We start from the raw sequence: 65,905 nt of genomic DNA on the forward strand, positions 1-65,905 counted from the left end.
CTGGGTGCTCAGTACTCAGGGTGCTGGGTGCTCAGTGCTCAGGGTGCTGGGTGCTCAGTGCTCGGGGTGCTAAGTACTCAGGGTGCTGTGTGTTCAGTGCTCAGGGTACTGGGTGCTCAGTACTCAGGGTGATCGGTGCTTAGTACTCAGGGTGCTGGGTGCTCAGTACTCCGGGTGCTGGGTGCTCAGTGCTCGGGGTGCTCCGAGCTCAGTACTCAGGGTGATGGGTGCTCAGTTCTCGGGGTGATCGGTGCTCAGTACTCAGAGTGCTGGGTGCTCAGTGCTCGGGGTGCTCGGTGCTGAGTACATTGGGTGCTCACTACTCAGGGTGCTGGGTGCTCAGTGCTCAGTGTGCTGTGTGCTCAGTGCTCAGAGTGCTGGGTGCTCAGTGCTCAGGGTGCTGGGTGCTCAGTATTCAGGGTGCTGGGTGCTCAGTGCTCGGGGTGCTGGGTGCTCAGTGCTCAGGGTGCTGGGTGCTCAGTACTCAGGGTGCTGGGTGCTCAGTACTCGGGGTGCTGGGCGCTCAGTACTCAGGGTGCTGGGTGCTCAGTACTCAGGGTGCTGGGTGCTCAGTACTCGGGTGCTGGGTGCTCAGTGCTCGGGTGCTGGGTGCTCAGTGCTCGGGGTGCTGGGTGCTCAGTGCTCAGGGTGCTGGGTGCTCAGTACTCAGGGTGCTGGGTGCTCAGTACTCGGGGTGCTGGGCGCTCAGTACTCAGGGTGCTGGGTGCTCAGTGCTCAGGGTGCTGGGTGCTCAGTGCTCAGGGTGCTGCGTGCTCAGTGCTCAGGGTGCTGGGTACTCAGTGCTCAGGGTGCTGGGTGCTCAGTACTCAGGGTGCTGGGTGCTCATTACTCAGGGTGCTGGGTGCTCAGTGCTCGGGTGCTGGGTGCTCAGTGCTCGCGGTGCTGGGTGCTCAGTGCTCGAGGTGCTCAGTACTCAGGGTGCTGTGTGTTCAGTGCTCAGGGTGCTGGGTGCTCAGTACTCAGGGTGCTCGGTGCTTAGTACTCAGGGTGCTGGGTGCTCAGTGCTCAGGGTGCTGTGTGCTCAGTGCTCAGGGTGCTGGGTGCTCAGTGCTCAGGCTGCTGGGTACACAGTACTCAGGGTGCTGGGTGCTCAGTGCTCGGGGTGCTATGTGCTCTGTGCTCGCGGTGCTGGGTGCTCAGTGCTCGGGGTGCTGGGTGCTCAGTGCTCGGGGTGCTATGTGCTCAGTGCTCGCGGTGCTGGGTGCTCAGTGCTCGGGGTGCTCGGTGCTCAGTACTCAGGGTGCTGGGTGATCAGTGCTCGAGGTGCTCAATACACAGGGTGCTGTGTGTTCAGTGCTCGGGGCGCTGGGTGCTCAGTACTCCGGGTGCTGGGTGCTCAGTGCTCAGGGTGCTCGGTGCTCGGGGCACTGGGTGCTCAGTGCTCAGGGTGCTCGGAGCTCAGTACTCAGGGTGCTCATTGCTCAGGGTGCTGGGTGCTCAGTGCTCAGGGTGCTCGGTGCTCGGGGCACTGGGTGCTCAGTGCTCAGGGTGCTCCGAGCTCAGTACTCAGGGTGCTGGGTGCTCAGTTCTCGGGGTGCTCGGTGCTCAGTACTCAGTGTGCTGGGTGCTCAGTGCTCGGGGTGCTGGTTGCTCAGTGCTCAGGGTGCTGGGTGCTCAGTACTCAGGGTGCTGGGTGCTCAGTGCTCAGGGTGCTGGGTACTCAGTGCTCAGGGTGCTGGGTGCTCAGTACTCAGGGTGCTGGGTGCTCAGTGCTCAGTACTCAGGGTGCTGGGTGCTCAGTGCTCAGGGTGCTGGGTGCTCAGTGCTCAGGGTGCTAGGTGCTCAGTGCTCAGGGTGCTGGGTACTCAGTGCTCAGGGTGCTGGGTGCTCAGTACTCAGGGTGCTCAGTGCTCAGTACTCGGGGTGCTGGGTGCTCAGTGCTCAGGGTGCTCAGTGCTCAGTACTCGGGGTGCTGTGTGCTCAGTGCTCAGGGTGCTCAGTGCTCAGTGCTCAGGGTGCTGGGTGCTCAGTGCTCGGGGCGCTGGGTGCTCAGTGCTCAGGGTGCTGGGTGCTCAGTACTCAGGGTGCTGGGTGCTCAGTACTCGGGGTGCTGGGCGCTCAGTACTCAGGGTGCTGGGTGCTCAGTACTCAGGGGGCTGGGTGCTCAGTACTCGGGTGCTGGGTGCTCAGTGCTCAGGGTGCTGGGTGCTCAGTGCTCAGTACTCAGGGTGCTTTGTGCTCAGTGCTCGTTGTGCTGGGTGCTCAGTGCTCAGTACTCAGGGTGCTGGGTGCTCAGTGCTCAGGGTGCTGTGTGCTCAGTGCTCAGGGTGCTGGGTGCTCAGTGCTCAGGGTGCTGGGTACTCAGTGCTCAGGGTGCTGGGTGCTCAGTACTCAGGGTGCTGGGTGCTCATTACTCAGGGTGCTGGGTGCTCAGTGCTCGGGTGCTGGGTGCTCAGTGCTCGCGGTGCTGGGTGCTCAGTGCTCGGGGAGCTCGGTGCTCAGTACTCAGGGTGCTGGGTGCTCAGTGCTCGAGGTGCTCAATACTCAGGGTGCTGTGTGTTCAGTGCTCAGGGTGCTGGGTGCTCAGTACTCAGGGTGCTCGGTGCTTAGTACTCAGGGTGCTGGGTGCTCAGTACTCAGGGTCCTGGGTGCTCAGTACTCGGGTGCTGGGTGCTCAGTGCTCAGGGTGCTGGGTGCTCAGTGCTCGGGGTGCTGGGTGCTCAGTGCTCAGTACTCAGGGTGCTGGGTGTTCAGTGCTCGGGGTGCTGGGTGCTTAGTGCTCAGTACTCAGGGTGTTGGGTGCTCAGTGCTCAGGGTGCTGGGTGCTCAGTGCTCAGGGTGCTGGGTGCTCAGTACTCAGGGTGCTCAGGGCTCAGTACTCGGGGTGCTGGGTGCTCAGTGCTCAGGGTGCTCAGTGCTCAGTGCTCAGGGTGCCGGGTGCTCAGTGCTCGGGGCGCTGGGTGCTCAGTGCTCGGGGTGCTGGGTGCTCAGTACTCAGGGTGCTTGGTGCTCAGTGCTCTGGGTGCTCAGTGCTCAGTACTCAGTGCTCAGGGTACTCAGTGCTCAGTGCTCAGGGTGCTGGGTGTTCAGTACTCAGGGTGCTGGGTGCTCAGTACTCAGGGTGCTGGGTGCTCAGTGCTCAGGGTGCTGGGTGCTCAGTGCTCGGGGTGCTCAGTACTCAGGGTGTTGTGTGTTCAGTGCTCAGGGTACTGGGTGCTCAGTACTCAGGGTGATCGGTGCTTAGTACTCAGGGTGCTGGGTGCTCAGTACTCCGGGTGCTGGGTGCTCAGTGCTCGGGGTGCTCCGAGCTCAGTACTCAGGGTGATGGGTGCTCAGTTCTCGGGGTGATCGGTGCTCAGTACTCAGAGTGCTGGGTGCTCAGTGCTCGGAGTGCTCGGTGCTGAGTACATTGGGTGCTCACTACTCAGGGTGCTGGGTGCTCAGTGCTCAGTGTGCTGGGTGCTCAGTGCTCAGGGTGCTGGGTGCTCAGTGCTCAGGGTGCTTGGTGCTCAGTATTCAGGGTGCTGGGTGCTCAGTGCTCGGGGTGCTGGGTGCTCAGTGCTCAGCGTGCTGGGTGCTCAGTACTCAGGGTGCTGGGTGCTCAGTACTCGGGGTGCTGGGCGCTCAGTACTCAGGGTTCTGGGTGCTCAGTACTCAGGGTGCTGGGTGCTCAGTACTCGGGTGCTGGGTGCTCAGTGCTCAGGGTGCTGGGTGCTCAGTGCTCGGGGTGCTGGGTGCTCAGTGCTCAGTACTCAGGGTGCTGGGTGCTCAGTGCTCGTTGTGCTGGGTGCTCAGTGCTCAGTACTCAGGGTGCTGGGTGTTCAGTGCTCAGGGTGCTGTGTGCTCAGTGCTTAGGGTGCTGGGTGCTCAGTGCTCAGGGTGCTGGGTACTCAGTGCTCAGGGTGCTGGGTGCTCAGTACTCAGGGTGCTGGGTGCTCATTACTCAGGGTGCTGGGTGCTCAGTGCTCGGGTGCTGGGTGCTCAGTGCTCGCGGTGCTGGGTGCTCAGTGCTCGAGGTGCTCAGTACTCAGGGTGCTGTGTGTTCAGTGCTCAGGGTGCTGGGTGCTCAGTACTCAGGGTGCTCGGTGCTTAGTACTCAGGGTGCTGGGTGCTCAGTACTCCGGGTGCTGGGTGCTCAGTGCTCAGGGTTCTCGGTGCTCAGTGCTCAAGGTGCTGGGTGCTCAGTACTCATGGTGCTCATTGCTCAGGGTGCTGGGTGCTCAGTGCTCAGGGTGCTCGGTGCTCGGGGCACTGGGTGCTCAGTGCTCAGGGTGCTCAGAGCTCAGTACTCAGGGTGCTGGGTGCTCCGTGCTCGGGGTGCTCGGTGCTCAGTACGTTGGGTGCTCACTACTCAGGGTGCTGGGTGCTCAGTGCTCAGGGTGCTGGGTGCTCGGTGCTCAGGGTGCTGGGTGCTCAGTACTCAGGGTGCTGGGTGCTCAGTGCTCAGGGTGCTGGGTACTCAGTGCTCAGGGTGCTGGGTGCTCAGTACTCAGGGTGCTCAGTGCTCAGTACTCGGGGTGCTGGGTGTTCAGTGCTCGGGGTGCTGGGTGCTCAGTGCTCAGTACTCAGGGTTCTGGGTGCTCAGTGCTCAGGGTGCTGGGTGCTCAGTGCTCAGGGTGCTGGGTGCTCAGTGCTCAGGGTGCTGGGTACTCAGTGCTCAAGGTGCTGGGTGCTCAGTACTCAGGGTGCTCATTGCTCAGGGTGCTGTGTGCTCAGTGCTCAGGGTGCTCGGTGCTCGGGGCACTGGGTGCTCAGTGCTCAGGGTGCTCAGAGCTCAGTACTCAGGGTGCTGGGTGCTCAGTGCTCGGGGTGCTCGGTGCTCAGTACTCAGGGTGCTGGGTGCTCAGTGCTCGGGGTGCTCGGTGCTCAGTACGTTGGGTGCTCACTACTCAGGGTGCTGGGTGCTCAGTGCTCAGGGTGCTGGGTGCTCAGTACTCAGGGTGCTGGGTGCTCAGTGCTCAGTACTCAGGGTGCTGGGTGCTCAGTGCTCAGGGTGCTGGGTGCTCAGTGCTCAGGGTGCTAGGTGCTCAGTGCTCAGGGTGCTGGGTACTCAGTGCTCAGGGTGCTGGGTGCTCAGTACTCAGGGTGCTCAGTGCTCAGTACTCGGGGTGCTGGGTGCTCAGTGCTCAGGGTGCTCAGTGCTCAGTACTCGGGGTGCTGTGTGCTCAGTGCTCAGGGTGCTCAGTGCTCAATGCTCAGGGTGCTGGGTGCTCAGTGCTCGGGGCGCTGGGTGCTCAGTGCTCAGGGTGCTGGGTGCTCAGTACTCAGGGTGCTGGGTGCTCAGTACTCGGGGTGCTGGGCGCTCAGTACTCAGGGTGCTGGGTGCTCAGTACTCAGGGTGCTGGGTGCTCAGTACTCGGGTGCTGGGTGCTCAGTGCTCAGGGTGCTGGGTGCTCAGTGCTCGGGGTGCTGGGTGCTCAGTGCTCAGTACTCAGGGTGCTTTGTGCTCAGTACTCGTTGTGCTGGGTGCTCAGTGCTCAGTACTCAGGGTGCTGGGTGTTCAGTGCTCAGGGTGCTGTGTGCTCAGTGCTCAGGGTGCTGGGTGCTCAGTGCTCAGGGTGCTGGGTACTCAGTGCTCAGGGTGCTGGGTGCTCAGTACTCAGGGTGCTGGGTGCTCATTACTCAGGGTGCTGGGTGCTCAGTGCTCGGGTGCTGGGTGCTCAGTGCTCGCGGTGCTGGGTGCTCAGTGCTCGGGGAGCTCGGTGCTCAGTACTCAGGGTGCTGGGTGCTCAGTGCTCGAGGTGCTCAATACTCAGGGTGCTGTGTGTTCAGTGCTCAGGGTGTTGGGTGCTCAGTACTCAGGGTGCTCGGTGCTTAGTACTCAGGGTGCTGGGTGCTCAGTACTCCGGGTGCTGGGTGCTCAGTGCTCGGGGTTCTCGGTGCTCAGTGCTCAAGGTGCTGGGTGCTCAGTACTCAGGGTGCTCATTGCTCAGGGTGCTGGGTGCTCAGTGCTCAGGGTGCTCGGTGCTCGGGGCACTGGGTGCTCAGTGCTCAGGGTGCTCAGAGCTCAGTACTCAGGGTGCTGGGTGCTCAGTTCTCGGGGTGCTCGGTGCTCAGTACTCAGGGTGCTGGGTGCTCAGTACTCAGGGTCCTGGGTGCTCAGTACTCGGGTGCTGGGTGCTCAGTGCTCAGGGTGCTGGGTGCTCAGTGCTCGGGGTGCAGGGTGCTCAGTGCTCAGTACTCAGGGTGCTGGGTGTTCAGTGCTCGGGGTGCTGTGTGCTCAGTGCTCTTTACTCAGGGTGTTGGGTGCTAAGTGCTCAGGGTGCTGGGTGCTCAGTACTCAGGGTCCTGGGTGCTCAGTACTCCGGTGCTGGGTGCTCAGTGCTCAGGGTGCTGGGTGCTCAGTGCTCGGGGTGCTGGGTGCTCAGTGCTCAGTACCCAGGGTGCTGGGTGTTCAGTGCTCGGGGTGCTGGGTTCTCAGTGCTCAGTACTCAGGGTGTTGGGTGCTAAGTGCTCAGGGTGCTGGGTGCTCAGTGCTCAGGGTGCTGGGTGCTCAGTACTCAGGGTGCTCAGGGCTCAGTACTCGGGGTGCTGGGTGCTCAGTGCTCAGGGTGCTCAGTGCTCAGTGCTCAGGGTGCCGGGTGCTCAGTGCTCGGGGCGCTGGGTGCTCAGTGCTCGGTGTGCTGGGTGCTCAGTACTCAGGGTGCTGGGTGCTCAGTACTCAGGGTGCTGGGTGCTCAGTGCTCAGGGTGCTGGGTGCTCAGTGCTCGGGGTGCTAAGTACTCAGGGTGCTGTGTGTTCAGTGCTCAGGGTACTGGGTGCTCAGTACTCAGGGTGATCGGTGCTTAGTACTCAGGGTGCTGGGTGCTCAGTACTCCGGGTGCTGGGTGCTCAGTGCTCGGGGTGCTCCGAACTCAGTACTCAGGGTGATGGGTGCTCCGTTCTCGGGGTGATCGGTGCTCAGTACTCAGAGTGCTGGGTGCTCAGTGCTCGGGGTGCTCGGTGCTGAGTACATTGGGTGCTCACTACTCAGGGTGCTGGGTGCTCAGTGCTCAGTGTGCTGGGTGCTCAGTGCTCAGGGTGCTGGGTGCTCAGTGCTCAGGGTGCTGGGTGCTCAGTATTCAGGGTGCTGGGTGCTCAGTGCTCGGGGTGCTGGGTGCTCAGTGCTCAGGGTGCTGGGTGCTCAGTACTCAGGGTGCTGGGTGCTCAGTACTCGGGGTGCTGGGCGCTCAGTACTCAGGGTGCTGGGTGCTCAGTACTCAGGGTGCTGGGTGCTCAGTACTCGGGTGCTGGGTGCTCAGTGCTCAGGGTGCTGGGTGCTCAGTGCTCGGGGTGCTGGGTGCTCAGTACTCAGGGTGCTGGGTGCTCAGTGCTCGTTGTGCTGGGTGCTCAGTGCTCAGTACTCAGGGTGCTGGGTGTTCAGTGCTCAGGGTGCTGTGTGCTCAGTGCTCAGGGTGCTAAGTACTCAGGGTGCTGGGTGCTCAGTACTCCGGGTGCTGGGTGCTCAGTGCTCGGGGTTCTCGGTGCTCAGTGCTCAAGGTGCTGGGTGCTCAGTACTCAGGGTGCTCATTGCTCAGGGTGCTGGGTGCTCAGTGCTCAGGGTGCTCGGTGCACGGGGCACTGGGTGCTCAGTGCTCAGGGTGCTCAGAGCTCAGTACTCAGGATGCTGGGTGCTCAGTGCTCGGGGTGCTCGGTGCTCAGTACTCAGGGTGCTGGGTGCTCAGTACTCAGGGTCCTGGGTGCTCAGTACTCGGGTGCTGGGTGCTCAGTGCTCAGGGTGCTGGGTGCTCAGTGCTCGGGTTGCTGGGTGCTCAGTGCTCAGTACTCAGGGTGCTGGGTGTTCAGTGCTCGGGGTGCTGGGTGCTCAGTGCTCAGTACTCAGGGTGTTGGGTGCTAAGTGCTCAGGGTGCTGGGTGCTCAGTACTCAGGGTCCTGGGTGCTCAGTACTCGGGTGCTGGGTGCTCAGTGCTCAGGGTGCTGGGTGCTCAGTGCTCGGGGTGCTGGATGCTCAGTGCTCAGTACCCAGGGTGCTGGGTGTTCAGTGCTCGGGGTGCTGGGTTCTCAGTGCTCAGTACTCAGGGTGTTGGGTGCTAAGTGCTCAGGGTGCTGGGTGCTCAGTGCTCAGGGTGCTGGGTGCTCAGTACTCAGGGTGCTCAGGGCTCAGTACTCGGGGTGCTGGGTGCTCAGTGCTCAGGGTGCTCAGTGCTCAGTGCTCAGGGTGCCGGGTGCTCAGTGCTCGGGGCGCTGGGTGCTCAGTGCTCGGTGTGCTGGGTGCTCAGTACTCAGGGTGCTGGGTGCTCAGTACTCAGGGTGCTGGGTGCTCAGTGCTCAGGGTGCTGGGTGCTCAGTGCTCGGGGTGCTAAGTACTCAGGGTGCTGTGTGTTCAGTGCTCAGGGTACTGGGTGCTCAGTACTCAGGGTGATCGGTGCTTAGTACTCAGGGTGCTGGGTGCTCAGTACTCCGGGTGCTGGGTGCTCAGTGCTCGGGGTGCTCCGAGCTCAGTACTCAGGGTGATGGGTGCTCAGTTCTCGGGGTGATCGGTGCTCAGTACTCAGAGTGCTGGGTGCTCAGTGCTCGGGGTGCTCGGTGCTGAGTACATTGGGTGCTCACTACTCAGGGTGCTGGGTGCTCAGTGCTCAGTGTGCTGTGTGCTCAGTGCTCAGAGTGCTGGGTGCTCAGTGCTCAGGGTGCTGGGTGCTCAGTATTCAGGGTGCTGGGTGCTCAGTGCTCGGGGTGCTGGGTGCTCAGTGCTCAGGGTGCTGGGTGCTCAGTACTCAGGGTGCTGGGTGCTCAGTACTCGGGGTGCTGGGCGCTCAGTACTCAGGGTGCTGGGTGCTCAGTACTCAGGGTGCTGGGTGCTCAATACTCGGGTGCTGGGTGCTCAGTGCTCGGGTGCTGGGTGCTCAGTGCTCGGGGTGCTGGGTGCTCAGTGCTCAGGGTGCTGGGTGCTCAGTACTCAGGGTGCTGGGTGCTCAGTACTCGGGGTGCTGGGCGCTCAGTACTCAGGGTGCTGGGTGCTCAGTGCTCAGGGTGCTGGGTGCTCAGTGCTCAGGGTGCTGCGTGCTCAGTGCTCAGGGTGCTGGGTACTCAGTGCTCAGGGTGCTGGGTGCTCAGTACTCAGGGTGCTGGGTGCTCATTACTCAGGGTGCTGGGTGCTCAGTGCTCGGGTGCTGGGTGCTCAGTGCTCGCGGTGCTGGGTGCTCAGTGCTCGAGGTGCTCAGTACTCAGGGTGCTGTGTGTTCAGTGCTCAGGGTGCTGGGTGCTCAGTACTCAGGGTGCTCGGTGCTTAGTACTCAGGGTGCTGGGTGCTCAGTGCTCAGGGTGCTGTGTGCTCAGTGCTCAGGGTGCTGGGTGCTCAGTGCTCAGGCTGCTGGGTACACAGTACTCAGGGTGCTGGGTGCTCAGTGCTCGGGGTGCTATGTGCTCTGTGCTCGCGGTGCTGGGTGCTCAGTGCTCGGGGTGCTGGGTGCTCAGTGCTCGGGGTGCTATGTGCTCAGTGCTCGCGGTGCTGGGTGCTCAGTGCTCGGGGTGCTCGGTGCTCAGTACTCAGGGTGCTGGGTGATCAGTGCTCGAGGTGCTCAATACTCAGGGTGCTGTGTGTTCAGTGCTCGGGGCGCTGGGTGCTCAGTACTCCGGGTGCTGGGTGCTCAGTGCTCAGGGTGCTCGGTGCTCGGGGCACTGGGTGCTCAGTGCTCAGGGTGCTCGGAGCTCAGTACTCAGGGTGCTCATTGCTCAGGGTGCTGGGTGCTCAGTGCTCAGGGTGCTCGGTGCTCGGGGCACTGGGTGCTCAGTGCTCAGGGTGCTCCGAGCTCAGTACTCAGGGTGCTGGGTGCTCAGTTCTCGGGGTGCTCGGTGCTCAGTACTCAGTGTGCTGGGTGCTCAGTGCTCGGGGTGCTCGGTGCTCAGTACGTTGGGTGCTCACTACTCAGGGTGCTGGGTACTCAGTGCTCAGGGTGCTGGGTGCTCGGTGCTCAGGGTGCTGGGTGCTCAGTACTCAGGGTGTTGGGTGCTCAGTGCTCGGGGTGCTGGGTGCTCAGTACTCAGGGTGCTGGGTGCTCAGTACTCAGGGTCCTGGGTGCTCAGTACTCGGGTGCTGTGTGTTCAGTGCTCAGGGTACTGGGTGCTCAGTACTCAGGGTGATCGGTGCTTAGTACTCAGGGTGCTGGGTGCTCAGTACTCCGGGTGCTGGGTGCTCAGTGCTCGGGGTGCTCCGAGCTCAGTACTCAGGGTGATGGGTGCTCAGTTCTCGGGGTGATCGGTGCTCAGTACTCAGAGTGCTGGGTGCTCAGTGCTCGGGGTGCTCGGTGCTGAGTACATTGGGTGCTCACTACTCAGGGTGCTGGGTGCTCAGTGCTCAGTGTGCTGGGTGCTCAGTGCTCAGGGTGCTGGGTGCTCAGTGCTCAGGGTGCTGGGTGCTCAGTATTCAGGGTGCTGGGTGCTCAGTGCTCGGGGTGCTGGGTGCTCAGTGCTCAGGGTGCTGGGTGCTCAGTACTCAGGGTGCTGGGTGCTCAGTACTCGGGGTGCTGGGCGCTCAGTACTCAGGGTGCTGGGTGCTCAGTACTCAGGGTGCTGGGTGCTCAGTACTCGGGTGCTGGGTGCTCAGTGCTCAGGGTGCTGGGTGCTCAGTGCTCGGGGTGCTGGGTGCTCAGTGCTCAGTACTCAGGGTGCTGGGTGCTCAGTGCTCGTTGTGCTGGGTGCTCAGTGCTCAGTACTCAGGGTGCTGGGTGTTCAGTGCTCAGGGTGCTGTGTGCTCAGTGCTCAGGGTGCTGCGTGCTCAGTGCTCAGGGTGCTGGGTACTCAGTGCTCAGGGTGCTGGGTGCTCAGTACTCAGGGTGCTGGGTGCTCATTACTCAGGGTGCTGGGTGCTCAGTGCTCGGGTGCTGGGTGCTCAGTGCTCGCGGTGCTGGGTGCTCAGTGCTCGAGGTGCTCAGTACTCAGGGTGCTGTGTGTTCAGTGCTCAGGGTGCTGGGTGCTCAGTACTCAGGGTGCTCGGTGCTTAGTACTCAGGGTGCTGGGTGCTCAGTGCTCAGGGTGTTGTGTGCTCAGTGCTCAGGGTGCTGGGTGCTCAGTGCTCAGGCTGCTGGGTACACAGTACTCAGGGTGCTGGGTGCTCAGTGCTCAGGGTGCTATGTGCTCTGTGCTCGCGGTGCTGGGTGCTCAGTGCTCGGGGTGCTGGGTGCTCAGTGCTCGGGGTGCTATGTGCTCAGTGCTCGCGGTGCTGGGTGCTCAGTGCTCGCAGTGCTGGGTGCTCAGTGCTCGGGGTGCTCGGTGCTCAGTACTCAGGGTGCTGGGTGCTCAGTGCTCGAGGTGCTCAGTACTCAGGGTGCTGTGTGTTCAGTGCTCGGGGCGCTGGGTGCTCAGTACTCCGGGTGCTGGGTGCTCAGTGCTCAGGCTGCTCGGTGCTCAGTACTCAGGGTGCTGGGTGCTCAGTGCTCGAGGTGCTCAATACTCAGGGTGCTGTGTGTTCAGTGCTCAGGGTGCTGGGTGCTCAGTACTCAGGGTGCTCGGTGCTTAGTACTCAGGGTGCTGGGTGCTCAGTACTCCGGGTGCTGGGTGCTCAGTGCTCGGGGTTCTCGGTGCTCAGTGCTCAAGGTGCTGGGTGCTCAGTACTCAGGGTGCTCATTGCTCAGGGTGCTGGGTGCTCAGTGCTCAGGGTGCTCGGTGCTCGGGGCACTGGGTGCTCAGTGCTCAGGGTGCTCAGAGCTCAGTACTCAGGGTGCTGGGTGCTCAGTGCTCGGGGTGCTCGGTGCTCAGTACTCAGGGTGCTGGGTGCTCAGTACTCAGTGTCCTGGGTGCTCAGTACTCGGGTGCTGGGTGCTCAGTGCTCAGGGTGCTGGGTGCTCAGTGCTCGGGGTGCTGGGTGCTCAGTGCTCAGTACTCAGGGTGCTGGGTGTTCAGTGCTCGGGGTGCTGGGTGCTCAGTGCTCAGGGTGCTGGGTGCTCAGTATTCAGGGTGCTGGGTGCTCAGTGCTCAGGGTGCTGGGTGCTCAGTATTCAGGGTGCTGGGTGCTCAGTGCTCGGGGTGCTGGGTGCTCAGTGCTCAGGGTGCTGGGTGCTCAGTACTCAGGGTGCTGGGTGCTCAGTACTCGGGGTGCTGGGCGCTCAGTACTCAGGGTGCTGGGTGCTCAGTACTCAGGGTGCTGGGTGCTCAGTACTCGGGTGCTGGGTGCTCAGTGCTCAGGGTGCTGGGTGCTCAGTGCTCAGGGTGCTGGGTGCTCAGTATTCAGGGTGCTGGGTGCTCAGTGCTCGGGGTGCTGGGTGCTCAGTGCTCAGGGTGCTGGGTGCTCAGTACTCAGGGTGCTGGGTGCTCAGTACTCGGGGTGCTGGGCGCTCAGTACTCAGGGTGCTGGGTGCTCAGTACTCAGGGTGCTGGGTGCTCAGTACTCAGGGTGCTCGGTGCTTAGTACTCAGGGTGCTGGGTGCTCAGTGCTCAGGGTGTTGTGTGCTCAGTGCTCAGGGTGCTGGGTGCTCAGTGCTCAGGCTGCTGGGTACACAGTACTCAGGGTGCTGGGTGCTCAGTGCTCGGGGTGCTATGTGCTCTGTGCTCGCGGTGCTGGGTGCTCAGTGCTCGGGGTGCTGGGTGCTCAGTGCTCGGGGTGCTATGTGCTCAGTGCTCGCGGTGCTGGGTGCTCAGTGCTCGCAGTGCTGGGTGCTCAGTGCTCGGGGTGCTCGGTGCTCAGTACTCAGGGTGCTGGGTGCTCAGTGCTCGAGGTGCTCAGTACTCAGGGTGCTGTGTGTTCAGTGCTCGGGGCGCTGGGTGCTCAGTACTCCGGGTGCTGGGTGCTCAGTGCTCAGGCTGCTCGGTGCTCAGTACTCAGGGTGCTGGGTGCTCAGTGCTCGAGGTGCTCAATACTCAGGGTGCTGTGTGTTCAGTGCTCAGGGTGCTGGGTGCTCAGTACTCAGGGTGCTCGGTGCTTAGTACTCAGGGTGCTGGGTGCTCAGTACTCCGGGTGCTGGGTGCTCAGTGCTCGGGGTTCTCGGTGCTCAGTGCTCAAGGTGCTGGGTGCTCAGTACTCAGGGTGCTCATTGCTCAGGGTGCTGGGTGCTCAGTGCTCAGGGTGCTGGGTGCTCAGTATTCAGGGTGCTGGGTGCTCAGTGCTCAGGGTGCTGGGTGCTCAGTATTCAGGGTGCTGGGTGCTCAGTGCTCGGGGTGCTGGGTGCTCAGTGCTCAGGGTGCTGGGTGCTCAGTACTCAGGGTGCTGGGTGCTCAGTACTCGGGGTGCTGGGCGCTCAGTACTCAGGGTGCTGGGTGCTCAGTACTCAGGGTGCTGGGTGCTCAGTACTCGGGTGCTGGGTGCTCAGTGCTCAGGGTGCTGGGTGCTCAGTGCTCAGGGTGCTGGGTGCTCAGTATTCAGGGTGCTGGGTGCTCAGTGCTCGGGGTGCTGGGTGCTCAGTGCTCAGGGTGCTGGGTGCTCAGTACTCAGGGTGCTGGGTGCTCAGTACTCGGGGTGCTGGGCGCTCAGTACTCAGGGTGCTGGGTGCTCAGTACTCAGGGTGCTGGGTGCTCAGTACTCAGGGTGCTCGGTGCTTAGTACTCAGGGTGCTGGGTGCTCAGTGCTCAGGGTGTTGTGTGCTCAGTGCTCAGGGTGCTGGGTGCTCAGTGCTCAGGCTGCTGGGTACACAGTACTCAGGGTGCTGGGTGCTCAGTGCTCGGGGTGCTATGTGCTCTGTGCTCGCGGTGCTGGGTGCTCAGTGCTCGGGGTGCTGGGTGCTCAGTGCTCGGGGTGCTATGTGCTCAGTGCTCGCGGTGCTGGGTGCTCAGTGCTCGCAGTGCTGGGTGCTCAGTGCTCGGGGTGCTCGGTGCTCAGTACTCAGGGTGCTGGGTGCTCAGTGCTCGAGGTGCTCAGTACTCAGGGTGCTGTGTGTTCAGTGCTCGGGGCGCTGGGTGCTCAGTACTCCGGGTGCTGGGTGCTCAGTGCTCAGGCTGCTCGGTGCTCAGTACTCAGGGTGCTGGGTGCTCAGTGCTCGAGGTGCTCAATACTCAGGGTGCTGTGTGTTCAGTGCTCAGGGTGCTGGGTGCTCAGTACTCAGGGTGCTCGGTGCTTAGTACTCAGGGTGCTGGGTGCTCAGTACTCCGGGTGCTGGGTGCTCAGTGCTCGGGGTTCTCGGTGCTCAGTGCTCAAGGTGCTGGGTGCTCAGTACTCAGGGTGCTCATTGCTCAGGGTGCTGGGTGCTCAGTGCTCAGGGTGCTCGGTGCTCGGGGCACTGGGTGCTCAGTGCTCAGGGTGCTCAGAGCTCAGTACTCAGGGTGCTGGGTGCTCAGTGCTCGGGGTGCTCGGTGCTCAGTACTCAGGGTGCTGGGTGCTCAGTACTCAGGGTCCTGGGTGCTCAGTACTCGGGTGCTGGGTGCTCAGTGCTCAGGGTGCTGGGTGCTCAGTGCTCGGGGTGCTGGGTGCTCAGTGCTCAGTACTCAGGGTGCTGGGTGTTCAGTGCTCGGGGTGCTGGGTGCTCAGTGCTCAGTACTCAGGGTGCTGGGTGTTCAGTGCTCGGGGTGCTGGGTGCTCAGTGCTCAGTACTCAGGGTGTTGGGTGCTAAGTGCTCAGGGTGCTGGGTGCTCAGTACTCAGGGTCCTGGGTGCTCAGTACTCGGGTGCTGGGTGCTCAGTGCTCAGGGTGCTGGGTGCTCAGTGCTCGGGGTGCTGGGTGCTCAGTGCTCAGTACCCAGGGTGCTGGGTGTTCAGTGCTCGGGGTGCTGGGTTCTCAGTGCTCAGTACTCAGGGTGTTGGGTGCTAAGTGCTCAGGGTGCTGGGTGCTCAGTGCTCAGGGTGCTGGGTGCTCAGTACTCAGGGTGCTCAGGGCTCAGTACTCGGGGTGCTGGGTGCTCAGTGCTCAGGGTGCTCAGTGCTCAGTGCTCAGGGTGCCGGGTGCTCAGTGCTCGGGGCGCTGGGTGCTCAGTGCTCGGTGTGCTGGGTGCTCAGTACTCAGGGTGCTGGGTGCTCAGTACTCAGGGTGCTGGGTGCTCAGTGCTCAGGGTGCTGGGTGCTCAGTGCTCGGGGTGCAAAGTACTCAGGGTGCTGTGTGTTCAGTGCTCAGGGTACTGGGTGCTCAGTACTCAGGGTGATCGGTGCTTAGTACTCAGGGTGCTGGGTGCTCAGTACTCCGGGTGCTGGGTGCTCAGTGCTCGGGGTGCTCCGAGCTCAGTACTCAGGGTGATGGGTGCTCAGTTCTCGGGGTGATCGGTGCTCAGTACTCAGAGAGCTGGGTGTTCAGTGCTCGGGGTGCTCGGTGCTGAGTACATTGGGTGCTCACTACTCAGGGTGCTGGGTGCTCAGTGCTCAGTGTGTTGGGTGCTCAGTGCTCAGGGGGCTGGGTGCTCAGTGCTCAGGGTGCTGGGTGCTCAGTATTCAGGGTGCTGGGTGCTCAGTGCTCGGGGTGCTGGGTGCTCAGTGCTCAGGGTGCTGGGTGCTCAGTACTCAGGGTGCTGGGTGCTCAGTACTCGGGGTGCTGGGCGCTCAGTACTCAGGGTGCTGGGTGCTCAGTACTCAGTGTGCTGGGTGCTCAGTACTCGGGTGCTGGGTGCTCAGTGCTCAGGGTGCTGGGTGCTCAGTGCTCGGGGTGCTGGGTGCTCAGTGCTCAGTACTCAGGGTGCTGGGTGCTCAGTGCTCGTTGTGCTGGGTGCTCAGTGCTCAGTACTCAGGGTGCTGGGTGTTCAGTGCTCAGGGTGCTGTGTGCTCAGTGCTCAGGGTGCTGCGTGCTCAGTGCTCAGGGTGCTGGGTACTCAGTGCTCAGGGTGCTGGGTGCTCAGTACTCAGGGTGCTGGGTGCTCATTACTCAGGGTGCTGGGTGCTCAGTGCTCGGGTGCTGGGTGCTCAGTGCTCGCGGTGCTGGGTGCTCAGTGCTCGAGGTGCTCAGTACTCAGGGTGCTGTGTGTTCAGTGCTCAGGGTGCTGGGTGCTCAGTACTCAGGGTGCTCGGTGCTTAGTACTCAGGGTGCTGGGTGCTCAGTGCTCAGGGTGTTGTGTGCTCAGTGCTCAGGGTGCTGGGTGCTCAGTGCTCAGGCTGCTGGGTACACAGTACTCAGGGTGCTGGGTGCTCAGTGCTCGGGGTGCTAGGTGCTCTGTGCTCGCGGTGCTGGGTGCTCAGTGCTCGGGGTGCTGGGTGCTCAGTGCTCGGGGTGCTATGTGCTCAGTGCTCGCGGTGCTGGGTGCTCAGTGCTCGGGGTGCTCGGTGCTCAGTACTCAGGGTGCTGGGTGCTCAGTGCTCGAGGTGCTCAGTACTCAGGGTGCTGTGTGTTCAGTGCTCGGGGCGCTGGGTGCTCAGTACTCCGGGTGCTGGGTGCTCAGTGCTCAGGGTGCTCGGTGCTCAGTGCTCGTTGCGCTGGGTGCTCAGTGCTCAGTACTCAGGGTGCTGGGTGTTCAGTGCTCAGGGAGCTGTGTGCTCAGTGCTCAGGGTGCTGCGTGCTCAGTGCTCAGGGTGCTGGGTACTCAGTGCTCAGGGTGCTGGGTGCTCAGTACTCAGGGTGCTGGGTGCTCATTACTCAGGGTGCTGGGTGCTCAGTGCTCGGGTGCTGGGTGCTCAGTGCTCGCGGTGCTGGGTGCTCAGTGCTCGAGGTGCTCAGTACTCAGGGTGCTGTGTGTTCAGTGCTCAGGGTGCTGGGTGCTCAGTGCTCAGGGTGCTGTGTGCTCAGTGCTCAGGGTGCTGGGTGCTCAGTGCTCAGGCTGCTGGGTACACAGTACTCAGGGTGCTGGGTGCTCAGTGCTCGGGGTGCTATGTGCTCTGTGCTCGCGGTGCTGGGTGCTCAGTGCTCGGGGTGCTGGGTGCTCAGTGCTCGGGGTGCTATGTGCTCAGTGCTCGCGGTGCTGGGTGCTCAGTGCTCGAGGTGCTCAGTACTCAGGGTGCTGGGTGCTCAGTGCTCGAGGTGCTCAGTACTCAGGGTGCTGTGTGTTCAGTGCTCGGGGCGCTGGGTGCTCAGTACTCTGGGTGCTGGGTGCTCAGTGCTCAGGGTGCTCGGTGCTCGGGGCACTGGGTGCTCAGTGCTCAGGGTGCTCGGAGCTCAGTACTCAGGGTGCTGGGTGCTCAGTGCTCGGGGTGCTCGGTGCTCAGTACTCAGGGTGCTGGGTGCTCAGTACTCAGGGTGCTCATTGCTCAGGGTGCTGGGTGCTCAGTGCTCAGGGTGCTCGGTGCTCGGGGCACTGGGTGCTCAGTGCTCAGGGTGCTCGGAGCTCAGTACTCAGGGTGCTGGGTGCTCAGTTCTCGGGGTGCTCGGTGCTCAGTACTCAGGGTGCTGGGTGCTCAGTGCTCGGGGTGCTCGGTGCTCAGTACGTTGGGTGCTCACTACTCAGGGTGCTGGGTACTCAGTGCTCAGGGTGCTGGGTGCTCGGTGCTCAGGGTGCTGTGTGCTCAGTACTCAGGGTGTTGGGTGCTCAGTGCTCGGGGTGCTGGGTGCTCAGTACTCAGGGTGCTGGGTGCTCAGTACTCAGGGTCCTGGGTGCTCAGTACTCGGGTGCTGGGTGCTCAGTGCTCAGGGTGCTGGGTGCTCAGTGCTCGGGGTGCTGGGTGCTCAGTGCTCAGTACTCAGGGTGCTGGGTGTTCAGTGCTCGGGGTGCTGGGTGCTCAGTGCTCAGTACTCAGGGTGTTGGGTGCTCATTGCTCAGGGTGCTGGGTGCTCAGTGCTCAGGGTGCTGGGTGCTCAGTACTCAGGGTGCTCAGGGCTCAGTACTCGGGGTGCTGGGTGCTCAGTGCTCAGGGTGCTCAGTGCTCAGTGCTCAGGGTGCTGGGTGTTCAGTACTCAGGGTGCTGGGTGCTCAGTACTCAGGGTGCTGGGTGCTCAGTGCTCAGGGTGCTGGGTGCTCAGTGCTCGGGGTGCTCAGTACTCAGGGTGCTGTGTGTTCAGTGCTCAGGGTACTGGGTGCTCAGTACTCAGGGTGATCGGTGCTTAGTACTCAGGGTGCTGGGTGCTCAGTACTCCGGGTGCTGGGTGCTCAGTGCTCGGGGTGCTCCGAGCTCAGTACTCAGGGTGATGGGTGCTCAGTTCTCGGGGTGATCGGTGCTCAGTACTCAGAGTGCTGGGTGCTCAGTGCTCGGAGTGCTCGGTGCTGAGTACATTGGGTGCTCACTACTCAGGGTGCTGGGTGCTCAGTGCTCAGTGTGCTGGGTGCTCAGTGCTCAGGGTGCTGGGTGCTCAGTGCTCAGGGTGCTGGGTGCTCAGTATTCAGGGTGCTGGGTGCTCAGTGCTCGGGGTGCTGGGTGCTCAGTGCTCAGGGTGCTGGGTGCTCAGTACTCAGGGTGCTGGGTGCTCAGTACTCGGGGTGCTGGGTGCTCAGTACTGAGGGTGCTGGGTGCTCAGTACTCAGGGTGCTGGGTGCTCAGTACTCGGGTGCTGGGTGCTCAGTGCTCAGGGTGCTGGGTGCTCAGTGCTCGGGGTGCTGGGTGCTCAGTGCTCAGTACTCAGGGTGCTGGGTGCTCAGTGCTCGTTGTGCTGGGTGCTCAGTGCTCAGTACTCAGGGTGCTGTGTGTTCAGTGCTCAGGGTGCTGGGTGCTCAGTACTCAGGGTGCTCGGTGCTTAGTACTCAGGGTGCTGGGTGCTCAGAACTCCGGGTGCTGGGTGCTCAGTGCTCAGGGTTCTCAGTGCTCAGTGCTCAAGGTGCTGGGTGCTCAGTACTCATGGTGCTCATTGCTCAGGGTGCTGGGTGCTCAGTGCTCAGGGTGCTCGGTGCTCGGGGCACTGTGTGCTCAGTGCTCAGGGTGCTCAGAGCTCAGTACTCAGGGTGCTGGGTGCTCCGTGCTCGGGGTGCTCGGTGCTCAGTACTCAGGGTGCTGTGTGTTCAGTGCTCGAGGTGCTCAATACTCAGGGTGCTGTGTGTTCAGTGCTCAGGGTGCTGGGTGCTCAGTACTCAGGGTGCTCGGTGCTTAGTACTCAGGGTGCTGGGTGCTCAGTACTCCGGGTGCTGGGTGCTCAGTGCTCGGGGTGCTCAATACTCAGGGTGCTGTGTGTTCAGTGCTCAGGGTGCTGGGTGCTCAGTACTCAGGGTGCTCGGTGCTTAGTACTCAGGGTGCTGGGTGCTCAGTACTCCGGGTGCTGGGTGCTCAGTGCTCGGGGTTCTCGGTGCTCAGTGCTCAAGGTGCTGGGTCCTCAGTACTCAGGGTGCTCATTGCTCAGGGTGCTGGGTGCTCAGTGCTCAGCGTGCTCGGTGCTCGGGGCACTGGGTGCTCAGTGCTCAGGGTGCTCAGAGCTCAGTACTCAGGGTGCTGGGTGCTCAGTGCTCGGGGTGCTCGGTGCTCAGTACTCAGGGTGCTGGGTGCTCAGTGCTCGGGGTGCTCGGTGCTCAGTACGTTGGGTGCTCACTACTCAGGGTGCTGGGTGCTCAGTGCTCAGGGTGCTGGGTGCTCGGTGCTCAGGGTGCTGGGTGCTCAGTACTCAGGGTGCTGGGTGCTCAGTGCTCAGGGTGCTGGGTACTCAGTGCTCAGGGTGCTGGGTGCTCAGTACTCAGGGTGCTTAGTGCTCAGTACTCGGGGTGCTGTGTGTTCAGTGCTCGGGGTGCTGGGTGCTCAGTGCTCAGTACTCAGGGTGCTGGGTGCTCAGTGCTCAGGGTGCTGGGTGCTCAGTGCTCAGGGTGCTGGGTGCTCAGTGCTCAGGGTGCTGGGTACTCAATGCTCAAGGTGCTGGGTGCTCAGTATTCAGGGTGCTCATTGCTCAGGGTGCTGGGTGCTCAGTGCTCAGGGTGCTCGGTGCTCGGGGCACTGGGTGCTCAGTGCTCAGGGTGCTCAGAGCTCAGTACTCAGGGTGCTGGGTGCTCAGTGCTCGGGGTGCTCGGTGCTCAGTACTTAGGGTGCTGGGTGCTCAGTGCACGGGGTGCTCGGTGCTCAGTACGTTGGGTGCTCACTACTCAGGGTGCTGGGTGCTCAGTGCTCAGGGTGCTGGGTGCTCGGTGCTCAGGGTGCTGGGTGCTCAGAACTCAGGGTGCTGGGTGCTCAGTGCTCAGGGTGCTGGGTACTCAGTGCTCAGGGTGCTGGGTGCTCAGTACTCAGGGTGCTCAGTGCTCAGTACTCGGGGTGCTGGGTGTTCAGTGCTCGGGGTGCTGGGTGCTCAGTGCTCAGTACTCAGGGTGCTGGGTGCTCAGTGCTCAGGGTGCTGGGTGCTCAGTGTTCAGGGTGCTGGTTGCTCAGTGCTCAGGGTGCTGGGTACTCAGTGCTCAGGGTGCTGGGTGCTCAGTACTCAGGGTGCTCAGTGCTCAGTACTCGGGGTGCTGGGTGCTCAGTGCTCAGGGTGCTCAGTGCTCAGTACTCGGGGTGCTGTGTGCTCAGTGCTCAGGGTGCTCAGTGCTCAGTGCTCGGGGTGCTGGGTGCTCAGTGCTCGGGGCGCTGGGTGCTCAGTTCTCGGGGTGCTGGGTGCTCAGTACTCGGGGTGCGGCGTGCTCAGTGCTCAGGGTGCTCAGTGCTCAGTACTCAGTGCTCAGGGTGCTCAGTGCTCAGTGCTCAGGGTGCTGGTTGTTCAGTACTCAGGGTGCTGGGTGCTCAGTGCTCAGGGTGCTGGGTACTCAGTGCTCAGGGTGCTGGGTGCTCAGTACTCAGGGTGCTCAGTGCTCAGTACTCGGGGTGCTGGGTGTTCAGTGCTCGGGGTGCTGGGTGCTCAGTGCTCAGTACTCAGGGTGCTGGGTGCTCAGTGCTCAGGGTGCTGGGTGCTCAGTGCTCAGGGTGCTGGATGCTCAGTGCTCAGGGTGCTGGGTACTCAGTGCTCAGGGTGCTGGGTGCTCAGTACTCAGGGTGCTCAGTGCTCAGTACTCGGGGTGCTGGGTGCTCAGTGCTCAGGGTGCTCAGTGCTCAGTACTCGGGGTGCTGTGTGCTCAGTGCTCAGGGTGCTCAGTGCTCAGTGCTCGGGGTGCTGGGTGCTCAGTGCTCGGGGCGCTGGGTGCTCAGTTCTCGGGGTGCTGGGTGCTCAGTACTCGGGGTGCGGGGTGCTCAGTGCTCAGGGTGCTCAGTGCTCAGTACTCAGTGCTCAGGGTGCTCAGTGCTCAGGGTGCTGGTTGTTCAGTACTCAGGGTGCTGGGTGCTCAGTACTCAGGGTGCTGGGTGCTCAGTGCTCAGGGTGCTGGGTGATCAGTGCTCGGGGTGCTCAGTACTCAGGGTGCTGTGTGTTCAGTGCTCAGGGTACTGGGTGCTCAGTACTCAGGGTGCTCGGTGCTTAGTACTCAGGGTGCTGGGTGCTCAGTACTCCGGGTGCTGGGTGCTCAGTGCTCGGGGTGCTCGTAGATCAGTACTCAGGGTGCTGCGTGCTCAGTTCTCGGGGTGATCGGTGCTCAGTACTCAGGGTGCTGGGTGCTCAGTGCTCGGGGTGCTCGGTGCTCAGTACGTTGGGTGCTCACTACTCAGGTTGCTGGGTGCTCAGTGCTCAGTGTGCTGGGTGCTCAGTGCTCAGGGTGCTGGGTGCTCAGTGCTCAGGGTGCTGGGTGCTCAGTGCTCAGGGTGCTGGGTGCTCAGTACTCAGGGTTCTGGGTGCTCAGTACTCAGGGTGCTGGGTGCTCAGTGCTCGGGGTGCTGGGTGCTCAGTGATCGGGGTGCTGGGTGCTCAGTGCTCGGGGTGCTCGGTGCTCAGTGCTCAAGGTGCTGGGTGCTCAGTACTCAGGGTGCTCATTGCTCAGGGTCCTGGGTGGTCAGTACTCAGGGTGCTGGGTGCTCAGTGCTCAGGGTGCTCGGTGCTCGGGGTGCTGGGTGCTCAGTGCTCGGGGTGCTCGGAGCTCAGTACTCAGGGTGCTGGGTGCTCAGTGCTCAGGGTGCTGGGTGCTCAGTGCTCAGGGTGCTGGGTGCTCAGTGCTCAGGGTGCTGGGTACTCAATGCTCAAGGTGCTGGGTGCTCAGTATTCAGGGTGCTCATTGCTCAGGGTGCTGGGTGCTCAGTGCTCAGGGTGCTCGGTGCTCGGGGCACTGGGTGCTCAGTGCTCAGGGTGCTCAGAGCTCAGTACTCAGGGTGCTGGGTGCTCAGTGCTCGGGGTGCTCGGTGCTCAGTACTTAGGGTGCTGGGTGCTCAGTGCACGGGGTGCTCGGTGCTCAGTACGTTGGGTGCTCACTACTCAGGGTGCTGGGTGCTCAGTGCTCAGGGTGCTGGGTGCTCGGTGCTCAGGGTGCTGGGTGCTCAGAACTCAGGGTGCTGGGTGCTCAGTGCTCAGGGTGCTCGGTACTCAGTGCTCAGGGTGCTGGGTGCTCAGTACTCAGGGTGCTCAGTGCTCAGTACTCGGGGTGCTGGGTGTTCAGTGCTCGGGGTGCTGGGTGCTCAGTGCTCAGTACTCAGGGTGCTGGGTGCTCAGTGCTCAGGGTGCTGGGTGCTCAGTGCTCAGGGTGCTGGGTGCTCAGTGCTCAGGGTGCTGGGTACTCAGTGCTCAGGGTGCTGGGTGCTCAGTACTCAGGGTGCTCAGTGCTCAGTACTCGGGGTGCTGGGTGCTCAGTGCTCAGGGTGCTCAGTGCTCAGTACTCGGGGTGCTGTGTGCTCAGTGCTCAGGGTGCTCAGTGCTCAGTGCTCGGGGTGCTGGGTGCTCAGTGTTCGGGGCGCTGGGTGCTCAGTTCTCGGGGTGCTGGGTGCTCAGTACTCGGGGTGCGGGGTGCTCAGTGCTCAGGGTGCTCAGTGCTCAGTACTCAGTGCTCAGGGTGCTCAGTGCTCAGTGCTCAGGGTGCTGGTTGTTCAGTACTCAGGGTGCTGGGTGCTCAGTACTCAGGGTGCTGGGTGCTCAGTGCTCAGGGTGCTGGGTGATCAGTGCTCGGGGTGCTCAGTACTCAGGGTGCTGTGAGTTCAGTGCTCAGGGTACTGGCTGCTCAGTACTCAGGGTGCTCGGTGCTTAGTACTCAGGGTGCTGGGTGCTCAGTACTCCGGGTGCTGGGTGCTCAGTGCTCGGGGTGCTCGGAGATCAGTACTCAGGGTGCTGGGTGCTCAGTTCTCGGGGTGATCGGTGCTCAGTACTCAGGGTGCTGGGTGCTCAGTGCTCGGGGTGCTCGGTGCTCAGTACGTTGGGTGCTCACTACTCACGTTGCTGGGTGCTCAGTGCTCAGTGTGCTGGGTGCTCAGTGCTCAGGGTGCTGGGTGCTCAGTGCTCAGTACTCAGGGTGCTGGGTGCTCAGTGCTCAGGGTGCTGGGTGCTCAGTGCTCAGGGTGCTAGGTGCTCAGTGCTCAGGGTGCTGGGTACTCAGTGCTCAGGGTGCTGGGTGCTCAGAACTCAGGGTGCTCAGTGCTCAGTACTCGGTGTGCTGGGTGCTCAGTGCTCAGGGTGCTCAGTGCTCAGTACTCGGGGTGCTGTGTGCTCAGTGCTCAGGGTGCTCAGTGCTCAGTGCTCAGGGTGCTGGGTGCTCAGTGCTCGGGGCGCTGGGTGCTCAGTGCTCAGGGTGCTGGGTGCTCAGTACTCAGGGTGCTGGGTGCTCAGTACTCGGGGTGCTGGGCGCTCAGTACTCAGGGTGCTGGGTGCTCAGTACTCAGGGTGCTGGGTGCTCAGTACTCGGGTGCTGGGTGCTCAGTGCTCAGGGTGCTGGGTGCTCAGTGCTCGGGGTGCTGGGTGCTCAGTGCTCAGTACTCAGGGTGCTGGGTGCTCATTGCTCGTTGTGCTGGGTGCTCAGTGCTCAGTACTCAGGGTGCTGGGTGTTCAGTGCTCAGGGTGCTGTGTGCTCAGTGCTCAGGGTGCTGGGTGCTCAGTGCTCAGGGTGCTGGGTACTCAGTGCTCAGGATGCTGGGTGCTCAGTAATCAGGGTGCTGGGTGCTCATTACTCAGGGTGCTGGGTGCTCAGTGCTCGGGTGCTGGGTGCTCAGTGCTCGCGGTGCTGGGTGCTCAGTGCTCGGGGAGCTCGGTGCTCAGTACTCAGGGTGCTGGGTGCTCAGTGCTCGAGGTGCTCAATACTCAGGGTGCTGTGTGTTCAGTGCTCAGGGTGCTGGGTGCTCAGTACTCAGGGTGCTCGGTGCTTAGTACTCAGGGTGCTGGGTGCTCAGTACTCAGGGTGCTCGGTGCTTAGTACTCAGGGTGCTGGGTGCTCAGTACTCCGGGTGCTGGGTGCTCAGTGCTCGGGGTGCTCAATACTCAGGGTGCTGTGTGTTCAGTGCTCAGGGTGGTGGGTGCTCAGTACTCAGGGTGCTCGGTGCTTAGTACTCAGGGTGCTGGGTGCTCAGTACTCCGGGTGCTGGGTGCTCAGTGCTCGGGGTTCTCGGTGCTCAGTGCTCAAGGTGCTGGGTCCTCAGTACTCAGGGTGCTCATTGCTCAGGGTGCTGGGTGCTCAGTGCTCAGCGTGCTCGGTGCTCGGGGCACTGGGTGCTCAGTGCTCAGGGTGCTCAGAGCTCAGTACTCAGGGTGCTGGGTGCTCAGTGCTCGGGGTGCTCGGTGCTCAGTACTCAGGGTGCTGGGTGCTCAGTGCTCGGGGTGCTCGGTGCTCAGTACGTTGGGTGCTCACTACTCAGGGTGCTGGGTGCTCAGTGCTCAGGGTGCTGGGTGCTCGGTGCTCAGGGTGCTGGGTGCTCAGTACTCAGGGTGCTGGGTGCTCAGTGCTCAGGGTGCTGGGTACTCAGTGCTCAGGGTGCTGGGTGCTCAGTACTCAGGGTGCTTAGTGCTCAGTACTCGGGGTGCTGTGTGTTCAGTGCTCGGGGTGCTGGGTGCTCAGTGCTCAGTACTCAGGGTGCTGGGTGCTCAGTGCTCAGGGTGCTGGGTGCTCAGTGCTCAGGGTGCTGGGTGCTCAGTGCTCAGGGTGCTGGGTACTCAATGCTCAAGGTGCTGGGTGCTCAGTATTCAGGGTGCTCATTGCTCAGGGTGCTGGGTGCTCAGTGCTCAGGGTGCTCGGTGCTCGGGGCACTGGGTGCTCAGTGCTCAGGGTGCTCAGAGCTCAGTACTCAGGGTGCTGGGTGCTCAGTGCTCGGGGTGCTCGGTGCTCAGTACTTAGGGTGCTGGGTGCTCAGTGCACGGGGTGCTCGGTGCTCAGTACGTTGGGTGCTCACTACTCAGGGTGCTGGGTGCTCAGTGCTCAGGGTGCTGGGTGCTCGGTGCTCAGGGTGCTGGGTGCTCAGAACTCAGGGTGCTGGGTGCTCAGTGCTCAGGGTGCTGGGTACTCAGTGCTCAGGGTGCTGGGTGCTCAGTACTCAGGGTGCTCAGTGCTCAGTACTCGGGGTGCTGGGTGTTCAGTGCTCGGGGTGCTGGGTGCTCAGTGCTCAGTACTCAGGGTGCTGGGTGCTCAGTGCTCAGGGTGCTGGGTGCTCAGTGCTCAGGGTGCTGGGTGCTCAGTGCTCAGGGTGCTGGGTACTCAGTGCTCAGGGTGCTGGGTGCTCAGTACTCAGGGTGCTCAGTGCTCAGTACTCGGGGTGCTGGGTGCTCAGTGCTCAGGGTGCTCAGTGCTCAGTACTCGGGGTGCTGTGTGCTCAGTGCTCAGGGTGCTCAGTGCTCAGTGCTCGGGGTGCTGGGTGCTCAGTGCTCGGGGCGCTGGGTGCTCAGTTCTCGGGGTGCTGGGTGCTCAGTACTCGGGGTGCGGGGTGCTCAGTGCTCAGGGTGCTCAGTGCTCAGTACTCAGTGCTCAGGGTGCTCAGTGCTCAGTGCTCAGGGTGCTGGTTGTTCAGTACTCAGGGTGCTGGGTGCTCAGTGCTCAGGGTGCTGGGTACTCAGTGCTCAGGGTGCTGGGTGCTCAGTACTCAGGGTGCTCAGTGCTCAGTACTCGGGGTGCTGGGTGTTCAGTGCTCGGGGTGCTGGGTGCTCAGTGCTCAGTACTCAGGGTGCTGGGTGCTCAGTGCTCAGGGTGCTGGGTGCTCAGTGCTCAGGGTGCTGGGTGCTCAGTGCTCAGGGTGCTGGGTACTCAGTGCTCAGGGTGCTGGGTGCTCAGTACTCAGGGTGCTCAGTGCTCAGTACTCGGGGTGCTGGGTGCTCAGTGCTCAGGGTGCTCAGTGCTCAGTACTCGGGGTGCTGTGTGCTCAGTGCTCAGGGTGCTCAGTGCTCAGTGCTCGGGGTGCTGGGTGCTCAGTGCTCGGGGCGCTGGGTGCTCAGTTCTCGGGGTGCTGGGTGCTCAGTACTCGGGGTGCGGGGTGCTCAGTGCTCAGGGTGCTCAGTGCTCAGTACTCAGTGCTCAGGGTGCTCAGTGCTCAGTACTCAGGGTGCTGGGTGCTCAGTGCTCGGGGTGCTCGGTGCTCAGTACTCAGGGTGCTGGGTGCTCAGTACTCAGGGTGCTCATTGCTCAGGGTGCTGGGTGCTCAGTGCTCAGGGTGCTCGGTGCTCGGGGCACTGGGTGCTCAGTGCTCAGGGTGCTCGGAGCTCAGTACTCAGGGTGCTGGGTGCTCAGTTCTCGGGGTGCTCGGTGCTCAGTACTCAGGGTGCTGGGTGCTCAGTGCTCGGGGTGCTCGGTGCTCAGTACGTTGGGTGCTCACTACTCAGGGTGCTGGGTACTCAGTGCTCAGGGTGCTGGGTGCTCGGTGCTCAGGGTGCTGTGTGCTCAGTACTCAGGGTGTTGGGTGCTCAGTGCTCGGGGTGCTGGGTGCTCAGTACTCAGGGTGCTGGGTGCTCAGTACTCAGGGTCCTGGGTGCTCAGTACTCGGGTGCTGGGTGCTCAGTGCTCAGGGTGCTGGGTGCTCAGTGCTCGGGGTGCTGGGTGCTCAGTGCTCAGTACTCAGGGTGCTGGGTGTTCAGTGCTCGGGGTGCTGGGTGCTCAGTGCTCAGTACTCAGGGTGTTGGGTGCTCATTGCTCAGGGTGCTGGGTGCTCAGTGCTCAGGGTGCTGGGTGCTCAGTACTCAGGGTGCTCAGGGCTCAGTACTCGGGGTGCTGGGTGCTCAGTGCTCAGGGTGCTCAGTGCTCAGTGCTCAGGGTGCTGGGTGTTCAGTACTCAGGGTGCTGGGTGCTCAGTACTCAGGGTGCTGGGTGCTCAGTGCTCAGGGTGCTGGGTGCTCAGTGCTCGGGGTGCTCAGTACTCAGGGTGCTGTGTGTTCAGTGCTCAGGGTACTGGGTGCTCAGTACTCAGGGTGATCGGTGCTTAGTACTCAGGGTGCTGGGTGCTCAGTACTCCGGGTGCTGGGTGCTCAGTGCTCGGGGTGCTCCGAGCTCAGTACTCAGGGTGATGGGTGCTCAGTTCTCGGGGTGATCGGTGCTCAGTACTCAGAGTGCTGGGTGCTCAGTGCTCGGAGTGCTCGGTGCTGAGTACATTGGGTGCTCACTACTCAGGGTGCTGGGTGCTCAGTGCTCAGTGTGCTGGGTGCTCAGTGCTCAGGGTGCTGGGTGCTCAGTGCTCAGGGTGCTGGGTGCTCAGTATTCAGGGTGCTGGGTGCTCAGTGCTCGGGGTGCTGGGTGCTCAGTGCTCAGGGTGCTGGGTGCTCAGTACTCAGGGTGCTGGGTGCTCAGTGCTCGGGGTGCTGGGTGCTCAGTACTGAGGGTGCTGGGTGCTCAGTACTCAGGGTGCTGGGTGCTCAGTACTCGGGTGCTGGGTGCTCAGTGCTCAGGGTGCTGGGTGCTCAGTGCTCGGGGTGCTGGTTGCTCAGTGCTCAGTACTCAGGGTGCTGGGTGCTCAGTGCTCATTGTGCTGGGTGCTCAGTGCTCAGTACTCAGGGTGCTGTGTGTTCAGTGCTCAGGGTGCTGGGTGCTCAGTACTCAGGGTGCTCGGTGCTTAGTACTCAGGGTGCTGGGTGCTCAGAACTCCGGGTGCTGGGTGCTCAGTGCTCAGGGTTCTCAGTGCTCAGTGCTCAAGGTGCTGGGTGCTCAGTACTCATGGTGCTCATTGCTCAGGGTGCTGGGTGCTCAGTGCTCAGGGTGCTCGGTGCTCGGGGCACTGTGTGCTCAGTGCTCAGGGTGCTCAGAGCTCAGTACTCAGGGTGCTGGGTGCTCCGTGCTCGGGGTGCTCGGTGCTCAGTACTCAGGGTGCTGTGTGTTCAGTGCTCGAGGTGCTCAATACTCAGGGTGCTGTGTGTTCAGTGCTCAGGGTGCTGGGTGCTCAGTACTCAGGGTGCTCGGTGCTTAGTACTCAGGGTGCTGGGTGCTCAGTACTCCGGGTGCTGGGTGCTCAGTGCTCGGGGTGCTCAATACTCAGGGTGCTGTGTGTTCAGTGCTCAGGGTGCTGGGTGCTCAGTACTCAGGGTGCTCGGTGCTTAGTACTCAGGGTGCTGGGTGCTCAGTACTCCGGGTGCTGGGTGCTCAGTGCTCGGGGTTCTCGGTGCTCAGTGCTCAAGGTGCTGGGTCCTCAGTACTCAGGGTGCTCATTGCTCAGGGTGCTGGGTGCTCAGTGCTCAGCGTGCTCGGTGCTCGGGGCACTGGGTGCTCAGTGCTCAGGGTGCTCAGAGCTCAGTACTCAGGGTGCTGGGTGCTCAGTGCTCGGGGTGCTCGGTGCTCAGTACTCAGGGTGCTGGGTGCTCAGTGCTCGGGGTGCTCGGTGCTCAGTACGTTGGGTGCTCACTACTCAGGGTGCTGGGTGCTCAGTGCTCAGGGTGCTGGGTGCTCGGTGCTCAGGGTGCTGGGTGCTCAGTACTCAGGGTGCTGGGTGCTCAGTGCTCAGGGTGCTGGGTACTCAGTGCTCAGGGTGCTGGGTGCTCAGTACTCAGGGTGCTTAGTGCTCAGTACTCGGGGTGCTGTGTGTTCAGTGCTCGGGGTGCTGGGTGCTCAGTGCTCAGTACTCAGGGTGCTGGGTGCTCAGTGCTCAGGGTGCTGGGTGCTCAGTGCTCAGGGTGCTGGGTGCTCAGTGCTCAGGGTGCTGGGTACTCAATGCTCAAGGTGCTGGGTGCTCAGTATTCAGGGTGCTCATTGCTCAGGGTGCTGGGTGCTCAGTGCTCAGGGTGCTCGGTGCTCGGGGCACTGGGTGCTCAGTGCTCAGGGTGCTCAGAGCTCAGTACTCAGGGTGCTGGGTGCTCAGTGCTCGGGGTGCTCGGTGCTCAGTACTTAGGGTGCTGGGTGCTCAGTGCACGGGGTGCTCGGTGCTCAGTACGTTGGGTGCTCACTACTCAGGGTGCTGGGTGCTCAGTGCTCAGGGTGCTGGGTGCTCGGTGCTCAGGGTGCTGGGTGCTCAGAACTCAGGGTGCTGGGTGCTCAGTGCTCAGGGTGCTGGGTACTCAGTGCTCAGGGTGCTGGGTGCTCAGTACTCAGGGTGCTCAGTGCTCAGTACTCGGGGTGCTGGGTGTTCAGTGCTCGGGGTGCTGGGTGCTCAGTGCTCAGTACTCAGGGTGCTGGGTGCTCAGTGCTCAGGGTGCTGGGTGCTCAGTGCTCAGGGTGCTGGGTGCTCAGTGCTCAGGGTGCTGGGTACTCAGTGCTCAGGGTGCTGGGTGCTCAGTACTCAGGGTGCTCAGTGCTCAGTACTCGGGGTGCTGGGTGCTCAGTGCTCAGGGTGCTCAGTGCTCAGTACTCGGGGTTCTGTGTGCTCAGTGCTCAGGGTGCTCAGTGCTCAGTGCTCGGGGTGCTGGGTGCTCAGTGCTCGGGGCGCTGGGTGCTCAGTTCTCGGGGTGCTGGGTGCTCAGTACTCGGGGTGCGGGGTGCTCAGTGCTCAGGGTGCTCAGTGCTCAGTACTCAGTGCTCAGGGTGCTCAGTGCTCAGTGCTCAGGGTGCTGGTTGTTCAGTACTCAGGGTGCTGGGTGCTCAGTGCTCAGGGTGCTGGGTACTCAGTGCTCAGGGTGCTGGGTGCTCAGTACTCAGGGTGCTCAGTGCTCAGTACTCGGGGTGCTGGGTGTTCAGTGCTCGGGGTGCTGGGTGCTCAGTGCTCAGTACTCAGGGTGCTGGGTGCTCAGTGCTCAGGGTGCTGGGTGCTCAGTGCTCAGGGTGCTGGGTGCTCAGTGCTCAGGGTGCTGGGTACTCAGTGCTCAGGGTGCTGGGTGCTCAGTACTCAGGGTGCTCAGTGCTCAGTACTCGGGGTGCTGGGTGCTCAGTGCTCAGGGTGCTCAGTGCTCAGTACTCGGGGTGCTGTGTGCTCAGTGCTCAGGGTGCTCAGTGCTCAGTGCTCGGGGTGCTGGGTGCTCAGTGCTCGGGGCGCTGGGTGCTCAGTTCTCGGGGTGCTGGGTGCTCAGTACTCGGGGTGCGGGGTGCTCAGTGCTCAGGGTGCTCAGTGCTCAGTACTCAGTGCTCAGGGTGCTCAGTGCTCAGTGCTCAGGGTGCTGGTTGTTCAGTACTCAGGGTGCTGGGTGCTCAGTACTCAGGGTGCTGGGTGCTCAGTGCTCAGGGTGCTGGGTGATCAGTGCTCGGGGTGCTCAGTACTCAGGGTGCTGTGTGTTCAGTGCTCAGGGTACTGGGTGCTCAGTACTCAGGGTGCTCGGTGCTTAGTACTCAGGGTGCTGGGTGCTCAGTACTCCGGGTGCTGGGTGCTCAGTGCTCGGGGTGCTCGTAGATCAGTACTCAGGGTGCTGCGTGCTCAGTTCTCGGGGTGATCGGTGCTCAGTACTCAGGGTGCTGGGTGCTCAGTGCTCGGGGTGCTCGGTGCTCAGTACGTTGGGTGCTCACTACTCAGGTTGCTGGGTGCTCAGTGCTCAGTGTGCTGGGTGCTCAGTGCTCAGGGTGCTGGGTGCTCAGTGCTCAGGGTGCTGGGTGCTCAGTACTCAGGGTGCTGGGTGCTCAGTGCTCGGGGTGCTGGGTGCTCAGTGCTCAGGGTGCTGGGTGCTCAGTACTCAGGGTTCTGGGTGCTCAGTACTCAGGGTGCTGGTTGCTCAGTGCTCGGGGTGCTGGGTGCTCAGTGATCGGGGTGCTGGGTGCTCAGTGCTCGGGGTGCTCGGTGCTCAGTGCTCAAGGTGCTGGGTGCTCAGTACTCAGGGTGCTCATTGCTCAGGGTCCTGGGTGCTCAGTACTCAGGGTGCTGGGTGCTCAGTGCTCAGGGTGCTCGGTGCTCGGGGTGCTGGGTGCTCAGTGCTCGGGGTGCTCGGAGCTCAGTACTCAGGGTGCTGGGTGCTCAGTGCTCAGGGTGCTGGGTGCTCAGTGCTCAGGGTGCTGGGTGCTCAGTGCTCAGGGTGCTGGGTACTCAATGCTCAAGGTGCTGGGTGCTCAGTATTCAGGGTGCTCATTGCTCAGGGTGCTGGGTGCTCAGTGCTCAGGGTGCTCGGTGCTCGGGGCACTGGGTGCTCAGTGCTCAGGGTGCTCAGAGCTCAGTACTCAGGGTGCTGGGTGCTCAGTGCTCGGGGTGCTCGGTGCTCAGTACTTAGGGTGCTGGGTGCTCAGTGCACGGGGTGCTCGGTGCTCAGTACGTTGGGTGCTCACTACTCAGGGTGCTGGGTGCTCAGTGCTCAGGGTGCTGGGTGCTCGGTGCTCAGGGTGCTGGGTGCTCAGAACTCAGGGTGCTGGGTGCTCAGTGCTCAGGGTGCTGGGTACTCAGTGCTCAGGGTGCTGGGTGCTCAGTACTCAGGGTGCTCAGTGCTCAGTACTCGGGGTGCTGGGTGTTCAGTGCTCGGGGTGCTGGGTGCTCAGTGCTCAGTACTCAGGGTGCTGGGTGCTCAGTGCTCAGGGTGCTGGGTGCTCAGTGCTCAGGGTGCTGGGTGCTCAGTGCTCAGGGTGCTGGGTACTCAGTGCTCAGGGTGCTGGGTGCTCAGTACTCAGGGTGCTCAGTGCTCAGTACTCGGGGTGCTGGGTGCTCAGTGCTCAGGGTGCTCAGTGCTCAGTACTCGGGGTGCTGTGTGCTCAGTGCTCAGGGTGCTCAGTGCTCAGTGCTCGGGGTGCTGGGTGCTCAGTGTTCGGGGCGCTGGGTGCTCAGTTCTCGGGGTGCTGGGTGCTCAGTACTCGGGGTGCGGGGTGCTCAGTGCTCAGGGTGCTCAGTGCTCAGTACTCAGTGCTCAGGGTGCTCAGTGCTCAGTGCTCAGGGTGCTGGTTGTTCAGTACTCAGGGTGCTGGGTGCTCAGTACTCAGGGTGCTGGGTGCTCAGTGCTCAGGGTGCTGGGTGATCAGTGCTCGGGGTGCTCAGTACTCAGGGTGCTGTGAGTTCAGTGCTCAGGGTACTGGCTGCTCAGTACTCAGGGTGCTCGGTGCTTAGTACTCAGGGTGCTGGGTGCTCAGTACTCCGGGTGCTGGGTGCTCAGTGCTCGGGGTGCTCGGAGATCAGTACTCAGGGTGCTGGGTGCTCAGTTCTCGGGGTGATCGGTGCTCAGTACTCAGGGTGCTGGGTGCTCAGTGCTCGGGGTGCTCGGTGCTCAGTACGTTGGGTGCTCACTACTCAGGTTGCTGGGTGCTCAGTGCTCAGTGTGCTGGGTGCTCAGTGCTCAGGGTGCTGGGTGCTCAGTGCTCAGTACTCAGGGTGCTGGGTGCTCAGTGCTCAGGGTGCTGGGTGCTCAGTGCTCAGGGTGCTAGGTGCTCAGTGCTCAGGGTGCTGGGTACTCAGTGCTCAGGGTGCTGGGTGCTCAGAACTCAGGGTGCTCAGTGCTCAGTACTCGGTGTGCTGGGTGCTCAGTGCTCAGGGTGCTCAGTGCTCAGTACTCGGGGTGCTGTGTGCTCAGTGCTCAGGGTGCTCAGTGCTCAGTGCTCAGGGTGCTGGGTGCTCAGTGCTCGGGGCGCTGGGTGCTCAGTGCTCAGGGTGCTGGGTGCTCAGTACTCAGGGTGCTGGGTGCTCAGTACTCGGGGTGCTGGGCGCTCAGTACTCAGGGTGCTGGGTGCTCAGTACTCAGGGTGCTGGGTGCTCAGTACTCGGGTGCTGGGTGCTCAGTGCTCAGGGTGCTGGGTGCTCAGTGCTCGGGGTGCTGGGTGCTCAGTGCTCAGTACTCAGGGTGCTGGGTGCTCATTGCTCGTTGTGCTGGGTGCTCAGTGCTCAGTACTCAGGGTGCTGGGTGTTCAGTGCTCAGGGTGCTGTGTGCTCAGTGCTCAGGGTGCTGGGTGCTCAGTGCTCAGGGTGCTGGGTACTCAGTGCTCAGGATGCTGGGTGCTCAGTACTCAGGGTGCTGGGTGCTCATTACTCAGGGTGCTGGGTGCTCAGTGCTCGGGTGCTGGGTGCTCAGTGCTCGCGGTGCTGGGTGCTCAGTGCTCGGGGAGCTCGGTGCTCAGTACTCAGGGTGCTGGGTGCTCAGTGCTCGAGGTGCTCAATACTCAGGGTGCTGTGTGTTCAGTGCTCAGGGTGCTGGGTGCTCAGTACTCAGGGTGCTCGGTGCTTAGTACTCAGGGTGCTGGGTGCTCAGTACTCCGGGTGCTGGGTGCTCAGTGCTCGGGGTTCTCGGTGCTCAGTGCTCAAGGTGCTGGGTGCTCAGTACTCAGGGTACTCATTGCTCAGGGTGCTGGGTGCTCAGTGCTCAGCGTGCTCGGTGCTCGGGGCACTGGGTGCTCAGTGCTCAGGGTGCTCAGAGCTCAGTACTCAGGGTGCTGGGTGCTCAGTGCTCGGGGTGCTCGGTGCTCAGTACTCAGGGTGCTGGGTGCTCAGTGCTCGGGGTGCTCGGTGCTCAGTACGTTGGGTGCTCACTACTCAGGGTGCTGGGTGCTCAGTGCTCAGGGTGCTGGGTGCTCGGTGCTCAGGGTGCTGGGTGCTCAGTACTCAGGGTGCTGGGTGCTCAGTGCTCAGGGTGCTGGGTACTCAGTGCTCAGGGTGCTGGGTGCTCAGTACTCAGGGTGCTCAGTGCTCAGTACTCGGGGTGCTGGGTGTTCAGTGCTCGGGGTGCTGGGTGCTCAGTGCTCAGTACTCAGGGTGCTGGGTGCTCAGTGCTCAGGGTGCTGGGTGCTCAGTGCTCAGGGTGCTGGGTGCTCAGTGCTCAGGGTGCTGGGTACTCAATGCTCAAGGTGCTGGGTGCTCAGTATTCAGGGTGCTCATTGCTCAGGGTGCTGGGTGCTCAGTGCTCAGGGTGCTCGGTGCTCGGGGCACTGGGTACTCAGTGCTCAGGGTGCTCAGAGCTCAGTACTCAGTACTCAGGGTGCTGGGTGCTCAGTGCTCGGGGTGCTCGGTGCTCAGTACTTAGGGTGCTGGGTGCTCAGTGCACGGGGTGCTCGGTGCTCAGTACGTTGGGTGCTCACTACTCAGGGTGCTGGGTGCTCAGTGCTCAGGGTGCTGGGTGCTCGGTGCTCAGGGTGCTGGGTGCTCAGAACTCAGGGTGCTGGGTGCTCAGTGCTCAGGGTGCTGGGTACTCAGTGCTCAGGGTGCTGGGTGCTCAGTACTCAGGGTGCTCAGTGCTCAGTACTCGGGGTGCTGGGTGTTCAGTGCTCGGGGTGCTGGGTGCTCAGTGCTCAGTACTCAGGGTGCTGGGTGCTCAGTGCTCAGGGTGCTGGGTGCTCAGTGCTCAGGGTGCTGGGTGCTCAGTGCTCAGGGTGCTGGGTACTCAGTGCTCAGGGTGCTGGGTTCTCAGTACTCAGGGTGCTCAGTGCTCAGTACTCGGGGTGCTGGGTGCTCAGTGCTCAGGGTGCTCAGTGCTCAGTACTCGGGGTGCTTTGTGCTCAGTGCTCAGGGTGCTCAGTGCTCAGTGCTCGGGGTGCTGGGTGCTCAGTGCTCGGGGCGCTGGGTGCTCAGTTCTCGGGGTGCTGGGTGCTCAGTACTCGGGGTGCGGGGTGCTCAGTGCTCAGGGTGCTCAGTGCTCAGTACTCAGTGCTCAGGGTGCTCAGTGCTCAGTGCTCAGGGTGCTGGTTGTTCAGTACTCAGGGTGCTGGGTGCTCAGTACTCAGGGTGCTGGGTGCTCAGTACTCAGGGTGCTGGGTGCTCAGTGCTCAGGGTGCTGGGTGATCAGTGCTCGGGGTGCTCAGTACTCAGGGTGCTGTGTGTTCAGTGCTCAGGGTACTGGGTGCTCAGTACTCAGGGTGCTCGGTGCTTTGTACTCAGGGTGCTGGGTGCTCAGTACTCCGGGTGCTGGGTGCTCAGTGCTTGGGGTGCTCGTAGATCAGTACTCAGGGTGCTGGGTGCTCAGTTCTCGGGGTGATCGGTGCTCAGTACTCAGGGTGCTGGGTGCTCAGTGCTCGGGGTGCTCGGTGCTCAGTACGTTGGGTGCTCACTACTCAGGTTGCTGGGTGCTCAGTGCTCAGTGTGCTGGGTGCTCAGTGCTCAGGGTGCTGGGTGCTCAGTGCTCAGGGTGCTGGGTGCTCAGTACTCAGGGTGCTGGGTGCTCAGTGCTCGGGGTGCTGGGTGCTCAGTGCTCAGGGTGCTGGGTGCTCAGTACTCAGGGTTCTGGGTGCTCAGTACTCAGGGTGCTGGGTGCTCAGTGCTCGGGGTGCTGGGTGCTCAGTGATCGGGGTGCTGGGTGCTCAGTGCTCGGGGTGCTCGGTGCTCAGTGCTCAAGGTGCTGGGTGCTCAGTACTCAGGGTGCTCATTGCTCAGGGTCCTGGGTGCTCAGTACTCAGGGTGCTGGGTGCTCAGTGCTCAGGGTGCTCGGTGCTCGGGGTGCTGGGTGCTCAGTGCTCGGGGTGCTCGGAGCTCAGTACTCAGGGTGCTGGGTGCTCAGTGCTCAGGGTGCTGGGTGCTCAGTGCTCAGGGTGCTGGGTGCTCAGTGCTCAGGGTGCTGGGTACTCAATGCTCAATGTGCTGGGTGCTCAGTATTCAGGGTGCTCAGTGCTCAGGGTGCTCGGTGCTCGGGGCACTGGGTGCTCAGTGCTCAGGGTGCTCAGAGCTCAGTACTCAGGGTGCTGGGTGCTCAGTGCTCGGGGTGCTCGGTGCTCAGTACTTAGGGTGCTGGGTGCTCAGTGCACGGGGTGCTCGGTGCTCAGTACGTTGGGTGCTCACTACTCAGGGTGCTGGGTGCTCAGTGCTCAGGGTGCTGGGTGCTCGGTGCTCAGGGTGCTGGGTGCTCAGAACTCAGGGTGCTGGGTGCTCAGTGCTCAGGGTGCTGGGTACTCCGTGCTCAGGGTGCTGGGTGCTCAGTACTCAGGGTGCTCAGTGCTCAGTACTCGGGGTGCTGGGTGTTCAGTGCTCGGGGTGCTGGGTGCTCAGTGCTCAGTACTCAGGGTGCTGGGTGCTCAGTGCTCAGGGTGCTGGGTGCTCAGTGCTCAGGGTGCTGGGTGCTCAGTGCTCAGGGTGCTGGGTACTCAGTGCTCAGGGTGCTGGGTGCTCAGTACTCAGGGTGCTCAGTGCTCAGTACTCGGGGTGCTGGGTGCTCAGTGCTCAGGGTGCTCAGTGCTCAGTACTCTGGGTGCTGTGTGCTCAGTGCTCAGGGTGCTCAGTGCTCAGTGCTCCAGGTGCTGGGTGCTCAGTGCTCGGGGCGCTGGGTGCTCAGTTCTCGATGTGCTGGGTGCTCAGTACTCGGGGTGCGGGGTGCTCAGTGCTCAGGGTGCTCAGTGCTCAGTACTCAGTGCTCAGGGTGCTCAGTGCTCAGTGCTCAGGGTGCTGGTTGTTCAGTACTCAGGGTGCTGGGTGCTCAGTACTCAGGGTGCTGGGTGCTCAGTGCTCAGGGTGCTGGGTGATCAGTGCTCGGGGTGCTCAGTACTCAGGGTGCTGTGTGTTCAGTGCTCAGGGTACAGGGTGCTCAGTACTCAGGGTGCTCGGTGCTTAGTACTCAGGGTGCTGGGTGCTCAGTACTCCGGGTGCTGGGTGCTCAGTGCTCGGTGTGCTCGGAGATCAGTACTCAGGGTGCTGGGTGCTCAGTTCGCGGGGTGATCGGTGCTCAGTACTCAGGGTGCTGGGTGCTCAGTGCTCGGGGTGCTCGGTGCTCAGTACGTTGGGTGCTCACTACTCAGGTTGCTGGGTGCTCAGTGCTCAGTGTGCTGGGTGCTCAGTGCTCAGGGTGCTGGGTGCTCAGTGCTCAGGGTGCTGGGTGCTCAGTACTCAGGGTGCTGGGTGCTCAGTGCTCGGGGTGCTGGGTGCTCAGTGCTCAGGGTGCTGGGTGCTCAGTACTCAGGGTGCTGGGTGCTCAGTACTCAGGGTGCTGGGTGCTCAGTGCTCGGGGTGCTGGGTGCTCAGTGATCGGGGTGCTGGGTGCTCAGTGCTCGGGGTGCTCGGTGCTCAGTGCTCAAGGTGCTGGGTGCTCAGTACTCAGGGTGCTCATTGCTCAGGGTCCTGGGTGCTCAGTACTCAGGGTTCTGGGTGCTCAGTGCTCAGGGTGCTCGGTGCTCGGGGTGCTGGGTGCTCAGTGCTCGGGGTGCTCGGAGCTCAGTACTCAGGGTGCTGGGTGCTCAGTGCTCGGGGTGCTCGGTGCTCAGTACTCAGGGTGCTGAGTGTTCAGTGCTCGGGGTACTGGGTGCTCAGTACTCAGGGTGATCGGTGCTTTGTACTCAGGGTGCTGGGTGCTCAGTACTCCGGGTGCTGGGTGCTCAGTGCTCGGGGTGCTCGGAGCTCAGTACTCAGGGTGATGGGTGCTCAGTTCTCGGGGTGATCGGTGCTCAGTACTCAGAGTGCTGGTTGCTCAGTGCTCAGTGTGCTGGGTGCTCAGTGCTCGGGGTGCTCGGAGCTCAGTACTCAGGGTGCTGGGTGCTCAGTACTCGGGGTGCTGGGCGCTCAGTACTCAGGGTGCTGGGTGCTCAGTACTCAGGGTGCTGGGTGCTCAGTACTCGGGTGCTGGGTGCTCAGTGCTCAGGGTGCTGGGTGCTCAGTGATCGGGGTGCTGGGTGCTCAGTGCTCACTACTCAGGGTGCTGGGTGCTCAGTGCTCCTTGTGCTGGGTGCTCAGTGCTCAGTACTCAGGGTGCTGGGTGCTCAGTGCTCAGGGCGCAGTGTGCTCAGTGCTCAGGGTGCTGGGTGCTCAGTGCTCAGGGTGCAGGGTACTCAGTGCTCAGGGTGCTGGGTGCTCAGTACTCAGGGTGCTCTGTGCTCATTACTCAGGGTGCTGGGTGCTCAGTGCTCGGGTGCTGGGTGCTCAGTGCTCGCGGTGCTGGGTGCTCAGTGCTCGGGGTGCTCGGTGCTCAGTACTCAGGGTGCTGGGTGCTCAGTGCTCGAGGTGCTCAGTACTCAGGGTGCTGTGTGTTCAGTGCTCAGGGTGCTGGGTGCTCAGTACTCAGGGTGCTCGGTGCTTAGTACTCAGGGTGCTGGGTGCTCAGTACTCTGGGTGCTGGGTGCTCAGGGCTCGGGGTGCTGGGTGCTCAGTGCTCAGTACTCAGGGTGCTGGGTGCTCAGTGCTCAGGGTGCTCAATTCTCAGTACTCAGTGCTCAGGGTGCTCAGTGCTCAGTGCTCAGGGTGCTGGGTGTTCAGTACTCAGGGTGCTGGGTGCTCAGTACTCAGGGTGCTGGGTGCTCAGTGATCAGGGTGCTGGGTGCTCAGTGCTCGGGGTGCTCAGTACTCAGGGTGCTGAGTGTTCAGTGCTCAGGGTACTGGGTGCTCAGTACTCAGGGTGATCGGTGCTTAGTGCTCAGGGTGCTGGGTGCTGAGTGTTCAGTACTCAGGGTGCTGGGTGCTCAGTACTCAGGGTGCTGGGTGCTCAGTGCTCGGGGTGCTGGGTGCTCAGTGCGCAGGGTGCTGGGTGCTCAGTACTCAGGGTGCTGGGTGCTCAGTACTCGGGGTGCTGGGCGCTCAGTACTCAGGGTGATGGGTGCTCAGTACTCAGGGTGCTGGGTGCTCAGTACTCGGGTGCTGGGTGCTCAGTGCTCAGGGTGCTGGGTGCTCAGTGATCGGGGTGCTGGGTGCTCAGTGCTCAGTACTCAGGGTGCTGGGTGCTCAGTGCTCCTTGTGCTGGGTGCTCAGTGCTCAGTACTCAGGGTGCTGGGTGCTCAGTGCTCAGGGTGCTGTGTGCTCAGTGCTCAGTGTGGTGGGTGCTCAGTACTCAGGGTGCTCAGTGCTCAGGGTGCTGTGTGCTCAGTGCTCAGTGTGCTGGGTGCTCAGTCCTCAGGGTGCAGGGTACTCAGTGCTCAGGGTGCTGGGTGCTCAGTACTCAGGGTGCTCTGTGCTCATTACTCAGGGTGCTGGGTGCTCAGTGCTCGGGTGCTGGGTGCTCAGTGCTCGCGGTGCTGGGTGCTCAGTGCTCGGGGTGCTCGGTGCTCAGTACTCAGGGTGCTGGGTGCTCAGTGCTCGAGGTGCTCAGTACTCAGGGTGCTGTGTGTTCAGTGCTCAGGGTGCTGGGTGCTCAGTACTCAGGGTGCTCGGTGCTTAGTACTCAGGGTGCTGGGTGCTCAGTACTCTGGGTGCTGGGTGCTCAGTGCTCGGGGTGCTCGTTGCTCAGTGCTCAAGGTGCTGGGTGCTCAGTACTCAGGGTGCTCATTGCTCAGGGTGCTGGGTGCTCAGTGCTCAGGGTGCTCCGTGCTCGGGGCGCTGGGTGCTCAGTGCTCACGGTGCTCGGAGCTCAGTACTCAGGGTGCTGGGTGCTCAGGGCTCAGGGTGCTCGGTGCTCAGTACTCAGGGTGCTGGGTGCTCAGTGCTCGGGGTGCTCGGTGCTCAGTACGTTGGGTGCTCACAACTCAGGGTGCTGGGTGCTCAGTGCTCAGGGGGCTGGGTGCTCAGTACTCCGGGTGCTGGGTGCTCAGTGCTCGGGGTGCTCAAAGCTCAGTACTCAGGGTGCTGGGTGCTCAGTTCTCGGGGTGATCGGTGCTCAGTACTCAGGGTGCTGGGTGCTCAGTGCTCGGGGTGCTCGGTGCTCAGTACGTTGGGTGCTCACTACTCAGGGTGCTGGGTGCTCAGTGCTCAGTGTGCTGGGTGCTCAGTGCTCAGGGTGCTGGGTGCTCAGTGCTCAGGGTGCTGGGTGCTCAGTACTCAGGGTGCTGGGTGCTCAGTGCTCGGGGTGCTGGGTGCTCAGTGCTCAGGCTGCTGGGTGCTCAGTACTCAGGGTGCTGGGTGCTCAGTACTCGGGGTGCTGGGCGCTCAGTACTCAGGGTGCTGGGTGCTCAGTACTCAGGGTGCTGGGTGCTCAGTACTCGGGTGCTGGGTGCTCAGTGCTCGGGGTGCTGGGTGCTCAGTGCACAGTACTAAGGGTGCTGGGCGCTCAGTGCTCAGGGTGCTGGGTGCTCAGTGCTCAGTACTCAGGATGCTGGGTGCTCAGTGCTCAGGGTCCTGTGTGCTCAGTGCTCAGGGTGCTGGGTGCTCAGTGCTCAGGGTGCTGGGTACTCAGTGCTCAGGGTGCTGGGTGCTCAGTACTCAGGGTGCTGGGTGCTCAGTACTCAGGTTGCTGGGTGCTCAGTGCTCGCGGTGCTGGGTGCTCAGTGCTCGGGGTGCTCGGTGCTCAGTACTCAGGGTGCTGGGTGCTCAGTGCTCGAGGTGCTCAGTACTCAGGGTGCTGTGTGTTCAGTGCTCAGGGTGCTGGGTGCTCAGTACTCAGGGTGCTCGGTGCTTAGTACTCAGGGTGCTTGGTGCTCAGTACTCCGGGTGCTGGGTGCTCAGTGCTCGGGGTGCTCGGTGCTCAGTGCTCAAGGTGCTGGGTGCTCAGTACTCAGGGTGCTCATTGCTCAGGGTGCTGGGTGCTCAGTACTCAGGGTGCTGGGTGCTCAGTGCTCAGGGTGCTCGGTGCGCTGGGAGCTCCGTCCTCGGGGTGCTCGGAGCTCAGTACTCAGGGTGCTGGGTGCTCAGTGCTCGGGGTTCTCGGTGCTCAGTACTCAGGGTGCTGGGTGCTCAGTGCTCGTTGTGCTCGGTGCTCAGTACTTTGGGTGCTCACTACTCAGGGTGCTGGGTGCTCAGTGCTCAGGGTGCTGGGTGCTCGGTGCTCAGGGTGCTGGGTGCTCAGTACTCAGGGTGCTGGGTGCTCAGTTCTCGGGGTGCTGGGTGCTCAGTGCTCAGGGGGCTGGGTGCTCAGTACTCAGGATGCTGGGTGTTCAGTACTCGGGGTGCTGGGTTCTCAGTACTCAGGGTGCTGGGTGCTCAGTACTCGGGGTGCTGGGTTCTCAGTACACAGGTTGCTGGGTGCTCAGTACTCAGGGTGCTGGGTGCTCAGTACTCGGGTGCTGGGTGCTCAGTGCTCAGGGTGCTGGGTGCTCAGTGCTCGGGGTGCTGGGTGCTCAGGGCTCAGTACTCAGGGTGCTGGGTGCTCAGTGCTCGGGGTGCTGGGTGCTGAGTGCTCAGTACTCAGGGTGTTGGGTGCTCAGGGCTCAGGGTGCTGGGTCCTCAGTGCTCAGGGTGCTGGGTGCTCAGTGCTCGGGGTGCTGGGTGCTCAGTGCTCAGTACTCAGGGTGCTGTGTGCTCAGTGCTCAGGGTGCTGGGTGCTCAGTGCTCGGGGTGCTGGGTGCTCAGTGCTCAGGGTGCTGGGTGCTCAGTACTCGGGGTGCTCGGTGCTCAGTACTCAGGGTGCTGGGTGCTCAGTGCTCGGGGTGCTGGGTGCTGAGTGCTCAGTACTCAGGGTGCTGTGTTCTCAGGGCTCAGGGTGCTGGGTCCTCAGTGCTCAGGGTGCTGGGTGCTCAGTGCTCGGGGTGCTGGGTGCTCAGTGCTCGCTGTGCTGGGTGCTCAGTGCTCGGGGTGCTCGGTGCTCAGTACTCAGGGTGCTGGGTGCTCAGTGCTCGAGGTGCTCAGTACTCAGGGTGCTGTGTGTTCAGTGCTCAGGGTGCTGGGTGCTCAGTACTCAGGGTGCTTGGTGCTTAGTACTCAGGGTGCTGGGTGCTCAGTGGTCGCGGTGCTCGGTGCTCAGTGCTCAAGGTGCTGGGTGCTCAGTACTCAGGGTGCTCATTGCTCAGGGTGCTGGGTGCTCTGTGCTCAGGGTGCTCCGTGCTCGGGGCGCTGGGTGATCAGTGCTCACGGTGCTCGGAGCTCAGTACTCAGGGTGCTGGGTGCTCAGTGCTCGGGGTGCTCGGTGCTCAGTACTCAGGGTGCTGGGTGCTCAGTGCTCGGGGTGCTCGGTGCTCAGTACGTTGGGTGCGCACAACTCAGGGTGCTGGGTGCTCAGTGCTCAGGGTGCTGGGTGCTCAGTACTCCGGGTGCTGGGTGCTCAGTGCTCAGGGTGCTGGGTGCTCAGTACTCAGGGTGCTGGGTGCTCAGTGCTCAGGGTGCTGGGTGCTCAGTGCTCAGGGTGCTGGGTGCTCAGTACTGACGGTGCTGGGTGCTCAGTACTCGGGGTGCTGGGCGGGTGCTGGGTGCTCAGTACTCACGGTGCTGGGTGCTCAGTACTCGGGTGCTGGGTGCTCAGTGCTCAGGGTGCTGGGTGCTCAGTGCTCGGGGTGCTGGGTGCTCAGTGCTCAGTACTCAGGGTGCTGGATGCTCAGTGCTCAGGGCGCTGGGTGCTCAGTTCTCAGTACTCAGGGTGCTGGGTGCTCAGTGCTCAGGGTGCTGTGTGCTCAATGCTCAGGGTGCTGGGTGCTCAGTGCTCAGGGTGCTGGGTACTCAGTGCTCAGGGTGCTGGGTGCTCAATACTCAGGGTGCTGGGTGCTCAGTACTCAGGTTGCTGGGTGCTCAGTGCTCGGGGTGCTGGGTGCTCAGTGCTCGGGGTGCTCGGTGCTCAGTACTCAGGGTGTTGGGTGCTCAGTGCTCGAGGTGCTCAGTACTCAGGGTGCTGTGTGTTCAGTGCTCAGGGTGCTGGGTGCTCAGTACTCAGGGTGCTCGGTGCTTAGTACTCAGGGTGCTTGGTGCTCAGTACTCCGGGTGCTGGGTGCTCAGTGCTCGGGGTGCTCGGTGCTCAGTACTCAGGGTGTTGGGTGCTCAGTGCTCGAGGTGCTCAGTACTCAGGGTGCTGTGTGTTCAGTGCTCAGGGTGCTGGGTGCTCAGTACTCAGGGTGCTCGGTGCTCAGTGCTCGCGGTGCTCGGTGCTCAGTACTCAGGGTGCTGGGTGCTCAGTGCTCGGGGTGCTCGGTGCTCAGTACGTTGGGTGCTCACTACTCAGGGTGCTGGGTGCTCAGTGCTCAGGGTGCTGGGTGCTTAGTGCTCAGGGTGCTGGGTGCTGAGTGTTCAGTACTCAGGGTGCTGGGTGCTCAGTACTCAGGGTGCTGGGTGCTCAGTGCTCGCGGTGCTCGGTGCTCAGTACTCAGGGTGCTGGGTGCTCAGTGCTCGGGGTGCTCGGTGCTCAGTACGTTGGGTGCTCACTACTCAGGGTGCTGGGTGCTCAGTGCTCAGGGTGCTGGGTGCTCGGTGCTCAGGGTGCTGGGTGCTCAGTACTCAGGGTGCTGGGTGCTCAGTGCTCGGGGTGCTGGGTGCTCAGTACTCAGGGTGCTGGGTGCTCAGTACTCAGGGTCCTGGGTGCTCAGTACTCGGGTGCTGGGTGCTCAGTGCTCAGGTGGCTGGGTGCTCAGTGCTCGGGGTGCTGGGTGCTCAGTGCTCAGTACTCAGGGTGCTGGGTGTTCAGTGCTCGGGGTGCTGGGTGCTCAGTGCTCAGTACTCAGGGTGCTGGGTGCTCAGTGCTCAGGGTGCTGGGTGCTCAGTGCTCAGGGTGCTGGGTGCTCAGTTCTCAGGGTGCTCAGTGCTCAGTACTCGGGGTGCTGGGTGCTCAGTGCTCAGGGTGCTCAGTGCTCAGTACCCGGGGTGCTGTGTGCTCAGTGCTCAGGGTGCTCAGTGCTCAGTGCTCGGGGTGCCGGGTGCTCAGTGCTCGGGACGCTGGGTGCTCAGTGCTCGGGGTGCTGGGTGCTCAGTACTCGGGGTGCTGGGTGCTCAGTGCTCAGGGTGCTCAGTGCTCAGTACTCAGTGCTCAGGGTGCTCAGTGCTCAGTGCTCAGGGTGCTGGGTGTTCAGTACTCAGTGTGCTGGGTGCTCAGTACTCAGGGTGCTGGGTGCTCAGTGCTCAGGGTGCTGGGTGCTCAGTGCTCGGGGTGCTCAGTACTCAGGGTGCTGAGTGTTCAGTGCTCGGGGTACTGGGTGCTCAGTACTCAGGGTGATCGGTGCTTTGTACTCAGGGTGCTGGGTGCTCAGTACTCCGGGTGCTGGGTGCTCAGTGCTCGGGGTGCTCGGAGCTCAGTACTCAGGGTGATGGGTGCTCAGTTCTCGGGGTGATCGGTGCTCAGTACTCAGAGTGCTGGTTGCTCAGTGCTCGGGGTGCTCGGTGCTCAGGACGTTGGGTGCTCACTACACTGTGTGCTGGGTGCTCAGTGCTCAGTGTGCTGGGTGCTCAGTGCTCAGGGTGCTTGGTGCTCAGTATTCAGGGTGCTGGGTGCTCAGTGCTCGGGGTGCTGGGTGCTCAGTGCACAGGGTGCTGGGTGCTCAGTACTCAGGGTGCTGGGTGCTCAGTACTCGGGGTGCTGGGCGCTCAGTACTCAGGGTGCTGGGTGCTCAGTACTCAGGGTGCTGGGTGCTCAGTACTCGGGTGCTGGGTGCTCAGTGCTCAGGGTGCTGGGTGCTCAGTGATCGGGGTGCTGGGTGCTCAGTGCTCACTACTCAGAGTGCTGGGTGCTCAGTGCTCCTTGTGCTGGGTGCTCAGTGCTCAGTACTCAGGGTGCTGGGTGCTCAGTGCTCAGGGCGCAGTGTGCTCAGTGCTCAGGGTGCTGGGTGCTCAGTGCTCAGGGTGCAGGGTACTCAGTGCTCAGGGTGCTGGGTGCTCAGTACTCAGGGTGCTCTGTGCTCATTACTCAGGGTGCTGGGTGCTCAGTGCTCGGGTGCTGGGTGCTCAGTGCTCGCGGTGCTGGGTGCTCAGTGCTCGGGGTGCTCGGTGCTCAGTACTCAGGGTGCTGGGTGCTCAGTGCTCGAGGTGCTCAGTACTCAGGGTGCTGTGTGTTCAGTGCTCAGGGTGCTGGGTGCTCAGTACTCAGGGTGCTCGGTGCTTAGTACTCAGGGTGCTGGGTGCTCAGTACTCTGGGTGCTGGGTGCTCAGTGCTCGGGGTGCTGGGTGCTCAGTGCTCAGTACTCAGGGTGCTGGGTGCTCAGTGCTCAGGGTGCTCAATTCTCAGTACTCAGTGCTCAGGGTGCTCAGTGCTCAGTGCTCAGGGTGCTGGGTGTTCAGTACTCAGGGTGCTGGGTGCTCAGTACTCAGGGTGCTGGGTGCTCAGTGATCAGGGTGCTGGGTGCTCAGTGCTCGGGGTGCTCAGTACTCAGGGTGCTGAGTGTTCAGTGCTCAGGGTACTGGGTGCTCAGTACTCAGGGTGATCGGTGCTTAGTGCTCAGGGTGCTGGGTGCTGAGTGTTCAGTACTCAGGGTGCTGGGTGCTCAGTACTCAGGGTGCTGGGTGCTCAGTGCTCGGGGTGCTGGGTGCTCAGTGCGCAGGGTGCTGGGTGCTCAGTACTCAGGGTGCTGGGTGCTCAGTACTCGGGGTGCTGGGCGCTCAGTACTCAGGGTGATGGGTGCTCAGTACTCAGGGTGCTGGGTGCTCAGTACTCGGGTGCTGGGTGCTCAGTGCTCAGGGTGCTGGGTGCTCAGTGATCGGGGTGCTGGGTGCTCAGTGCTCAGTACTCAGGGTGCTGGGTGCTCAGTGCTCCTTGTGCTGGGTGCTCAGTGCTCAGTACTCAGGGTGCTGGGTGCTCAGTGCTCAGGGTGCTGTGTGCTCAGTGCTCAGTGTGCTGGGTGCTCAGTACTCAGGGTGCTCAGTGCTCAGGGTGCTGTGTGCTCAGTGCTCAGTGTGCTGGGTGCTCAGTGCTCAGGGTGCAGGGTACTCAGTGCTCAGGGTGCTGGGTGCTCAGTACTCAGGGTGCTCTGTGCTCATTACTCAGGGTGCTGGGTGCTCAGTGCTCGGGTGCTGGGTGCTCAGTGCTCGCGGTGCTGGGTGCTCAGTGCTCGGGGTGCTCGGTGCTCAGTACTCAGGGTGCTGGGTGCTCAGTGCTCGAGGTGCTCAGTACTCAGGGTGCTGTGTGTTCAGTGCTCAGGGTGCTGGGTGCTCAGTACTCAGGGTGCTCGGTGCTTAGTACTCAGGGTGCTGGGTGCTCAGTACTCTGGGTGCTGGGTGCTCAGTGCTCGGGGTGCTCGTTGCTCAGTGCTCAGGGTGCTGGGTGCTCAGTACTCAGGGTGCTCATTGCTCAGGGTGCTGGGTGCTCAGTGCTCAGGGTGCTCCGTGCTCGGGGCGCTGGGTGCTCAGTGCTCACGGTGCTCGGAGCTCAGTACTCAGGGTGCTGGGTGCTCAGGGCTCAGGGTGCTCGGTGCTCAGTACTCAGGGTGCTGGGTGCTCACTGCTCGGGGTGCTCGGTGCTCAGTACGTTGGGTGCTCACAACTCAGGGTGCTGGGTGCTCAGTGCTCAGGGGGCTGGGTGCTCAGTACTCCGGGTGCTGGGTGCTCAGTGCTCGGGGTGCTCAAAGCTCAGTACTCAGGGTGCTGGGTGCTCAGTTCTCGGGGTGATCGGTGCTCAGTACTCAGGGTGCTGGGTGCTCAGTGCTCGGGGTGCTCGGTGCTCAGTACGTTGGGTGCTCACTACTCAGGGTGCTGGGTGCTCAGTGCTCAGTGTGCTGGGTGCTCAGTGCTCAGGGTGCTGGGTGCTCAGTGCTCAGGGTGCTGGGTGCTCAGTACTCAGGGTGCTGGGTGCTCAGTGCTCGGGGTGCTGGGTGCTCAGTGCTCAGGCTGCTGGGTGCTCAGTACTCAGGGTGCTGGGTGCTCAGTACTCGGGGTGCTGGGCGCTCAGTACTCAGGGTGCTGGGTGCTCAGTACTCAGGGTGCTGGGTGCTCAGTACTCGGGTGCTGGGTGCTCAGTGCTCGGGGTGCTGGGTGCTCAGTGCTCAGTACTCAGGGTGCTGGGCGCTCAGTGCTCAGGGTGCTGGGTGCTCAGTACTCAGTACTCAGGGTGCTGGGTGCTCAGTGCTCAGGGTCCTGTGTGCTCAGTGCTCAGGGTGCTGGGTGCTCAGTGCTCAGGGTGCTGGGTACTCAGTGCTCAGGGTGCTGGGTGCTCAGTACTCAGGGTGCTGGGTGCTCAGTACTCAGGTTGCTGGGTGCTCAGTGCTCGCGGTGCTGGGTGCTCAGTGCTCGGGGTGCTCGGTGCTCAGTACTCAGGGTGCAGGGTGCTCAGTGCTCGAGGTGCTCAGTACTCAGGGTGCTGTGTGTTCAGTGCTCAGGGTGCTGGGTGCTCAGTACTCAGGGTGCTCGGTGCTTAGTACTCAGGGTGCTTGGTGCTCAGTACTCCGGGTGCTGGGTGCTCAGTGCTCGGGGTGCTCGGTGCTCAGTGCTCAAGGTGCTGGGTGCTCAGTACTCAGGGTGCTCATTGCTCAGGGTGCTGGGTGCTCAGTACTCAGGGTGCTGGGTGCTCAGTGCTCAGGGTGCTCGGTGCTCGGTGCGCTGGGAGCTCCGTCCTCGGGGTGCTCGGAGCTCAGTACTCAGGGTGCTGGGTGCTCAGTGCTCGGGGTTCTCGGTGCTCAGTACTCAGGGTGCTGGGTGCTCAGTGCTCGTTGTGCTCGGTGCTCAGTACTTTGGGTGCTCACTACTCAGGGTGCTGGGTGCTCAGTGCTCAGGGTGCTGGGTGCTCAGTGCTCAGGGTGCTGGGTGCTCAGTACTCAGGGTGCTGGGTGCTCAGTTCTCGGGGTGCTGGGTGCTCAGTGCTCAGGGGGCTGGGTGCTCAGTACTCAGGATGCTGGGTGTTCAGTACTCGGGGTGCTGGGTTCTCAGTACTCAGGGTGCTGGGTGCTCAGTACTCGGGGTGCTGGGTTCTCAGTACACAGGTTGCTGGGTGCTCAGTACTCAGGGTGCTGGGTGCTCAGTACTCGGGTGCTGGGTGCTCAGTGCTCAGGGTGCTGGGTGCTCAGTCCTCGGGGTGCTGGGTGCTCAGGGCTCAGTACTCAGGGTGCTGGGTGCTCAGTGCTCGGGGTGCTGGGTGCTGAGTGCTCAGTACTCAGGGTGTTGGGTGCTCAGGGCTCAGGGTGCTGGGTCCTCAGTGCTCAGGGTGCTGGGTGCTCAGTGCTCGGGGTGCTGGGTGCTCAGTGCTCAGTACTCAGGGTGCTGTGTGCTCAGTGCTCAGGGTGCTGGGTGCTCAGTGCTCGGGGTGCTGGGTGCTCAGTGCTCAGGGTGCTGGGTGCTCAGTACTCGGGGTGCTCGGTGCTCAGTACTCAGGGTGCTGGGTGCTCAGTGCTCGGGGTGCTGGGTGCTGAGTGCTCAGTACTCAGGGTGCTGTGTTCTCAGGGCTCAGGGTGCTGGGTCCTCAGTGCTCAGGGTGCTGGGTGCTCAGTGCTCGGGGTGCTGGGTGCTCAGTGCTCGCTGTGCTGGGTGCTCAGTGCTCGGGGTGCTCGGTGCTCAGTACTCAGGGTGCTGGGTGCTCAGTGCTCGAGGTGCTCAGTACTCAGGGTGCTGTGTGTTCAGTGCTCAGGGTGCTGGGTGCTCAGTACTCAGGGTGCTTGGTGCTTAGTACTCAGGGTGCTGGGTGCTCAGTGGTCGCGGTGCTCGGTGCTCAGTGCTCAAGGTGCTGGGTGCTCAGTACTCAGGGTGCTCATTGCTCAGGGTGCTGGGTGCTCTGTGCTCAGGGTGCTCCGTGCTCGGGGCGCTGGGTGATCAGTGCTCACGGTGCTCGGAGCTCAGTACTCAGGGTGCTGGGTGCTCAGTGCTCGGGGTGCTCGGTGCTCAGTACTCAGGGTGCTGGGTGCTCAGTGCTCGGAGTGCTCGGTGCTCAGTACGTTGGGTGCTCACTACTCAGGGTGCTGGGTGCTCAGTGCTCAGTGTGCTGGGTGCTCAGTGCTCAGGGTGCTGGGTGCTCAGTGCTCAGGGTGCTGGGTGCTCAGTACTCAGGGTGCTGGGTGCTCAGTGCTCAGGGTGCTGGGTGCTCAGTGCTCAGGGTGCTGGGTGCTCAGTACTGAGGGTGCTGGGTGCTCAGTACTCGGGGTGCTGGGCGGGTGCTGGGTGCTCAGTACTCAGGGTGCTGGGTGCTCAGTACTCGGGTGCTGGGTGCTCAGTGCTCAGGGTGCTGGGTGCTCAGTGCTCGGGGTGCTGGGTGCTCAGTGCTCAGTACTCAGGGTGCTGGGTGCTCAGTGCTCAGGGTGCTGGGTGCTCAGTTCTCAGTACTCAGGGTGCTGGGTGCTCAGTGCTCAGGGTGCTGTGTGCTCAGTGCTCAGGGTGCTGGGTGCTCAGTGCTCAGGGTGCTGGGTACTCAGTGCTCAGGGTGCTGGGTGCTCAATACTCAGGGTGCTGGGTGCTCAGTGCTCAGGGTGCTGGGTGCTCAGTACTCCGGGTGCTGGGTGCTCAGTGCTCGGGGTGCTCGGAGCTCAGTACTCAGGGTGCTGGGTGCTCAGTTCTCGGGGTGATCGGTGCTCAGTACTCAGGGTGCTGGGTGCTCAGTGCTCGGGGTGCTCGGTGCTCAGTACGTTGGGTGCTCACTACTCAGGGTGCTCGGTGGTCAGTGCTCAGTGTGCTGGGTGCTCAGTGCTCAGGGTGCTGGGTGCTCAGTTCTCAGGGTGCTGGGTGCTCAGTACTCAGGGTGCTGGGTGCTCAGTGCTCAGGGTGCTGGGTGCTCAGTGCTCAGGGTGCTGGGTGCTCAGTACTGACGGTGCTGGGTGCTCAGTACTCGGGGTGCTGGGCGGGTGCTGGGTGCTCAGTACTCACGGTGCTGGGTGCTCAGTACTCGGGTGCTGGGTGCTCAGTGCTCAGGGTGCTGGGTGCTCAGTGCTCGGGGTGCTGGGTGCTCAGTGCTCAGTACTCAGGGTGCTGGATGCTCAGTGCTCAGGGTGCTGGGTGCTCAGTTCTCAGTACTCAGGGTGCTGGGTGCTCAGTGCTCAGGGTGCTGTGTGCTCAATGCTCAGGGTGCTGGGTGCTCAGTGCTCAGGGTGCTGGGTACTCAGTGCTCAGGGTGCTGGGTGCTCAATACTCAGGGTGCTGGGTGCTCAGTACTCAGGTTGCTGGGTGCTCAGTGCTCGGGGTGCTGGGTGCTCAGTGCTCGGGGTGCTCGGTGCTCAGTACTCAGGGTGTTGGGTGCTCAGTGCTCGAGGTGCTCAGTACTCAGGGTGCTGTGTGTTCAGTGCTCAGGGTGCTGGGTGCTCAGTACTCAGGGTGCTCGGTGCTTAGTACTCAGGGTGCTTGGTGCTCAGTACTCCGGGTGCTGGGTGCTCAGTGCTCGGGATGCTCGGTGCTCAGTACTCAGGATGTTGGGTGCTCAGTGCTCGAGGTGCTCAGTACTCAGGGTGCTGTGTGTTCAGTGCTCAGGGTGCTGGGTGCTCAGTACTCAGGGTGCTCGGTGCTTAGTACTCAGGGTGCTTGGTGCTCAGTACTCCGGGTGCTGGGTGCTCAGTGCTCGGGGTGCTCGGTGCTCAGTGCTCAAGGTGCTGGGTGCTCAGTACTCAGGGTGCTCATTGCTCAGGGTGCTGGGTGCTCAGTACTCAGGGTGCTGGGTGCTCAGTGCTCAGGGTGCTCGGTGCTCGGGGCGCTGGGTGCTCAGTCCTCGGGGTGCTCAGAGCTCAGTACTCAGGGTGCTGGGTGCTCAGTGCTCGGGGTTCTCGGTGCTCAGTACTCAGGGTGCTGGGTGCTCAGTGCTCGTTGTGCTCGGTGCTCAGTACTTTGGGTGCTCACTACTCAGGGTGGTGGGTGCTCAGTGCTCAGGGTGGTGGGTGCTCAGTGCTCAGGGTGCTGGGTGCTCAGTGCTCAGGGTGCTGGGTGCTCAGTACTCAAGGTGCTGGGTGCTCAGTGCTCGGGGTGCTGGGTGCTCAGTGCTCAGGGTGCTGGGTGCTCAGTACTCAGGGTGCTGGGTGTTCAGTACTCGGGGTGCTGGGTTCTCAGTACTCAGGGTGCTGGGTGCTCAGTACACGGGGTGCTGGGTTCTCAGTACACAGGTTGCTGGGTGCTCAGTACTCAGGGTGCTGGGTGCTCAGTACTCGGGTGCTGGGTGCTCAGTGCTCAGGGTGCTGGGTGCTCAGTGCTCGGGGTGCTGGGTGCTCAGGGCTCAGTACTCAGGGTGCTGGGTGCTCAGTGCTCGGGGTGCTGGGTGCTGAGTGCTCAGTACTCAGGGTGCTGGGTGCTCAGGGCTCAGGGTGCTGGGTCCTCAGTGCTCAGGGTGCTGGGTGCTCAGTGCTCGGGGTGCTGGGTGCTCGGTGCTCATTGCTCAGGTTGCTGGGTGCTCAGTGCTCAGGGTGCTCCGTGCTCGGGGCGCTGGGTGCTCAGTGCTCACGGTGCTCGGAGCTCAGTACTCAGGGTGCTGGGTGCTCAGTGCTCGGGGTGCTCGGTGCTCAGTACTCAGGGTGCTGGGTGCTCAGTGCTCGGGGTGCTCGGTGCTCAGTATGTTGGGTGCTCACAACTCAGGGTGCTGGGTGCTCAGTGCTCAGGGTGCTGGGTGCTCAGTACTCCGGGTGCTGGGTGCTCAGTGCTCGGGGTGCTCGGAGCTCAGTATTCAGGGTGCTGGGTGCTCAGTTCTCGGGGTGGTCGGTGCTCAGTACTCAGGGTGCTGGGTGCTCAGTGCTCGGGGTGCTCGGTGCTCAGTACGTTGGGTGCTCACTACTCAGGGTGCTGGGTGCTCAGTGCTCAGTGTGCTGGGTTCTCAGTGCTCAGGGTGCTGGGTGCTCAGTGCTCAGGGTGCTGGGTGCTCAGTACTCAGGGTGCTGGGTGCTCAGTGCTCAGGGTGCTGGGTGCTCAGTGCTCAGGGTGCTGGGTGCTCAGTACTGAGGGTGCTGGGTGCTCAGTACTCGGGGTGCTGGGCGCTCAGTACTTAGGGTGCTGGGTGCTCAGTACTCAGGGTGCTGGGTGCTCAGTACTCGGGTGCTGGGTGCTCAGTGCTCAGGGTGCTGGGTGCTCAGTGCTCAGTACTCAGGGTGCTGGGTGCTCAGTGCTCAGGGTGCTGGGTGCTCAGTGCTCAGGGTGCTGGGTGCTCAGTACTGAGGGTGCTGGGTGCTCAGTACTCGGGGTGCTGGGCGGGTGCTGGGTGCTCAGTACTCAGGGTGCTGGGTGCTCAGTACTCGGGTGCTGGGTGCTCAGTGCTCAGGGTGCTGGGTGCTCAGTGCTCGGGGTGCTGGGTGCTCAGTGCTCAGTACTCAGGGTGCTGGGTGCTCAGTGCTCAGGGTGCTGGGTGCTCAGTTCTCAGTACTCAGGGTGCTGGGTGCTCAGTGCTCAGGGTGCTGTGTGCTCAGTGCTCAGGGTGCTGGGTGCTCAGTGCTCAGGGTGCTGGGTACTCAGTGCTCAGGGTGCTGGGTGCTCAATACTCAGGGTGCTGGGTGCTCAGTGCTCAGGGTGCTGGGTGCTCAGTACTCCGGGTGCTGGGTGCTCAGTGCTCGGGGTGCTCGGAGCTCAGTACTCAGGGTGCTGGGTGCTCAGTTCTCGGGGTGATCGGTGCTCAGTACTCAGGGTGCTGGGTGCTCAGTGCTCGGGGTGCTCGGTGCTCAGTACGTTGGGTGCTCACTACTCAGGGTGCTCGGTGGTCAGTGCTCAGTGTGCTGGGTGCTCAGTGCTCAGGGTGCTGGGTGCTCAGTTCTCAGGGTGCTGGGTGCTCAGTACTCAGGGTGCTGGGTGCTCAGTGCTCAGGGTGCTGGGTGCTCAGTGCTCAGGGTGCTGGGTGCTCAGTACTGACGGTGCTGGGTGCTCAGTACTCGGGGTGCTGGGCGGGTGCTGGGTGCTCAGTACTCACGGTGCTGGGTGCTCAGTACTCGGGTGCTGGGTGCTCAGTGCTCAGGGTGCTGGGTGCTCAGTGCTCGGGGTGCTGGGTGCTCAGTGCTCAGTACTCAGGGTGCTGGATGCTCAGTGCTCAGGGTGCTGGGTGCTCAGTTCTCAGTACTCAGGGTGCTGGGTGCTCAGTGCTCAGGGTGCTGTGTGCTCAATGCTCAGGGTGCTGGGTGCTCAGTGCTCAGGGTGCTGGGTACTCAGTGCTCAGGGTGCTGGGTGCTCAATACTCAGGGTGCTGGGTGCTCAGTACTCAGGTTGCTGGGTGCTCAGTGCTCGGGGTGCTGGGTGCTCAGTGCTCGGGGTGCTCGGTGCTCAGTACTCAGGGTGTTGGGTGCTCAGTGCTCGAGGTGCTCAGTACTCAGGGTGCTGTGTGTTCAGTGCTCAGGGTGCTGGGTGCTCAGTACTCAGGGTGCTCGGTGCTTAGTACTCAGGGTGCTTGGTGCTCAGTACTCCGGGTGCTGGGTGCTCAGTGCTCGGGGTGCTCGGTGCTCAGTACTCAGGGTGTTGGGTGCTCAGTGCTCGAGGTGCTCAGTACTCAGGGTGCTGTGTGTTCAGTGCTCAGGGTGCTGGGTGCTCAGTACTCAGGGTGCTCGGTGCTTAGTACTCAGGGTGCTTGGTGCTCAGTACTCCGGGTGCTGGGTGCTCAGTGCTCGGGGTGCTCGGTGCTCAGTGCTCAAGGTGCTGGGTGCTCAGTACTCAGGGTGCTCATTGCTCAGGGTGCTGGGTGCTCAGTACTCAGGGTGCTGGGTGCTCAGTGCTCAGGGTGCTCGGTGCTCGGGGCGCTGGGTGCTCAGTCCTCGGGGTGCTCAGAGCTCAGTACTCAGGGTGCTGGGTGATCAGTGCTCGGGGTTCTCGGTGCTCAGTACTCAGGGTGCTGGGTGCTCAGTGCTCGTTGTGCTCGGTGCTCAGTACTTTGGGTGCTCACTACTCAGGGTGGTGGGTGCTCAGTGCTCAGGGTGGTGGGTGCTCAGTGCTCAGGGTGCTGGGTGCTCAGTGCTCAGGGTGCTGGGTGCTCAGTACTCAAGGTGCTGGGTGCTCAGTGCTCGGGGTGCTGGGTGCTCAGTGCTCAGGGTGCTGGGTGCTCAGTACTCAGGGTGCTGGGTGTTCAGTACTCGGGGTGCTGGGTTCTCAGTACTCAGGGTGCTGGGTGCTCAGTACACGGGGTGCTGGGTTCTCAGTACACAGGTTGCTGGGTGCTCAGTACTCAGGGTGCTGGGTGCTCAGTACTCGGGTGCTGGGTGCTCAGTGCTCAGGGTGCTGGGTGCTCAGTGCTCGGGGTGCTGGGTGCTCAGGGCTCAGTACTCAGGGTGCTGGGTGCTCAGTGCTCGGGGTGCTGGGTGCTGAGTGCTCAGTACTCAGGGTGCTGGGTGCTCAGGGCTCAGGGTGCTGGGTCCTCAGTGCTCAGGGTGCTGGGTGCTCAGTGCTCGGGGTGCTGGGTGCTCGGTGCTCATTGCTCAGGTTGCTGGGTGCTCAGTGCTCAGGGTGCTCCGTGCTCGGGGCGCTGGGTGCTCAGTGCTCACGGTGCTCGGAGCTCAGTACTCAGGGTGCTGGGTGCTCAGTGCTCGGGGTGCTCGGTGCTCAGTACTCAGGGTGCTGGGTGCTCAGTGCTCGGGGTGCTCGGTGCTCAGTATGTTGGGTGCTCACAACTCAGGGTGCTGGGTGCTCAGTGCTCAGGGTGCTGGGTTCTCAGTACTCCGGGTGCTGGGTGCTCAGTGCTCGGGGTGCTCGGAGCTCAGTATTCAGGGTGCTGGGTGCTCAGTTCTCGGGGTGGTCGGTGCTCAGTACTCAGGGTGCTGGGTGCTCAGTGCTCGGGGTGCTCGGTGCTCAGTACGTTGGGTGCTCACTACTCAGGGTGCTGGGTGCTCAGTGCTCAGTGTGCTGGGTTCTCAGTGCTCAGGGTGCTGGGTGCTCAGTGCTCAGGGTGCTGGGTGCTCAGTACTCAGGGTGCTGGGTGCTCAGTGCTCAGGGTGCTGGGTGCTCAGTGCTCAGGGTGCTGGGTGCTCAGTACTGAGGGTGCTGGGTGCTCAGTACTCGGGGTGCTGGGCGCTCAGTACTTAGGGTGCTGGGTGCTCAGTACTCAGGGTGCTGGGTGCTCAGTACTCGGGTGCTGGGTGCTCAGTGCTCAGGGTGCTGGGTGCTCAGTGCTCAGTACTCAGGGTGCTGGGTGCTCAGTGCTCAGGGTGCTGGGTGCTCAGTTCTCAGTACTCAGGGTGCTGGGTGCTCAGTGCTCAGGGTGCTGGGTGCTCAGTGCTCAGGGTGCTGGGTGCTCAGTGCTCAGGGTGCTGGGTACTCAGTGCTCAGGGTGCTGGGTGCTCAATACTCAGGGTGTTGGGTGCTCAGTACTCAGGTTGCTGGGTGCTCAGTGCTCGGGGTGCTGGGTGCTCAGTGCTCGCGGTGCTGGGTGCTCAGTGCTCGGGGTGCTCGGTGCTCAGTACTCAGGGTGTTGGGTGCTCAGTGCTCGAGGTGCTCAGTACTAAGGGTGCTGTGTGTTCAGTGCTCAGGGTGCTGGGTGCTCAGTACTCAGGGTGCTCGGTGCTTAGTACTCAGGGTGCTTGGTGCTCAGTACTCCGGGTGCTGGGTGCTCAGTGCTCGGGGTGCTCGGTGCTCAGTGCTCAAGGTGCTGGGTACTCAGTACTCAGGGTGCTCATTGCTCAGGGTGCTGTGTGCTCAGTACTCAGGGTGCTGGGTGCTCAGTGCTCAGGGTGCTCGGTGCTCGGGGCGCTGGGTGCTCAGTCCTCGGGGTGCTCGGAGCTCAGTACTCAGGGTGCTGGGTGCTCAGTGCTCGGGGTTCTCGGTGCTCAGTACTCAGGGTGCTGGGGGCTCAGTGCTCGTTGTGCTCGGTGCTCAGTACTTTGGGTGCTCACTACTCAGGGTGGTGGGTGCTCAGTGCTCAGGGTGGTGCGTGCTCAGTGCTCAGGGTGCTGGGTGCTCAGTGCTCAGGGTGCTGGGTGCTCAGTGCTCAGGGTGCTGGGTGCTCAGTGCTCGGGGTGCTGGGTGCTCAGTGCTCAGGGTGCTGGGTGCTCAGTACTCAGGGTGCTGGGTGTTCAGTACTCGGGGTGCTGGGTTCTCAGTACTCAGGGTGCTGGGTGCTCAGTACACGGGGTGCTGGGTTCTCAGTACACAGGTTGCTGGGTGCTCAGTACTCAGGGTGCTGGGTGCTCAGTACTCGGGTGCTGGGTGCTCAGTGCTCAGGGTGCTGGGTGCTCAGTGCTCGGGGTGCTGGGTGCTCAGGGCTCAGTACTCAGGGTGCTGGGTGCTCAGTGCTCGGGGTGCTGGGTGCTGAGTGCTCAGTACTCAGGGTGCTGGGTGCTCAGGGCTCAGGGTGCTGTGTCCTCAGTGCTCAGGGTGCTGGGTGCTCAGTGCTCGGGGTGCTGGGTGCTCAGTGCTCAGTACTCAGGGTGCTGGGTGCTCAGTGCTCAGGGTGCTGGGTGCTCAGTGCTCGGGGTGCTGGGTGCTCAGTGCTCAGGGTGCTGGGTGCTCAGTACTCCGGGTGCTGGGTGCTGAGTGCTCAGTACTCAGGGTGCTGGGTGCTCAGTGCTCGGGGTGCTGGGTGCTCAGTGCTCAGGGTGCTGGGTGCTCAGTACTCAGGGTGCTGGGTGTTCAGTACTCGGGGTGCTGGGTTCTCAGTACTCAGGGTGCTGGGTGCTCAGTACTCGGGGTGCTGGGTGCTCAGTGCTCAGGGTGCTGGGTGCTCAGTGCTCGGGGTGCTGGGTGCTCAGTGCTCAGTACTCAGGGTGCTGGGTGCTCAGTGCTCAGGGTGCTGGGTGCTCAGTGCTCGGGGTGCTGGGTGCTCAGTACTCAGGGTGCTGGGTGCTCAGTACTCCGGGTGCTGGGTGCTCAGTTCTCGGGGTGCTCGGTGCTCAGTACTCAGTGCTCAGGGTGCTCAGTGCTCAGGGTGCTGGGTGTTCAGTACTCAGGGTGCTGGGTGCTCAGTACTTGGGGTGCTCGGTGCTCAGTGCTCAGGGTGCTGGGTGCTCAGTGCTCAGGGTGCTCGGTGCTCCGGGCGCTGGGTGCTCAGTGCTCGGGGTGCTCGGAGCTCAGTACTCAGGGTGCTGGGTGCTCAGTGCTCGGGGTGCTCGGTGCTCTGTACTCAGGGTGCTGGATGCTCAGTGCTCGGGGTGCTGGGTGCTCAGTGCTCAGTACTCAGGGTGCTGGGTGCTCAGTGCTCAGGGTGCTGTGTGCTCAGTGCTCAGGGTGCTGGGTGCTCAGTGCTCAGGGTGCTGGGTAATCAGTGCTCAGGGTGCTGGGTGCTCAGTACTCAGGGTGCTGGGTGCTCAGTACTCAGGGTGCTGGGTGCTCAGTGCTCGGGGTGCTATGTGCTCAGTGGTCGCGGTGCTGGGTGCTCAGTGCTCGAGGTGCTCAGTACTCAGGGTGCTGTGTGTTCAGTGCTCAGGGTGCTGGGTGCTCAGTACTCAGGGTGCTCGGTGCTTAGTACTCAGGGTGCTGGGTGCTCAGTACTCCGGGTGCTGGGTGCTCAGTGCTCGGGGTGCTCGGTGCTCAGTACTCAAGGTGCTGGGTGCTCAGTACTCAGGGTGCTCATTGCTCAGGGTGCTGGGTGCTAAGTGCTCAGGGTGCTCGGTGCTCGGGGCGCTGGGTGCTCAGTGCTCGGGGTGCTCGGAGCTCAGTACTCAGGGTGCTGGGTGCTCAGTACTCGGGGTGCTCGGTGCTCAGTACTCAGTGTGCTGGGTGCTCAGTGCTCGGGGTGCTCGGTGCTCAGTACGTTGGGTGCTCACTACTCAGGGTGCTGGGTGCTCAGTGCTCAGGGTGCTGGGTGCTCAGTACTCAGGGTGCTGGGTGCTCAGTGCTCGGGGTGCTGGGTGCTCAGTGCTCAGGGTGCTGGGTGCTCAGTACTCAGGGTGCTCGGTGCTTAGTACTCAGGGTGCTCAGTGCTCGGGGTGCTGGGTGCTCAGTGCTCGGGGTGCTAGGTGCTCAGTACTCAGAGTGCTGGGTGCTCAGTACTCAGGGTACTGGGTGCTCAGTACTCGGGTGCTGGGTGCTCAGTGCTCAGGGTTCTGGGTGCTCAGTGCTCGGGGTGCTGGGTGCTCAGTGCTCAGGGTGCTGGGTGCTCAGTACTCAGGGTGCTCAGTGCTCAGTACTCGGGGTGCTGGGTGCTCAGTGCTCAGGGTGCTCAGTGCTCAGTACTCGTTGTGCTGTGTGCTCAGTGCTCCGGGTGCTCAGTGCTCAGTGCTCGGGGTGCTGGGTGGTCAGTGCTCGGGGCGCTGTGGGCTCAGTGCTCAGTGTGCTGGGTGCTCAGTGCTCGGGGTGCTGGGTGCTCAGTGCTCAGGGTGCTGGGTGCTCAGTACTCCGGGTGCTGGGTGCTGAGTGCTCAGTACTCAGGGTGCTGGGTGCTCAGTGCTCGGGGTGCTGGGTGCTCAGTGCTCAGGGTGCTGGGTGCTCAGTACTCAGGGTGCTGGGTGTTCAGTACTCGGGGTGCTGGGTTCTCAGTACTCAGGGTGCTGGGTGCTCAGTACTCGGGGTGCTGGGTGCTCAGTGCTCAGGGTGCTGGGTGCTCAGTGCTCGGGGTGCTGGGTGCTCAGTGCTCAGTACTCAGGGTGCTGGGTGCTCAGGGCTCAGGGTGCTGGGTGCTCAGTGCTCGGGGTGCTGGGTGCTCAGTACTCAGGGTGCTGGGTGCTCAGTACTCCGGGTGCTGGGTGCTCAGTTCTCGGGGTGCTCGGTGCTCAGTACTCAGTGCTCAGGGTGCTCAGTGCTCAGTGCTCAGGGTGCTGGGTGTTCAGTACTCAGGGTGCTGGGTGCTCAGTACTTGGGGTGCTCGGTGCTCAGTGCTCAGGGTGCTGGGTGCTCAGTGCTCAGGGTGCTCGGTGCTCCGGGCGCTGGGTGCTCAGTGCTCGGGGTGCTCGCAGCTCAGTACTCAGGGTGCTGGGTGCTCAGTGCTCGGGGTGCTCGGTGCTCAGTACTCAGGGTGCTGGATGCTCAGTGCTCGGGGTGCTGGGTGCTCAGTGCTCAGTACTCAGGGTGCTGGGTGCTCAGTGCTCAGGGTGCTGTGTGCTCAGTGCTCAGGGTGCTGGGTGCTCAGTGCTCAGGGTGCTGGGTAATCAGTGCTCAGGGTGCTGGGTGCTCAGTACTCAGGGTGCTGGGTGCTCAGTACTCAGGGTGCTGGGTGCTCAGTGCTCGGGGTGCTATGTGCTCAGTGGTCGCGGTGCTGGGTGCTCAGTGCTCGAGGTGCTCAGTACTCAGGGTGCTGTGTGTTCAGTGCTCAGGGTGCTGGGTGCTCAGTACTCAGGGTGCTCGGTGCTTAGTACTCAGGGTGCTGGGTGCTCAGTACTCCGGGTGCTGGGTGCTCAGTGCTCGGGGTGCTCGGTGCTCAGTACTCAAGGTGCTGGGTGCTCAGTACTCAGGGTGCTCATTGCTCAGGGTGCTGGGTGCTAAGTGCTCAGGGTGCTCGGTGCTCGGGGCGCTGGGTGCTCAGTGCTCGGGGTGCTCGGAGCTCAGTACTCAGGGTGCTGGGTGCTCAGTACTCGGGGTGCTCGGTGCTCAGTACTCAGGGTGCTGGGTGCTCTGTGCTCGGGGTGCTCGGTGCTCAGTACGTTGGGTGCTCACTACTCAGGGTGCTGGGTGCTCAGTGCTCAGGGTGCTGGGTGCTCAGTACTCAGGGTGCTGGGTGCTCAGTGCTCGGGGTGCTGGGTGCTCAGTGCTCAGGGTGCTGGGTGCTCAGTACTCAGGGTGCTCGGTGCTTAGTACTCAGGGTGCTCAGTGCTCGGGGTGCTGGGTGCTCAGTGCTCGGGGTGCTAGGTGCTCAGTACTCAGAGTGCTGGGTGCTCAGTACTCAGGGTACTGGGTGCTCAGTACTCGGGTGCTGGGTGCTCAGTGCTCAGGGTTCTGGGTGCTCAGTGCTCGGGGTGCTGGGTGCTCAGTGCTCAGGGTGCTGGGTGCTCAGTACTCAGGGTGCTCAGTGCTCAGTACTCGGGGTGCTGGGTGCTCAGTGCTCAGGGTGCTCAGTGCTCAGTACTCGTTGTGCTGTGTGCTCAGTGCTCCGGGTGCTCAGTGCTCAGTGCTCGGGGTGCTGGGTGGTCAGTGCTCGGGGCGCTGTGGGCTCAGTGCTCAGTGTGCTGGGTGCTCAGTACTCGGGGTGCTGGGTGCTCAGTGCTCAGGGTGCTCAGTGCTCAGTACTCAGTGCTCAGGGTGCTCAGTGCTCAGTGCTCAGGGTGCTGGGTGTTCAGTACTCAGGGTGCTGGGTGCTCAGTACTCAGGGTGCTGGGTGCTCAGTACTCAGGGTGCTGGGTGCTCAGTGCTCGGGGTCCTCAGTACTCAGGGTGCTGTGTGTTCAGTGCTCAGGGTACTGGGTGCTCAGTACTCAGGGTGCTGGGTGCTCAGTACTCAGGGTGCTGGGTGCTCAGTACTCCGGGTGCTGGGTGCTCAGTTCTCGGGGTGCTCGGTGCTCAGTACTCAGTGCTCAGGGTGCTCAGTGCTCAGTGCTCAGGGTGCTGGGTGTTCAGTACTCAGGGTGCTGGGTGCTCAGTACTCGGGGTGCTCGGTGCTCAGTGCTCAGGGTGCTGGGTGCTCAGTGCTCAGGGTGCTCGGTGCTCCGGGCGCTGGGTGCTCAGTGCTCGGGGTGCTCGGAGCTCAGTACTCAGGGTGCTGGGTGCTCAGTGCTCGGGGTGCTCGGTGCTCAGTACTCAGGGTGCTGGATGCTCAGTGCTCGGGGTGCTGGGTGCTCAGTGCTCAGTACTCAGGGTGCTGGGTGCTCAGTGCTCAGGGTGCTGTGTGCTCAGTGCTCAGGGTGCTGGGTGCTCAGTGCTCAGGGTGCTGGGCAATCAGTGCTCAGGGTGCTGGGTGCTCAGTACTCAGGGTGCTGGGTGCTCAGTACTCAGGGTGCTGGGTGCTCAGTGCTCGGGGTGCTATGTGCTCAGTGGTCGCGGTGCTGGGTGCTCAATGCTCGAGGTGATCAGTACTCAGGGTGCTGTGTGTTCAGTGCTCAGGGTGCTGGGTGCTCAGTACTCAGGGTGCTCGTTGCTCAGTGCTCAAGGTGCTGGGTGTTCAGTACTCAGGGTGCTGGGTGCTCAGTACTCCGGGTGCTGGGTGCTCAGTGCTCGGGGTGCTCGTTGCTCAGTGCTCAAGGTGCTGGGTGCTCAGTACTCAGGGTGCTCATTGCTCAGGGTGCTGGGTGCTAAGTGCTCAGGGTGCTCGGTGCTCGGGGCGCTGGGTGCTCAGTGCTCGGGGTGCTCGGAGCTCAGTACTCAGGGTGCTGGGTGCTCAGTACTCGGGGTGCTCGGTGCTCAGTACTCAGGGTGCTGGGTGCTCAGTGCTCGGGGTGCTCGGTGCTCAGTACGTTGGGTGCTCACTACTCAGGGTGCTGGGTGCTCAGTGCTCAGGGTGCTGGGTGCTCAGTACTCAGGGTGCTGGGTGCTCAGTGCTCGGGGTGCTGGGTGCTCAGTGCTCAGGGTGCTGGGTGCTCAGTACTCAGGGTGCTCGGTGCTTAGTACTCAGGGTGCTCAGTGCTCGGGGTGCTGGGTGCTCAGTGCTCGGGGTGCTAGGTGCTCAGTACTCAGAGTGCTGGGTGCTCAGTACTCAGGGTACTGGGTGCTCAGTACTCGGGTGCTGGGTGCTCAGTGCTCAGGGTTCTGGGTGCTCAGTGCTCGGGGTGCTGGGTGCTCAGTGCTCAGGGTGCTGGGTGCTCAGTACTCAGGGTGCTCAGTGTTCAGTACTCGGGGTGCTGGGTGCTCAGTGCTCAGGGTGCTCAGTGCTCAGTACTCGTTGTGCTGTGTGCTCAGTGCTCCGGGTGCTCAGTGCTCAGTGCTCGGGGTGCTGGGTAGTCAGTGCTCGGGGCGCTGTGGGCTCAGTGCTCAGTGTGCTGGGTGCTCAGTACTCGGGGTGCTGGGTGCTCAGTGCTCAGGGTGCTCAGTGCTCAGTACTCAGTGCTCAGGGTGCTCAGTGCTCAGTGCTCAGGGTGCTGGGTGTTCAGTACTCAGGGTGCTGGGTGCTCAGTACTCAGGGTGCTGGGTGCTCAGTACTCAGGGTGCTGGGTGCTCAGTGCTCGGGGTCCTCAGTACTCAGGGTGCTGTGTGTTCAGTGCTCAGGGTACTGGGTGCTCAGTACTCAGGGTGCTCGGTGCTTAGTACTCAGGGTGCTGGGTGCTCAGTACTCCGGGTGCTGGGTGCTCAGTGCTCGGGGTGCTCGGAGCTCAGTACTCAGGGTGCTGGGTGCTCAGTGCTCAGGGTGATTGGTGCTCAGTACTCAGGGTGCTGGGTGCTCAGTGCTCGGGGTGCTCGGTGCTCAGTACGTTGGGTGCTCACTACTCAGGGTCCTGGGTGCTCAGTGCTCAGTGTGCTGGGTGCTCAGTGCTCAGGGTGCTGGGTGCTCAGTGCTCAGGGTGCTGGGTGCTCAGTACTCAGGGTGCTGGGTGCTCAGTGCTCAGCGTGCTGGGTGCTCAGTACTCCGGGTGCTGGGTGCTCAGTACTTGGGGTGCTGGGTGCTCAGTACTCAGGGTGCTGGGTGCTCAGTGCTCAGCGTGCTGGGTGCTCAGTACTCAGGGTGCTGGGTGCTCAGTGCTCAGGGTGCTGGGTACTCAGTGCTCAGGGTGCTGGGTGCTCAGTGCTCGGGGTGCTCGGAGCTCAGTACTCAGGGTGCTGGGTGCTCAGTGCTCAGGGTGATTGGTGCTCAGTACTCAGGGTGCTGGGTGCTCAGTGCTCGGGGTGCTCGGTGCTCAGTACGTTGGGTGCTCACTACTCAGGGTCCTGGGTGCTCAGTGCTCAGTGTGCTGGGTGCTCAGTACTCAGGGTGCTGGGTGCTCAGTGCTCAGCGTGCTGGGTGCTCAGTACTCAGGGTGCTGGGTGCTCAGTACTTGGGGTGCTGGGTGCTCAGTACTCAGGGTGCTGGGTGCTCAGTACTCAGGGTGCTGGGTGCTCAGTACTCGGGTGCTGGGTGCTCAGTGCTCAGGGTGCTGGGTGCTCAGTGCTCGGGGTGCTGGGTGCTCAGTGCTCAGTACTCAGGGTGCTGGGTGCTCAGTGCTCGGGGTGCTGGGTGCTCAGTGCTCAGTACTCAGGGTGCTGGGTGCTCAGTGCTCAGGGTGCTGGGTGCTCAGTGCTCAGGGTGCTGGGTGCTCTGTGCTCAGGGTGCTGGGTACTCAGTGCTCAGGGTGCTGGGTTCTCAGTACTCAGGGTGCTCAGTGCTCAGTACTCGGGGTGCTGGGTGCTCAGTGCTCAGGGTGCTCAGTGCTTAGTACTCGGGGTGCTGTGTGCTCAGTGCTCCGGGTGCTCAGTGCTCAGTGCTCGGGGTGCTGGGTGGTCAGTGCTCGGGGCGCTGGGGGCTCAGTGCTCGGTGTGCTGGGTGCTCAGTACTCGGGGTGCTGGGTGCTCAGTGCTCAGGGTGCTCAGTGCTCAGTACTCAGTGCTCAGGGTGCTCAGTGCTCAGTGCTCAGGGTGCTGGGTGTTCAGTACACAGGGTGCTGGGTGCTCAGTACTCAGGGTGCTGGGTGCTCAGTACTCAGGGTGCTGGGTGCTCAGTGCTCGGGGTGCTCAGTACTCAGGGTGCTGTGTGTTCAGTGCTCAGGGTACTGGGAGCACAGTACTCAGGGTGCTCGGTGCTTAGTACTCAGGGTGCTGGGTGCTCAGTACTCCGGGTGCTGGGTGCTCAGGTGCTCGGGGTGCTCGGAGCTCAGTACTCAGGGTTCTGGGTGCTCAGTGCTCGGGGTGATCGGTGCTCAGTACTCAGGGTGCTGGGTGCTCAGTGCTCGGGGTGCTCGGTGCTCAGTACGTTGGGTGCTCACTACTCAGGGTCCTGGGTGCTCAGTGCTCAGTGTGCTGGGTGCTCAGTGCTCAGGGTGCTGGGTGCTCAGTGCTCAGGGTGCTGGGTGTTCAGTACTCAGGGTGCTGGGTGCTCAGTACTCAGGGTGCTGGGTGCTCAGTGCTCAGGGTGCTGGGTGCTCAGTACTCGGGGTGCTCGGTGCTCAGTGCTCAGGGTGCTGGGTGCTCAGTGCTCAGGGTGCTCGGTGCTCGGGGCGCTGGGTGCTCCGTGCTCGGGGTGCTCGGAGCTCAGTACTCAGGGTGCTGGGTGCTCAGTGCTCGGGGTGCTCGGTGCTCAGTACACAGGGTGCTGGGTGCTCAGTGCTCGGGGTGCTGGGTGCTCAGTGCTCAGTACGAAGGGTGCTGGGTGCTCAGTGCTCAGGGTGCTGTGTGCTCAGTGCTCAGGGTGCTGGGTGCTCAGTGCTCAGGGTGCTGGGTAATCAGTGCTCAGGGTGCTGGGTGCTCAGTACTCAGGGTGCTGGGTGCTCAGTACTCAGGGTGCTGGGTGCTCAGTGCTCGGGGTGCTATGTGCTCAGTGGTCGCGGTGCTGGGTGCTCAGTGCTCGGGGTGCTCGGTGCTCAGTACTCAGGGTGCTGGGTGCTCAGTGCTCGAGGTGCTCAGTACTCAGGGTGCTGTGTGTTCAGTGCTCAGGCTGCTGGGTGCTCAGTACTCAGGGTGCTCGGTGCTTAGTACTCAGGGTGCTGGGTGCTCAGTACTCCGGGTGCTGGGTGCTCAGTGCTCGGGGTGCTCGGTGCTCAGTGCTCAAGGTGCTGGGTGCTCAGTACTCAGGGTGCTCATTGCACAGGGTGCTGGCTGCTCAGTGCTCAGGGTGCTCGGTGCTCGGGGCGCTGGGTGCTCAGTGCTCGGGGTGCTCAGAGCTCAGTACTCAGGGTGCTGGGTGCTCAGTACTCGGGGTGCTCGGTGCTCAGTACTCAGGGTGCTGGGTGCTCAGTGCTCGGGGTGCTCAGTATGTTGGGTGCTCACTACTCAGGGTGCTGGGTGCTCAGTGCTCAGGGTGCTGGGTGCTCAGTACTCAGGGTGCTGGGTGCTCAGTGCTCGGTGTGCTGGGTGCTCAGTGCTCAGGGTGCTGGGTGCTCAGTATTCAGGGTGCTCGGTGCTTAGTACTCAGGGTGCTCGGTGCTCGGGGTGCTGGGTGCTCAGTGCTCGGGGTGCTGGGTGCTCAGTGCTCGTTGTGCTCGGTGCTCAGTACTTTGGGTGCTCACTACTCAGGGTGGTGGGTGCTCAGTGCTCAGGGTGCTGGGTGCTCAGTGCTCAGGGTGCTGGGTGCTCAGTGCTCAGGGTGCTGGGTGCTCAGTGCTCAGGGTGCTGGGTACTCAGTGCTCGGGGTGCTGGGTGCTCAGTGCTCAGGGTGCTGGGTGCTCAGTACTCAGGGTGCTGGGTGTTCAGTACTCGGGGTGCTGGGTTCTCAGTACTCAGGGTGCTGGGTGCTCAGTACACGGGGTGCTGGGTTCTCAGTACACAGGTTGCTGGGTGCTCAGTACTCAGGGTGCTGGGTGCTCAGTACTCGGGTGCTGGGTGCTCAGTGCTCAGGGTGCTGGGTGCTCAGTGCTCGGGGTGCTGGGTGCTCAGGGCTCAGTACTCAGGGTGCTGGGTGCTCAGTGCTCGGGGTTCTGGGTGCTGAGTGCTCAGTACTCAGGGTGCTGGGTGCTCAGGGCTCAGGGTGCTGGGTCCTCAGTGCTCAGGGTGCTGGGTGCTCAGTGCTCGGGGTGCTGGGTGCTCAGTGCTCAGTACTCAGGGTGCTGGGTGCTCAGTGCTCAGGGTGCTAAGTGCTCAGTGCTCGGGGTGCTGGGTGCTCAGTGCTCAGGGTGCTGGGTGCTCAGTACTCCGGGAGCTGGGTGCTGAGTGCTCAGTACTCAGGGTGCTGGGTGCTCAGTGCTCGGGGTGCTGGGTGCTCAGTGCTCAGGGTGCTGGGTGCTCAGTACTCAGGGTGCTGGGTGTTCAGTACTCGGGGTGCTGGGTGCTCAGTTCTCAGGGTGCTGGGTGCTCAGTACTCGGGGTGCTGGGTGCTCAGTACTCAGGGTGCTGGGTGCACAGTACTCAGGGTGCTGGGTGCTCAGTACTCGGGTGCTGGGTGCTCAGTGCTCAGGGTGCTGGGTGCTCAGTGCTCGGGGTGCTGGGTGCTCAGTGCTCAGTACTCAGGGTGCTGGGTGCTCAGTGCTCGGGTGCTGGGTGCTCAGTGCTCAGTACTCAGGGTGCTGGGTGCTCAGTGCTCATGGTGCTGGGTGCTCAGTGCTCAGGGTGCTAGGTGCTCGGTGCTCGGGGTGCTGGATGCTTAGTGCTCGGGGTGCCGGTGCTCAGTACTCGGGGTGCTCAGTGCTCAGTACTCAGGGCGCTGGGTGCTCAGTGCTCAGGGTGCTGGATGCTCAGTGCTCGGGGTGCTGGGTGCTCAGTGCTCAGTACTCAGGGTGCTGGGTGCTCAGTGCTCAGGGTGCTGTGTGCTCAGTGCTCAGGGTGCTGGGTGCTCAGTGCTCAGGGTGCAGGGTAATCAGTGCTCAGGGTGCTGGGTGCTCAGTACTCAGGGTGCTGGGTGCTCAGTACTCAGGGTGCTGGGTGCTCAGTGCTCGGGGTGCTATGTGCTCAGTGGTCGCGGTGCTGGGTGCTCAGTGCTCGAGGTGATCAGTACTCAGGGTGCTGTGTGTTCAGTGCTCAGGGTGCTGGGTGCTCAGTACTCAGGGTGCTCAGTGCTTAGTACTCAGGGTGCTGGGTGCTCAGTACTCCGGGTGCTGGGTGCTCAGTGCTCGGGGTGCTCGTTGCTCAGTGCTCAAGGTGCTGGGTGCTCAGTACTCAGGGTGCTCATTGCTCAGGGTGCTGGGTGCTAAGTGCTCAGGGTGCTCGGTGCTCGGGGAGCTGGGTGCTCAGTGCTCGGGGTGCTCGGAGCTCAGTACTCAGGGTGCTGGGTGCTCAGTACTCGGGGTGCTCGGTGCTCAGTACTCAGGGTGCTGGGTGCTCAGTGCTCGGGGTGCTCGGTGCTCAGTACGTTGGGTGCTCACTACTCAGGGTGCTGGGTGCTCAGTGCTCAGGGAGCTGGGTGCTCAGTACTCAGGGTGCTGGGTGCTCAGTGCTCGGGGTGCTGGGTGCTCAGTGCTCAGGGTGCTGGGTGCTCAGTACTCAGGGTGCTCGGTGCTTAGTACTCAGGGTGCTCAGTGCTCAGGGTGCTGGGTGCTCAGTGCTCGGGGTGCTAGGTGCTCAGTACTCAGAGTGCTGGGTTCTCAGTACTCAGGGTACTGGGTGCTCAGTACTCGGGT

The sequence above is a fragment of the Microtus oregoni genome, unplaced genomic scaffold, assembly GCF_018167655.1.
Source record: "Microtus oregoni isolate MIOR12 unplaced genomic scaffold, Mior012 000051F_ref0000332, whole genome shotgun sequence".
Classification (NCBI taxonomy): domain Eukaryota; kingdom Metazoa; phylum Chordata; class Mammalia; order Rodentia; family Cricetidae; genus Microtus; species Microtus oregoni.